Genomic DNA, 70,863 nt, shown 5'->3' on the forward strand with positions numbered 1-70,863 from the left:
GGTAAAGCCAAAGGATTTCTTAATGGATTGAATGTGGAGAGAGAAAGAGTGTGAGAGAGAGAAAGGAGTCAAGGTTAGTGTCAGGTTGTTTTTTTTTGTTTTTTTTTTTTTTTGTGGTACACGGGCCTCTCACTGTTGTGGCCTCTCCCATTGCGGAGCACAGGCTCCGGACGTGCAGGCTCAGAGGCCATGGCTCACGGGCCCAGCCACTCCGCGGCATGTGGGATCTTCTCGGACCGGGGCACAAACCCATGTCCCCTGCATCGGCAGGCGGACTCTCAACCACTGAGCCACCAGGGAAGACCAGTGTCAGGTCTTTTGATCAAAACAACTGGAGTGATAAATTTGCCATCAACTAAGATGGAGCAAAATCTGGAGCACATAGAGCTTGAGATATCTATGTAACATGTATGTAGATATAGGCATCTGAAGTTCAAGAGTGAAGTCTGATCTAGAAATATAAATTTGTGAATAATGACACATAGGTGGAATTTAAACATGAGACCAGATAACTTCACCAAAGAAGTGAGTATAAATGGAAAAGACGACAAAGGATCAAATCCTGGGGCACCCTAACATAAATAGGTGAAGAAAGAGAACAAATGAGCAAAATTAACCAAGAGTGACCAGTGAGGTAGGAAAACTATCAAGAAAGTGCTATGTCTTAACAACTTATTGACCAGAGACGTCTTAATACGTCTTTTGTTACCCAAACTTTACTGACTAGAGACATTTCACTATTCACTTACATAACAAATCTCTGGCCACAGGCACTAGTTTCTGCAAAAATCCGCCAGTCAATAATGTGTTAAAAGACAACATAAAAGATTATTTCAAGGAGGAGAGCGTGAGGAACCCTATGATGTACTTCTGATAAAAAAAAAGGAGGACTAAAATTTGACCATAGGAGGGCACCATGTAGAATCCATTAGTGATTTAATGAGAGTAGTTTTGGTTAAGCGATGGGGATAAAAGTTCCATTGGAGTGGATTTTAAAAGCATGGAAGGAGAGGAATTACTGACAATGGGTATCAACAACAATTTTGAGGAAGTTTTCCACAAAGGAGAGCAAAAATTTCGGTAGTAGGTTGCATGAAGTAGACCAAGAGTAAATGTTTCAGGATGGAAAACTAATAGTATGTATGTTCAGCAGTTGGGAACAATCCAATGGAAACTGTATCATTGATGTTGTAGAGGAGAGAGAAGGAAGGACTGCTGCTGGGAAAATACCCGAAAGTAGGTGAGAGGTGATGGGATTTAGTGCACAGGTTGAGAGAGTGCTTCTTGACAGGAGCTTGGACAGTTCATCTAAGTCATAAGAAGGCAGGAAGATGGCATCTTGGTAGAGATGCCGGCAGTGGTGGGAGTCTGGTGTTCCACTTCTGGTTGCTTGAATTTTCTTAAGAGGAGGGCAAGGTCATCAGCTGAGAGTGAAGACCAGAGAAGAAGTGAAGATGAAAGAGTTGTTTGGGAGAGTTACTTGAATAAAGAACTATAGCCTTATTGCCAGACGGGATTAAGGTTCGTTTGCAGTTTAGGTCACAAGATTAAAATGAGGCCACCACCATGATCACATCATTTACTCCAGTTACATTCCGTTGCACAGAGGGTTGGATCTAACCTCTGCCATGTTTTTTGTCAACTGAGTACAATGAAGCAAAACAGGGGCAAGGGAGTTGAGGGTGTGTACCGGGGGTGATTAAAATGACTGACCATAAATTTAAATGGGAGAAAGGACATGAACTGGGGAATGGACAGTGGAAGAGTGGCAGAATAACAGATCAGAAGTCCTAGAGGCAAAGGACTGTTAGAAATAGCGTACTGAAGGAAGAGCTCTAAAGATCTGTGCTGTGGCCAGAAAGTAGAACGGATGAGTGATTATGAAGGATTTACTATGAGTAAAAATGACAAGGTAGGGTATGACCCTGACAGCATGTGACTAATACAGGGGAAGAACCAGATCATCGGAGAGGGTATGAGTCTGTTTTCTTACCAGTGCAGAGCTTGGGACAGAGTAAAAACTCAGTGAACATCTGTTGAATGAATGGGGGATGACTGACAACCACCTCCAGGCAATTCTGACTGATTTCCTATCTTCTCTGTTCCATCCCAGTTGCTCTCAGTCCAGGATTTCTCAGGCAAAATTGTTTCAGATCAATGATAATTAGCACAGGTGACCCTTGGTACGACTTCTAATAGTGACTCTTTTTCTTTTAGTGCATATTTAACATTTTCTTGTGCAGAGGCTTCTAGAATCCAGGGTGGTTCCAACTCTCACCTGCCCCTACTTCTCCTCCAACTCCCAAAACCTCCTCTGGGAAAGGAATAATATTGCTTGTTTATGCGTCAGTATGAATAATCTCCAAGAAAGGGATACATTTAAATTGGGGTAATAAAATGTTTGGCCCCTGTGAAAACACTGTAGGTGTCCGGAAGACAGAGGGTGGCATCTTTGGTCAGGAGAACTTGTGTTTTTTAAATCAGGCCAGGGATGCACAGCTGCCTCGCTGGCCTTTGTGCTGGGTGTTCCCTGGGTGGGAGTGCTGGGTCAGTGGGAAAGTCCCACCATAGACCAGTCTGCTTCCCTTTTCTTCTCTCTATTCTAAGAACACAGGCTGCAGTCCTGATGCAGCAATCCCAAAACGTGTGTGAGCATCCCTACACAGGGAAGAGAAGGTGTGGTGGCTCAGCGAGGCCTCACACACACTTCACCCCATCTACACCCTCCAATGGCTCTCAAAGGACAAACTTCTGCGAGGTGGGCCAAGGTCCAACAATGATAATTTTGTCATCTTTTTTCTTTAATTAACTCTACTTAGGTGTAATTTACATACTGTGTATATATATATATATATATATATATATATATATATATATATTTCAAGAGTAAAATTTGATGAGTTTTGTAACTAACACCCTCATCAAGGCACAAAACACTGCCATCAACCCATAAATTTCCCCCGTGCTCCTCTGCAGTCAATTCCCCCCTACCTCCACCCCTGGAAACTGTGGCTCTGTTTTCTGACACTATAGATGAGTGTGGCTTGTTCTGGAAACGTATATGACTGAAGTCATACAATATGTTCTCTTGGGGTCTAGCTTATTTCATTCAACATAATGGCTTTTGAGATTCACCCATGTTCCCGCTTCTTTATCACGGATTAGTATCCCATTGAATGGGTATGCCTCAATTTATTTACCTGTTCACCAAATGATGATCATTTGTGTTGTTGATTTTTTTTAATTTTTAAAATGAACCTGCAGTAATTATGCTTCATTAAGTATCATTAATGAAATTATTAAGTAGGTGCTAGGCTAGGCCTGGGAGACACCGACCACTACTGTCATGCACGACTGGCAAGAAAAATAAAGTCAATAGATAGAAATGTTTAATATTTGTCTCCTTTACATTTTCTTCAGCCCAGGTCCCTCTTTCCATTGTCTCCACTGATGAGCTTAAGAAGATGACAGAACAAATGGTCAAACTGCCCGTGAGGTGTGACAGGGACTCAAGGACCATTCCAGAGTCTTGGCTTGCCTGTTCGCTGTGAGGTTTTGTTTGCTTGTTTTGAATACTTTGGTTTGAATACTTTGGTTTGATTTTTACATCATGTGTTAACATGGTTGCCCCAGTTTTAAGCGGGAATGGGTTTACTCAGGAGTTCTTGGTGATCTGCCAGGTGGCCTATCGACTATGCTAGTTTACAGAGAGTCAAGCTCTGCAGAGGCTACCATGAGTTGGGTTGTTCTTGCCTAGGACTCCAGCCCCATTACCCCTGTCTAATGAAGCCAGTTTGGAGAACATCAGACGTTGATAGAAGTACACCAGAACCCCTCTGAAAATACATTTAAATTCTCCAATGCAATTATATGCACTCCGAAAGAAAAAGAAAGCCAAGCCCTGCATTTCTTGAACAGCATGGTCCCCAAATGCAAGTCGACCACTTCATCTGGTGCTCAAGGGAAGCAACAGCCAGATCTGTGTTCTGGAGATCAAAGTGTCTGAGTGGGACTTAGGAAGAAACTGTGCAATATTCTCCAAATTGTGTGTTTTGCACTTTATGGGAGACTTAAGGTATTTTTAAGGGTAGCATCGACAATGCAGGAGTTTTTACATTATGTGCCGGCTTGGTATAAGATGTTATTCCCCTGAAAGCCCTTTTGCTTACACTTAGACTTTTACTATTTCGTTTGATCCTCACACCCACCCTATGGACAAACAGGGAAACTGTTGGTATCCCATTTTGCAAATGAGGATGCTGAAACCCCGAGTAAGGAGCAGGGCTGGGGCCAGGTGAGTGGGTGACCAGAGTCATTGCAAAATGCAGCATGGGATCTTTGTGGTTTATTTAAAATGTTGATTTTGTTTTCATGATGGGCTTTTTGCATTCATTTTGATTTTTAAAAATTGTGTTAAAATATTACTTAGCTTGATTACTGAATCTTTCGCACCCCACGCTAGCGCCTCATGTGCCTAGTCTGGCCCTGCTGACTGGATGGATTAGCTTGAATCCTATGAAGTATGTATTTATCAACTATCAAAAGGGGTGAACATCAGTAATTTCTGATTGTTCAACTGCATGGATCCTCCCAGGATGGAGTCCCGAGGGCTCACACAGGTCTCCGTGCTGCCTGTGACTGCTCTACTATTCTACACAGCAGTCCCCAGCCTGGCTGTGCATTAGAACCAACCATGAGGCTTCTTATTAAAACCAGAATCTCTGGCTGGGGTTAGGGGAATGGCATGTGTGTTTTCAGAAAGCTCATCTGGTATGAACTTCTGGATTCTAGCCCTTAGATTAAACTAGATTTGAACCAAGCTGTAGAGGCAGGAGGTCCTGGGTTTTCATTGTGGTGTCATCACTTTCTAACCACAAGATCAGAGGCAAGTTACAAGTTATTGGGAGTTTTGAGCAATGTATATGTGTTAATCCTTCTACGAGCTATTACTTTGTGCTGAGGTTCAGAGAAGCTAAGGCAGTCACCCAAGGTCACACAGCAAGTTAATGAAAGAGTTGGGTTTGGGTCCCAAGTCTCTTTGATCCCAGAGCCAGAGCTAAATGACGAAACCTGACATCCACTAAATGCTCCCTCCGAAGAAGGCAACACTCGGTAATTAACACACAGCATTTTCCAAAGTGTCCCTTCTGCACCCCCATGAGTGAGGACTGCCCTTGGTCAGAGCTGAGCTCACCAGGCGGAGAGAGGAGGCACCCCTTTGTCAGGGGATTTCCTGCCCACAGGGGAGGCCCTTACAGCCCCTGCCCTCTTGAGGGGTACCCCCCCTAAACTTGTGGCTGGAGCTGCCAGCTGCCTTCATTTCCTCACTGCCAATTCTCTCCTTTAACTTTTTCTGTCCTGGCTTCTGCTCCTATAGCCCTCAGCCCGAACCGGTGACCTCCTGAATGTTGAAATGTGGGCACAATGGGGGCCCCTGCCTTGTGGGGCACGGCCAGTAATGCTCTTTCCTGACTTTCTTACCCCTTTACTTTCTGCCATGCCACAGGCCAAAGAAAGCGACTTGACCTAGCTCAACCTCGTCTCCTGCCACCTCACCTCTCATGTCCCAAATAGTCCAGTGGTCCATGGTCCACAAGCATCCGGCCACTGTGAGGCTACACTTGCCATCTTTCCCACTTGCAAGGCCCTCACCTTATTCTGCTCTACAGGTGACCTTCCAAGTCATCCCTTTAAACCCAGATCTGATGGAAAAGCTCCTTGTGGCGTTCCCAGCCCTGCCTTCTCTGCCTCCGGGCCACCTCTGTCCTCCTAGGTGGTCCAATCACCAACAGCGATTTTCTGGAATTCAGTTGTATCCACGATCATCCTGCATACTAGACTGAGCTCCTTTAAGGCAAAGCCTGTTTCCTTCATCTCCCTGGACACAGTGGGTTCACAATGTCTCTAGTGATAGCAGCACCATGGTGTCAGTACTCATCCTGGCCACCTTATACCACTTAAATCATTTAATGCACACAAAAATCATTACCACCTTCCTTATTTTACAAGCAAGGAAAGTGAGGTGCTCAAAGCTAACATGACTTGCCCGTGGTCACACAGCTGCTTGCCGGAGGTGGAATTGGAACTTAGGCATTCAAGATTTTAGAGTCTGTCTCTTAACTACTGTGCTATACAACCTCCCTGGTGGGGAGTGCCTGGTGTAGGGGGCAGAGCAAAGGGGTTTCTCTTAAGTAGCTCAGATCTTACTGGGGCCAGAGCAAGCACACATGTGCACGCACACAGGGAGAACACAGGAAAGCTATGAGAGGAAACATACTTAAACACTAAAATGTATGGGGTCGAGCCAGGCGCTTCCAACTTGAATGTGTACATACACCACCTGGGGACCTTTTTAAACTGTGGATTTGAATTCAGTCTTTGTGGGGTGAGACCTGAGACTCTGCCTTTATAAAAAGTTCCCAAGTGATGTTGACGTTGCTGGTCCGTGGCCCACACTTTGAGTAGCAAGGATGAACTCTAAGGGTTGAAGTAGGTCAGAGGAGGCAGGTTTCACTGTGGGTTGGAGAGGTCCCACGACAATAAACCGGGTCTGGGATGATGGCAGGGCCTGGACAGATGGAGAAAGTGCGGGGGGTCATCGGCTCTGCTCTCAGGGGCCTGGGAGCAAGGAGTGGGTTCAAGGACCTGTGACTTGTGTCCCAACTCCCCACACCCCCTTTAACAAGCAGCTGCAATAAGCAGGAGCTCCACATGTGAATAGCCCGTGTTTGAGAAATACCTAAGCCTGATCATGTCAGGAAACATTTTGCAAATTCAGAAATCAGAGCCAAGGGAAGTGCTGTGTGCTCCACCAGTAGCAGCAGTAGTTAAAAGGGAACAATCTTTCCCCGAGTGGTTCCTCTTGTGGGGAGCATTTCTGCTGGCTCCAGGACTTTGGCCATCTATAAAACTTAGCAATGGAAAATGAGGAAATTCTCAAGGAGAAAGAGCTCTCAGCTAGCGCCAGAGAAAGAACGACTCTGGACCAAACCATGCTGTCTACAATGGAGACCTTTGAACTTAATGGTAAAGTACTAGTCCCCAGTAATGACATTGCCTGTGATGTAGTCTTTCTCTTGGCGGCATAAGAATAGACAAGTCCATTGAAAGTCTAGGTCTGCACCTTAGAGAGTCAATAATACATTTCTGGAATACCTCCATGCTTCCATTGGAAATTTGTATAATGCTAGTAATAGATGCTGTGTCTTTAGCATACAGGGATTTTTTTAGCTTCGTGACTCCTTTAAACTGTATTTAAATATTTTCCCTTCAATTAATGCTAATGCTTATTATATGTCCCTCCTTTTTATTAGTGTCTCATTCTGACACACAGATTATGTTTGTGACGTGTGTGATGAAAGGACAATGCAAAACAAGAGGGATGAAAAAGTTCCACAAAACTGAAGCCAAGTGTCATATTTATTTAATGCAATTCTGTTAAAATTCTTTAAGATGTTTTCTGTGAAAATTCATGTGTTCCTCGGGGAGTGTGTTCTCCATTTGGTATGGGCTAGGGTATGTTACAGCTTCATAATTAGTCTGTCTTAGATTAAACTCAGATTTTAAAAATTCAGTCAACTGTTGTTTTATTTTCTCCTTCAGTGTTACACAGGTGATGCATTTTTTTAAATCTTCTAGAATTTGTAGCATTCAAAGTCACTGGTGAGTGCTTTCCACAGGAGATCTCTGATTTCCCATTTCAGAATATCCTCTTGGAATTGTCTTCCAAGTTGATCAGTCTTTCCCACTCCCACTCTCTCTTCTGGAGACTGTATGTGCAGGAACAACTGCAGCTCTGTCCCCTGACCTGACTGTCCCTCTCGCCCAGGGTCTGTTTGTTCAGGTCAGTGGCTGGAATTATGGGGGTACAAAGATTAAGGGTCCAGCGTTCTGCCTTTAGGTGTTCACAGTGGGGTAACAGAGAAGGCAGGAGTGCAAATGACTTTAATAATTGTTGGTTATTCAGAACTTTGGAGAAGGCAGTGTTCTGGACACATGCCTTCTTAAGATACTAAAAATGTTCAAGCAAAGTCAGGTGATCAAACAGATTTGGCACCTACTCCATGCTGGACACTGCACTCAGCACTGAGAAAATAGACATGGATCAACCCGGCCTCTGGCCCCAGGGAGCCCACAGTCATGTTGGATGGAAGGTGGCAGAGAGAGCCTATTCATAACCCATTTCTATACAGTTCATTACTGGCTGTCACTGAGATTTACACAGGACTTTATGGACAGATCTAAGCTGATGTGGGACCCTGGAGGGCAGAGCTGAGACCTCTTCTAAAGTTTAATGGGATAGCAAGGATTCGTTAGAGAAAGGAGATGGAGGCTGGAGCCGGGGTAGGGCACAACCTGTTTATGACACCTTCCCAAGGAATATTCAGAAAAAATACAAATAGCTCCATATTGTTGGGTCAAAATCGGGTGGGGGAGCTCAGTGGGGATTGAGACTAGGACCAATTAATTTGGACTTTATCCTGAGGGTGTCTACTGAAGAAAAAAGAAAAAGCACAATGTGAGAGATGTGAGTTAGGTTTTATTTGGGACAAAATGAGGACTCTAGCCCAGGAGACAACATTTCAGATAGCTCTGAGAAACTGCTCCAAAGAGGCAGGGGGGAAGGGCAGTGTTATATATGACTTTAGTGAAGGGAGGATGTGCAGTCAAGCACACATGTTGGCAGAGGCTCGTTGCTAGTCAAAAGGAGCAGATGTCACTGCTAATGATTTTAGCGCTTTTCTAAATACGAGGAGATGCAAGGATTGGACTCATAAAATCTTCTCCTGAAAATATCTAACTCTCTGAAGACCTGCTCTGCCAGTTTTTCCCAGAGCGCAGAGAGCCTCATTCCTGATCTCCACCCTGAACTCCTTTCAGGGGTGGTTGAAGGTCAGCCGCTGCAGTGGCTCCTGATTTAATCCTTGTAGAGGTAGATGGCAGGTGCCAATTTGTAAGTGGCAAGGGCAGAGGGGAGCTTTGAAGAGACTGAAGTTGGGCTGAGAGGCAGTGATCTGCACTTGAGGTTACTCACCCTCATAGATGGGGGACGAGTTGGAAAGAGTAACCCTGAGGACAGAGACGAGCTTGGCAGCAAGAGATGATGTGAGGCAGTGGGTGTGTGGAAGGAAAAGAGAATGCTCTGGAGAAATTTTAGAAGTCAAATCAGGGACCTCCCTGGTGGTCCAGTGGCTAAGATTCCATGCTTCCAATGCAGGGGGCCTGGGTTCAATCCCAGGCCAGGGAACTAGGTCCCACATGCCACAACCAAGATCCCACATGCAGCAACGAAGTTCCCACGTGCTGCAACTAAGACCTGGTGCAGCCAAATAAATAAATACATATATTTTTTTAAAAAGTCAAATCAGTAGGACTATAGTGGGGGGACAAGATAAGTGAGGATGATACAAGGGTCAAGGGTGAATCCCAGATTTCTGACTGGGGTTATAGATACCACGAAGTAAAAATCTAACCCCAGACCAAAATCGCTCCAGTTTGGATGGAACACTTTCCTAAATGCATTCACAACTTCTACCTCCTCATACAAAGAACATATGGAACTTACTAGATGAGTGCCATCGTGGACAGCACTCACTGTGAGGCTCTGTAACACAGTTACCCCCTCAGGGCTTTACTGAGATGAAAAAACTACTTACTTTAGCACTAAATGGCTCCAGCCTCGTTTACCTGTCTATCTATCTATTCATCTATCTGCCTATCTATCTATCTATCTACCTACCTAGCTCTCTGTAGGCTGAAGATTGCTTTAGTTTTCTGAAGAGGCGCCACAGACTGCTGGCTCTTGCTGCCCTGAAAGTCCAACAAAACCCCAGGTCTTCCCTTATGAACCAGTATCAGCCCCTCTCCCCTTCAACAATGGAGCATTTGAGCCTGAACGAGAGAATTCACATTTGTCCCTGTGGACCGTATCTTTCTGGGATGAGCTCCTTTCACCTTCTTGAAAATATGAGCATTTGTCTGGCTCAGGTCTTCCTGTCAGTCTCCTGATGTGTCTGGTTTCTCAAGTTCTGTTACCACATTGGCAACCTCTTGCCCGTCTGTGGAATGTAATCTGGCCCTCTCACCCAAAGCCCTCAACTATTTCAGGTCTCACACATTTCTTCATAATATTTCTTCCCATCAATTTCTATCTGAAGAACATCCTTCCTGACAGAGAAGACCCCCAAAAATACAAATTATGAAAGAAAGTTATGGGGTTTTTTGTTGTTTGTTTTAATTAACACTAAGCATTGGCCCCAACATTGGACCTAGCTGTCCCTTCTTCCTGCTCTGAAGTTAATTTTAAATATTCTCCTAACAAACCTTAACCCTGGAGTCTATGCAGGGTCAGCCTTGCTGATATGACTTCTTTCATTTCATGTCATTGTTCTGACTTTATTTTTTGTCATGTCACTTGTTCTTAGAATTTTTTAAAAATCTGACTTTACCCAGAGGTGTTTTTTCACTTTTTATTGTTAAATAATTGTAAATTGTAAAAATCTGACTTTACCCAGAGGTGTTTCTTCACTTTTTTTGTGTGAAATAATTGTAAAATTTTGCAATCGAAAGTTGCAAAAAACAAATGTACAGGGAAGTCTTTGTGACCTTGACCCATTTTCCCCCAGTGATAACATCTTGCATAGCTCTAGTACAATATGACAACCAGGAAACCGATATTGGTACAACCCCCAGAGCTTATTTAGATTTCTTTAGTTTTACACGCACTCATTCGTGTGTGTGAATGTAGTTCTCTACAATTTTATCAGATGTGTATACTTGTGTAACCACCACCAAAATCAAGATATGGATCAGTTCCATCACCACAAAAATCTCCCACATGATACTTTTTCATAGACGCACATACCCTCTCTCCCCGCACAGCCATCACTATCCCCCAGCAACCACTAATCAGCTCCTCCTTTCTATAATTTTGCTATTTAAAGAAAGTTATATAAATAGAATTACGCAGCATGTAACTTTTTAAAGACTGGCTTTTTTTCACATAGCATAATTCCCTTGAGATCCATCCAAATTGTTGTATGTATCAGTAGTTGGTTCTTTTATTAATGAGTATTATTAATGAGTATTATTCTATGATATGAATGTACACAGTTGGTTTAACCGTTCACCCATTGAAAGACATTTAGGTTGTTTTTCCAGTTTTGGGCTCTTACAAATAAACCTGCTATGACCATTTACATAAAAGTTTTTGTGCAAGCACAAGTTTTCATTTCCCTGGGATAAATGCCCGAAAGTACAATGGCTGGACTCTAAATATATGTTTAGTATCACAAGAAGCAGCTGATCTGTTCTTCCAGTGTGGATGCACCGTTTTACATTCCCACCAGCAGTGGACAACTCTTTCACAATCCTTGCCAGCAATTGATATTATTACTATTTTTATTTTAGCCATTTGGATAGACACGTGATAGTGATACATCATTGTAATCTTAATTTGTATTTTCCTAATAGCTAATGACGTTCCTAATAGCTAATATCTTTTCATGTGTTCATTTGCTGTTTGTAAACCCTCCTCAGTGAAATGTCTCTTCATGCCTTTTGCCAGCGTTTTAATTGGATTGTTTGTTTTTTGACTAATCTAAACTAAAACTAAACATTTTGAGAATTCTTTATATACTCAAGATACAAGTCCTTTGCCAGATACATAATTTGTAAATATTCTCTCTCAGTCTGTAATTTGTCATTTCATCCTCTTAACAAAGTCTTTTGCAAAGCGAAAGTATTTCATTCCATTGAGGTCCAATTCATTGATTTTTCCTTTTATGGATTGTGCTTTTGGTGTCGAGTCTGAGAACTTTTCACTTAGCACTGGGTCCCAAAGATTTCTCCTATGCTTAATTCTAAGAGTTTTACAGTTTTACATTACAATATCGTGGTTCATTTTGTGTTGATTTTTTAATAAGATGTAAAGTTTAGGTCAAGGTTTGTGTGTTTTGCTTATGGATGTCCAATTGCTTCAACACCATCTGCTGAACAGTCTCTTCTTCCTCCAGTAAATTACTTTTGCATCTTTGTCAAAAATCAGTTGGGCATACTTGTGTGAGTCTATTTCTGTGTTCTTTATTCTGTCCCATTAATCTGCGTGTTTATCCCTGCACCAATACCACACTGTCTTGATCATGTAGATTTATTGTAACTCTAAACATCAGGTAACATTATTTCTCACAAGTTATTCTTTTTCAAGATGATTTTAGCTATTCTGGGGCTTGTGCCTTTCCATATAAATTTTGGTATAAATTTATACCATTGAAAAACTTGCTGGGATTTTGTAGGAATTATATTACACCTCTAGATCAGTTTGAAAATTGATATCTTTCCATCTTTATGTTCAGTCTTACAATCTGTGAACATGGTATATTTCTGCATTTATTTAGGTCTTTTTTTTTTTAATGAGGATTTTGTAACTTTCAGTATACAGATCCTGTATACATTTTGTTAAATTTAATATCTAAATATTTCATTTTCTTTGGAGCAATTGTAAATGCCATTTTTAAATATAAATTTATGTATTTGATTTATATATTTTTGGCTGCGTTGGGTCTTCGTTGCTGCACGTGGGCTGTCTCTAGTTGCGGTGAGGGGGGACTACTCTTCATTGTGGAGCACGGGTTCTTGGCTCAAGGGCTTCAGCATTTGTGGCACGCTGGCTCAGTAGTTGTGGCTCGCGGGCTCTAGAGTGCAGGCTCAGTAGTTGCGGTGCACGGGCTTAGTTGCTCCACGGCATGTGAGATCTTCCCAGACCAGGGTTCAAACTCATGTCCCCCTGCATTGGCAGGCAGATTCTTAACCACTGCGCCAATGTGTCCCACCATTGTGTTTTAAATTTCGATTTGCACTTGTTTTCCAGTTGTATACAGAAAAAGAGAGTGAGAAAGACATCCTTGCCTTGTTCCCAACCTAAGGAGGAAAGTTTTCTGTCTCGCCATTAAGACTGACTGTAAGCTTTAGATAGCTTGTTGATTCTCTTTTTTTTTTTTTTTAACTTGAGGATGTTCTCTTCTTTTTTAGTTTGCTGACAGGTTTATTATAAATTTGTTATTACGAGAGTGATAATTATGACAAGTTATTATGAATTAGATTTTGTTAAGTGCTTTTCCTGCATCAACTATATGATTATATGATTTTTCTTCTTTAGCCTATTGATATGTGGATTACATTGATTTTCTAATATTGAATCAGTCTTGTATACCTGGAAATCCCATTTAGTCATGGTATGTAAATCCTTTTTTTTTTTAAATAAATTTATTTATTTACGTATTTACTTTTGGCTGTGTTGGGTCTTCGTTTCTGTGTGAGAGCTTTCTCCAGTTGCGACGAGCGGGGGCCACTCTTCATCGTGGTGCACGGGCCTCTCACTGTCGTGGCTTCTCATTGCGAAGCACGGCTCCAGACATGCAGGCTCAGTATTTGTGGCTCACAGTTGCTCCGCAGCATGTGGGTTCCTCCCAGACCAGGGCTCGAACCTGTGTCCCCTGCATTGGCAGGCAGGCTCTCAACCACTGCGCCACCAGGGAAGCCCCTGTAAATCCTTTTGATGCATTGTTTGATATGGTTTACTGCTATTTTGTTGAGAATTTTTGTATCAAATTTCATGAGAAATATTGATCTCTAGTTTTCTTTTTGTACTGCCTTTGTCTGGTTTCCATATTAGGGTAATACTTATCATATAAAATGAGTTAGGAAGTGTCCTCTACTCTTCTGTTATCCATAAGAGATTGTTTGAATTTGATGCTAATTCTTTTTTTAAAGGTTTGTTAGGATATTTCAATAAAATCATCTGGACGTGGATATTTCTTTTATAGGAGATTTTAAATTACGAATTAAATTTATTTAAGGGGCATAGATATTTATATTATCTGTTTCATCTTGGTTGAGTGTTTGTAGTATGTGATTTTTGAGGAACTGTTTCGTTTCTTCTAAGTTGTGAGCATAGTTAGTGGTAGTATTTTCTTATTTTGTTTTTAATGGCTGCAGCATCTGTGGTGATATACCCTGTTTTATTATTGATATTGGTGATTTGTGTCTTCTTTCTTTTTATCTTTGTCCGTCTTGCTAGAGCTTTATAAATTTTATTGATTTTATTCAAAGAACCGGATTCTTTTTTACATCTTTATTGGAGTATAATTACTTTACAATGGTGTGTTAGTTTCTGCTTTATAACAAAATAAATCAGTTATACATATACATATGTTCCCATATCTCTTCCCTCTTGCATCTCCCTCCCTCCCACCCTCCCTATCCCACCCCTCTAGGTGGTCACAAAGCACCGAGCTGATCTCCCTGTGCTATGCGGCTGCTTCCCACTAGCTATCTATTTTACGTTTGGTAGTGTATATATGTCTATGCCACTAAAGAACCAGATTTTTGTTTTTTATTTTCTCTTTTGTATCCTTATTTTAAGTCTCATTGATTTCTGCTCTGGTGTTTATTATTTCCTTTTTTTCCTGGTTGTTTAGGGTTATTTTACTCTTCTTTCCTGGTTTCTTGAGGTAAGAACTTAGTTTACTGATTTGAGATCTTTCCTCATTTGTAATGTAAGATTTTAGTGCTGTAAATTTCCCTTCCAGTGCTGCTTTAGATGTAGCCCATAATTTGGTATGTTGTATTTCCACTTTCATTCAGTTCTGTTTAAAATTTTTTTTTCTTTGAGACTTTCTCTATGACCCATGCATTATTTAGAAGTTTAAAAAAAATTTCCAAGTGTTTGGACATTTTTCTGTCTGTATGTTATTAATTTCTATTTTTATTCCATTATTGTCAGAGAACATCTGTAAAATTTAATTTCTTTTACATTTTGTTGAGGTTTGTTTTATGACCCAGGATATGGTCTTAGTAAATATTCCATGTATGCATGGAAAGAATGTGTATTCTTCTGTTGTTGCATGGAGTATTCTATAAATGTTAATTAGATCCTGTTGGTTGGTGGTGGTGTGTAGTTCTTCTATACCTTTGCTGATTTTCTATCAATTGCTGAGAATGGGGTATTAATGTCCCCAATTATAATTGGGATTTGTCCATTTCTCCTTTTAGTTGTATCAGTTCTGTTTCATGTGAATAGAAGCTCTATTGTTTGGTTTCTTATAGACAGCTTATAATTGGGTCATGCTTTTCCATTCACTTTGCCAATTTCTACCCTTTACTTGGTATATTTAGACTATTTACATGAAAGTAATTATAGGTATGTTAGGCTTAAATCTGCCATCCTATTTTGTATTTTCTCTGTTTCTTCTGTTTCCCATTCATCTGTTTCTCTTTTCTTACCTTCCTATGGGTTACTTGAGCACATTTTTTGAATTCTATTTTTAATTATTTATAAGATTTTTGTGGTGCATCTCTTTGAATAGTTTATTTAGTGGTTCCTCTGGGCATTACAATATACATACATAACATATCACAGTCTACTGGTATCAACATTTTATCACTTTGAGTAAAGTGTAGAAATCTTATTTCCATTTATGTCCTTTTATTATCTTCACTTTTTAAAATGAATTGCCTGAGGTATTTCCTCTGCATACACTGAGAACCACATCAGACAGCATCATAATTTTTGTTTCAACCATCGAATGTGATTTTTTAAAATCATGAGGAGAAGTATGGTCGAATATATAGCCCTGTATTTTACCCATTCTTCTTTCCTTTTTCTTGTTCTTCCTTTCGGAAGTGCCAAGCCTTCTCTTACTATCATTAACATTCTATTTGAAGAACTTCCTTTAGCCATTCTTTAAATGTAGGTTTACTAGCAATAACTTCTATTAGTTTTCCTTCATCTGAGAATCTCTATTTCCCATACCTTGCTAAAGCATGCATTCATAGTTGACAATTCATTTCTTTCATCACACAAAAAATATTGTGCCACTCCTAGCTGACCTCCATGGTTTCAGATGAAAAATCTGCTGATATTCCAAATTAGTATCACTTTATAGGTAATGTGCCATTTTTCTCTGGCTGCTTTCAAAATTTTTTTCTTTTTCTTCAGATGTTAAATTTTCTTTATGTCTAGATTTTTCAGATTTTTGCCTATGTGTCTTGGTATGGATTTCTTTGAATGTACCATGTTTGGGATTTGCCCAACTTCTTGGATCTGTAGGTTTATGTCTTTCCCCAAATTTGAGAAATTTTCAGCTACCATTATTTCTCTGATTATTTTTTCAGCTTCACACTTTTTCTGGGACTTCAATGATATAAGTATTATGTGGGTTTTTTTTTCTTTTTTATTGATCCACCTGTCTCATAGGCTCTGTTTATTTGTTGTTGTTTTTGTTGATGATTTTCTCTGTTTTTCAGATTGGGCAATTTCTATTGTTCTATCATTTAGTTCTATCTATCTATCAGTCACTGAAAGAATTAGTGATTCTTTCCTTTATCGTATTTATTACACTATTGAGCCAATGTGGTGACATTAAAAAAATTTTTTGTGTGTTTTGAAATTATACAATTTCCATTTGGTTCTTTTATATATCTTCTATTTTGTGACATTTTAAAAAAAGTTTTATTTGTAATTATTCATTAAAGCATTTTTGTGATGGCTGCTTTAAAATCCTTACTGAATAATTCCAATATTTGTGTCATCTCAATGATTTTAGGTTTAGGTTTCTTACATAAAGTATTTAGATTTATTAGGTAGATTCTGGTTCATTTTGTGGTCTATGGTTCCAATCACAATTTAATTTTCAGAGCCCTGACCATGCTATTCTAGTCTGTTTTGTTCCCTGTGCTATTGGTGTTCTTGCCCCTTGCTTGTGCTGCCTGCAGGGCAGAAGACACTGCTCTACATTGCCCAGTGCTACTAAGGAGAGGGTGGGAGACCTCAAACCCACAGGGCAGAGACCACTTCCCTGGGCCTCACCAGTAGCTCAGTGCTGGGAATGTGGGGAGAGGGGCTCCCACTTGATTTCCACTAGTGTTACAGTAGGAGAGAAGTACACCTACCAAGCCATATTCTGCCACTTGGTGAGGGGTTGGGAGATGGAAGGCCTGGGAACCCTAAAATTTGTGTGCAGTCTTTTTTCTTCACTGAGCTCTTTTATAGAATTGAAATTTTATTTCTCTCTGGAGCCATATTTTCACTGTGCGTCAGACAATAGAGCTGTCAAATTTCTAAAACCCGTTTCCCTAAAATCTCTACCCAGAATAACCATAGTTTACTCCAGGTAAGCTCATTCTTATTTACCTGAAGCTTTTTTTTTTTTTTTTTTAATTTTCATTCTCTCATCTCAAGCAACTCTTGCTCATTGGTCAACCCCAAATGAGGGTAGGTATTTCCTTGACAGTTTATTCTAACCACTAAGAGATGAAATGATCAACATAAGGGTAAAGAATTTATCAGATCCTCTGCTTTGTATAGAGTGAGTTAGACAAAGCTCACAGATTTGAAGTTCCCAGTTTCTAAAATACCTTGCCTCTAGGCCAGGTGATAGCTCTGAATTAAAAAGCATTCTGGGCTTGAACTACTCCCATCACACTACCATGTCTGTTTTTCCTCTCATCATCCTTACTCAAATGCCTTGCACCATGGTCCTACCATGTAATTTGAAAATATCTTTATCTTCCATGCTGGCCTTCACCTCCACCTCTGACCTCTATGGTACCTGTGTCTCTGAAGCATAATTTATCTTTCTATTCCCATCGCATGCTATGTTTCATCATGTTTGGTTGCTGTCTATGAGATAGTATTCACCATCCACCATCTTCTATTAAATGTGAGGCTTCCTCTGTATGTTATCCATCTTCACCATCATGACTATATGGACACCTGAGGTCCTAAGTTGCATCCTGATGCTCTCCCAACACTTCAAAATGTTCAACTCTGTACAAGTTCAGCACCCAAACCACTCATTCATCCATTCATCTAGCCCGTCACCATCTTTCCAGCACACCATGTTGGTGCTGGAACACAGCCTAAGAAACTTCCAGGCCATATGGAGGATACTGAAACATATATACAGTTCAGGTGCTCAGGGCCACAGTGGATGAAAATACAGTGATGTGGGGAAGCAGAGTGAGGTCCCACCCAGCCGAGGGGAGTCTGAGAATCTACCTTGGAGCAGGAAAAGATCTACTGTGCTCCCAAAGGATGAGTACGAATTAGTTATGCAGAAAGAAGGGAGGGAGGTTGGGTATTCAGAGGAGATACTCTGCCTGAAGTCACAAGGGTGTAACCACAGTGGTCTGGCCTGACCATTGGTCAGTGTCAGCGGGGAGGTGAGGTATGGAGGTGTGGCCATAGGAGAGCTGGTTGGAGGCCAGGCTACATGAACCAGCAGGGGGAGCTGTTTGTCCTGAGGGCAGTGAGCTGAAGGGCTGAGGGCAAGGGAGTGACTGGAGCAGGTTGTGTGTTGGAGAAGTCACTCAGGCTGCTGTGTGGGCCTAGACTCCAGGGGTGCATGGGGGTGGGGGGACCACCCCGTGCTAGACTGAGCATAACTACGTGTCTTCAAGGAATACGAGGCAACTATTAAAGAGAACAGTTAAATCTCTCTCTACTGAGAAAACTAGAGGGAAGTCCATGGAAAACTCCTTCACTGCAGAAAGCTCATGTGCTATAATTGATATGTACTGTAATATGTAATTATAACATGATGTCATTAGAGTAAAATTAAAAGGAAAAAAAAAAAACAAGTCTATCTAGGAGGATGTGAGTTTGTAAGTTTCTGAGAGGAAGGGGAGATGGAAGGAAGGCCACAACCCAGAATGCTAACAAAGCTTACCTCAGCAGGTTAGGACCTCAGGGGATTAATTATAAGATTATTAATCCTTGAAATGCTCTCCATATTGTTTGATGAATTATATTAAGCACGTTTTACCTTTGTAATTAAAAAGAAAACAAAGGCCTAGACATGATTTCCAGCTCTTGTCTTATAACCTAACAGGTTTTCTCGACTGTTCCAAACCCCACTCATTGTTTGTAAAACAGGAACAATCATCCCCCTCCCAGAATTTTGAAATTGAAATATGCTAATTCATCAATTTCTCCGATGTACATCTATTGAGTGACCCCTGTGGCAGGTTCCGTGCTGGGCCTTCGACGGTGAGAAAGGCTGACAGGACTGCGCTCTTCCAGCTAAGGATGTGTGCACAGGGGTTTTTTGCCCGGCCACATAAATGAGGGGCTGACAATGGCACTTCTTGCCTTGTGGCAAGGAGAATCAAGGGGAAGATGATCTGGGGGTCGTGGGCCTTTGTGTCTTTCCCCTCGTAGGACCTCATGGGCAGCGCCCTGCTCATACAGAGGGGATTCGGGCACAGAACGGGGGCCCCTGCTCTCTGCCCTCTGCAGCAGCAGCCGTCTGCCCGGGGTGTGTTTCAGATCCAAAGCCCAAGAAGAGAAATGGGATAAACTGCTTCACGGTCTTGCTGTTCATCTACCTGATTCTGCTCACCGCAGGTGCTGGGCTGCTGGTGGTGCAAGGTAAAGCATCTGGGTCCTGTCTGGTCCCTCCTGGGGTGACAGTGTGGCCCGGCCCGACACAAGGCACAGGAGAGCCCTTGGGGCCACTGCTGCCTATCTGCTGGGAGAGAGTTCTCAGTCCCTGGGTGGTCTGCATGGTGGAGGGAGAAGAGGGGGAAGCAGAAAGGGGAGTGTGTGTTGCATGTGTGTGTGTGTGTGTGTGTGTGTGTGTGTGTGTGAGAGAGAGAGAGAGAGAGCGCAAGAGGGAGGGAGGGAGGTAGAGAGAGAGGGACCACATGTGTGAGGCTCTGTGTGTCTGAAGCAGTGAAAGATGCAGTGATCTCACAAGGATGTGCCTCGTGCCTCTCACATCGAGGACTCCCTGCCTCTGAATGGGAAGTAGCTTTGTTGGTCAGAGTGTTTCGTTTTAGCGTGATTGGACTTTCAAAGTGCTCCCAACCCAAATGCTGAGGTCGTGAAGCAATTCCATCAGCACATAGTGAAGTCCCTCAAGAATGCCGTGTGGCCAGTTGTCATGAACACATGTCACACGCATATGAAAGTTACACACGATTAGGCCAGGTCAGCATATTAGCGGCCACGCTTTCACGTCCAAACATGCACAAAGCTCCTAACTGCATGCAGGTTATTCGTGGGCGCAGTGGTTATACAGGGTGTAGGTACGTTCTGTGGACGTGTAACGTCATATCTGAGTGTGGAGCGCACACATGCAAGATACAAAGTTCTGTGTGCTCACTCCAGGTCCTCACGGTACACTAAACACGTGCTTACCTGTTCAGGACGCAGAGTTATGCACGTGTGACACAGAATGTCAGGGTTATGCTCCAGTGCCTAGGAGTTTAATGAAGTCCCTAAAAGGATGCTGCAGGCATGGCGGTGGGGTGTCCAGTTCTGAATCTGCAGAAGCGGCTCCGGGCCCTGGAGATGCCCTACAACAATCAAACACTGGTCCCCGAGCATCTCCTGCAGGCCCAGCTCATCCGCGTCCGCACCAGACAGGAGCACCTACTACGACTGGTGGACAACTTTACTCGGATCCCAGGTGGGCCCCTCCCCCCTGGGCTGGGACTCCCCAGAGAGGACGGGAAAGGGGGAGCGTCTCGTGTGCAGACCAAGGAGCCTTTGGACCTGAATCCCGTTCTCTGGCCTCGTATGAGAGTGTGGAGGCCAAGACAGGGGATGAAGGCCGTATGGGGAGGGCATGAAGTTACATGCACCCTGGGTGGCTGCAGACAGCTCTCCGGGAGACAGTGGGGTCAGGGACCTAGGAACCAAGGATGCTGTCCAGACGAGTGTGATCTCCAAGGACCAAGGTCTGCAGCAACCAGCCAAAGGCCGGGTCTGAGTCACGGAGCCCTCAGACTGATCCAGAGTGTGCAGGACAGAGCCCAGGGCGATTTCCAGGACCACTCCCAAGCAGCAAACTAATACTGGTCTGTGGCTGGAGAGAGTAACAGTGGGCACCAAGCCAGTCTGGCCAGTGTCTGGACGTTCGAGGGGAGAGGACAGCGGGCCTGTCCTTATAGAGGAGAGAGCCCTGGTTCCTCCCACCATGTGAGGACATAGCGAGAGGCTGCAGTCTGCAGCACAGAAGACCTTCCCCAGAACCCAGCCAGGCCGTCCCCTGATCTTGGGCTTCCAGCCTCCAGAAGTGGGAGAAGTGAATTTCTGATGTTTAAGGTCCTCCCACCCCGGTCTGTGGTGTGTTGTTATAGCAACCAGAATGGACCAAGGCAAGACAAGGAGCCCTGTCCCGGCCACCCGAGTCTTTGGGAGGCTCTGGTCCACAGAGCAGCCCTGGCAAGGGAGAGATCTGACGTAAGTGGCAGCGGTGATGGGTACCATTTATCAGAGCACGGGTGTGCTTTCCGTGCTGGTCTCCACGTGGCGGCCTCAGGACAGCCCTGCATAACTGGTATATGAACCCCATTTCACTGATGAGAAAGCTGATGCTCCAAACAATGAGAGGATGTGCCCAGGGTCACCCAGCTTAAGTGGCACTGCTGCCGCTCGAACTCAGGTCTGTCTGGCTCAGCCTCCCTCGGGAGTCGTCATCTGCACGGCTGTGTTTTGCTTGTTGGGCCAGGAGCTCCTTGGAGGAAGGAGCTCTGTCTTGTCTTGTGTTCCTTCCACACAGTTTGGCTGGTCCTCGGTGCTCAGTGACACTCGTTAAGTGAATGATGGTGTGAGTGGCATTGTCACGCCCCCTTGTTAGTTGGGGCATTGGTGCCTCTGCCCCTTCTCCTCAAGTCTTCCAGGTCCAAAGGGGCCCTGGCCTCCCCCGTCTGCCAGGGCCACCAGCGGAGAAGGGGGCCCCGGACGAGATGGAGCTGCAGAAACCTGCTTCTGTCTATAGATCCCATAATCCTTTCTCTCCTCCTTTGTGCAGGCTACGTTCTGAATTCCTTCTCCTTTCCAGGCCCCCCAGGACCCCAAGGTCCACCAGGAATCAAGGGAGAGGCAGGTGAGCAGGGGCTGGGTGTGTGCTCCAGCGTGCACAGAAGGCTGTCTCGGAGCAGCTGCAGGGGACCGCAGGCACACATGCCATCCCCAGAGTCTGAACACCCGGTGGGGTCTGTATGTGAGGGAGGTCACCTGAAGTGAGACCCTAGATGGGCTGGGTTACTGGGAAGTACCTGCATCCCGGGGAAGACGCCTAGGTGTGGCTGGAGGGGTGTGGACACTCCAAGCCCCTCCTTGGTGCTCAGAGTACAAGCCTGTGAGCCTCACCGGGAAGAGTTAAGCTCTTTGGTCCAGACTCCAGAGTCTGACGCATCTGCCTTCACCATAGACTGGCTCTGTGACTTCGGAAGCATTCCCTTACCTTTCTGAGTCTCAGTTTCTTTGTCTGTAAAATGGGGACAAGAGTGCCTCAGAGGGTTACTAGGAGGTTAAAATAACGATTCAAAGCACATGATTGTCTCTCCCTTTTAGGTTGTGGCCTTAACCTGCCCAGCTGCCTTACAAATGGCCACGGCATAGCTGGGTCAGAGAATGTGATGGCTTGGCTGCCCCCGGGGGGAGGGGGCCTCCATCACTGTTGCAGTCCGCTCTGCTCTTCACTTAGACTCTCAAACCTCCAGTCCCTGGAGGGGTTGAGGCTGCTGAGTTGTAAAGGTGCAAAGACAAACGTTACTGGAGGAAAAAGCAAAATGAGAGGATTTGCAAGAAAGGGGGAAATAAACAAACCAAGAGCCTCTCAGCCTCCAGGTCACTGAGACAGAATGAAAAACACCACCAGTTACAGAAGGGAAACTTGATAAAGGGAAACTCATTTTTGAGTAACTAATTTTTTGGAAGGACTTTAAGAGAAGGGGGAATCCCAAACAACCTAGTGTTCTAGGTCACCAGCAGGGTTTTTCCGGGGAGCTTTTCAGGGGGAGGATGAGTAGAAGGAGAGTTTAGGGACACACACAGGCACTCGAACACCCACGGGCTCACACACACATGTGCACACACATTTATGCAACACAATCACACATGCACCAGCATACTCATGCACGTGCTCACATGTGCACATACACTCACATGCATACATGCCCACACACGCACTCACCGCCCAGCCACAAACTCACACACGCTCACTCAACCTTCAGAGCCAGAGTGGGGCAGGGTCACTCAGAGGGTGGTGGGTCACCAGGCATCCCAGGGGCACAGCTGTGGTCCCTTTTGTCCCGGTGAGCAAAGGACAGGAATGGGAAAGCTAAGAGCAAAGTGAGAGGGGGGAAGAATTTCCTGCCAGGTACAACGTGTGGCCAGTGGGGACGCAGGCAGTGCTGGGAGCTCAGAGGAGAAGGTGAGGGACCGAAATGGGGCCTGAGGTGGGCCTGGGGAAGGAGGGGAGACCACTGGCAGTGAGAGCTAAGGGGCTGATTCCAGAAGGAGGACTTTAAGCATCTAGAATCTTCCCTTGATGGCCAGTGCTCTCTCTAGAGTAGTGCTTCTCAAGCTACGGGTCATGGATAAGAACCATTTGAGGTGCTTGCTAAAAATGCAGGTCTGTGTTTTAGAGATCATGGAGGGTTCTGACCCTGGACATGTAGGGGACAGGCTCTGAGAAGCACGGCCCGAGCGCTCTGGCTGTGACTGAGCACCTTCGTGTGCTCCTGGTCTCTTGGCCTCCCAAGAGACCACCCTCAGGGTGGCTCTGGGCGCAGCAGGGGAATGAGGCTGTGGAACCCGTAGGCTTGGTCGCCATCCCTGCTCACCTGTGTAACTAGACACGTTACTCAGCCTGTTGAGGTTTAACCTCTTCCTTTCAGCAAAGAATGGCAATTACATTAAAATAATAATAATTAAATTATACATGCTTTGCAGGACAGCTATAAGGGTTGGAGATCATGTGTTCAAACTCTGCTACGTGGTAGGTAGTGTTAGTGATCCTGTAAAGTGGAAAGGGAAGGACTTCAGTTCTAAGATCAGACAGATCTGGGTTCTAATACAGCTCTAGCTGTGTAACCTCTCCGAGCCTCAATTTACTCACCTGCAAAAGGGGGATAACAATAGCAACCTTCAATGAGGATTGATTACAACAGGAATATAAGACAGAAGATCGTGATGCTGTACCTGGCATGTAGGAAATATTTACATTAGAAGAAACGGAGGGTGCTTGCCATCGGGAAGAGAGAGCCCTTATAGGGATGTGTCAGCCATCCTCCAGTATTAGAGAGGTTCCTGTGGAAGAGAAAATAGACTTGCTCTCAGTGGTACCCCACAGAAGAATGGAGGCCAACGGGCAAAGGTTTCTGGAGAACCAATTATGCTGAGGTAAGGGAGGAACAAATAGTTAAGACTTGGGCTGCCGCACGATGAAACGGGCAGATGGGGGGTGTGGGGAACAGGGGCTGCAGAATTTTTCTTGGTGGGACTGAAGGGGGATCCTTGCACCAGGCAGGTGGTTGGACAGTTGACCTGTGAGGATGATTCCAAAGGTGGCCCTCCGCATTTCTCTATGGCCCAGACTTTCTCAAGGTGACCCTGCCACCCCCAGAGAGGGGATGACAGCCAGGCTTTTGCCTGTGGAGTCTGAGCCACACTGCTTCCCATCCCACTCTCACCCACTGCCACGCCCAGACTCAGGCCTGGAAGCAATGTGGCTGGCGAGGGGAAATGATCAGTTTCACTTCTTCAGAAATCAGGACTCTAACCTACCCCTCCTCTTCCCAAATTTCTTTTCCCAAGGTCACCAGATCTCTCTTACCCGCTGCTTGCCCAATCCACTCTCAGCGGACGGGGCTAGCAGACCAAGTGGGACCCGCCCCAGCGGTACTGAGGTTTTCTGCTCTTTGCCCCAGCAGATGGGTAAAGCCACATTGATGAGGTTCCAGGGGACACATCTATTTCCCTCACTCCGTCTTTAGCTGTGATGACGGGCAGGTTCTGAAATCAGACGCAGCTGTGATTCCTCAGGCGCCTCCAGACCCTGGTCCTTTCACCGGTACTACTTTGCTTCCCAAGGTTGTAACTTTTGAGAGAGACACGGAAGTCATAGCAATACAGACTCAGGCCCAGACCAGCCTCAAGAAACCTCATACAGGGAATCCTCTGGCGGTCCAGTGGTTAGGACTCCGTGCTCTCACTGCAGAAGGCCTGCGTTCAGTCCCCGGTCAGGGAACTAAGATCTCGCAAGCCGCGTGGGGCAGCCAAAAAATAAGAAAAAGAAAGAAAGAAACCTCATAGAGCCACACAATTGCCTTAGCGTGATGGCCCTGGCTGGCCCAGAGCCATAGGGCACCAACAAATTCCTCCAGGGAAATAATTCCTAGCCTTGTTTAAGAAGTGCCATTTGTCATGAAAGACCTAGGGGTAAGACAGGAATAGACACAGACCTACTGGAGAACGGACTTGAGGATATGGGGAGGGGGAAGGGGGAGCTGTGACAAAGCGAGAGAGAGGCATGGACATATATACACTACCAAACGTAAAACAGATAGCTAGTGGGAAGCAGCCGCATAGCACAGGGAGATCGGCTCTGTGCTTTGTGACCGCCTGGAGGGGTGGGATAGGAGGGTGGGAGGGAGGGAGACGCAAGAGGGAAGAGATGTGGGAACATATGTATATGTATAACTGATTCACTTTGTTATAAAGCAGAAACTAACACACCATTGTAAAGGAATTATACCGCAATAAAGATGTTAAAAAAAAAAAAGGAGTGCCATTTGGCCCTTCCACTCACGTGGATGCTCTGAATGACCAAAAACTTGTTTGCTGTTTGCACCTGAGTCTGTTGTAAGGGACTTCAATTGTAAACATGTTCTTTATGGCTCTTTTGTCTTCCATCAAGGAATAATTATTCTTCAAGTATCCAAACCGCCTCAAAGAAGCTAATTCCCAAGACTTGCAACTAATGTCACTCAAACCTTAGACCCAGAGAGTTCTGTATGACAGTTGCTTCTTTCCCTCCGCTCCAGACCACTTTGTCTACTTTTCTTAAATCACTAGAGAGGAGGCTGGCCCCCTTCTGAGTCCTCTCCAGCTCTGAAATCATGAAAATAATGGAATGGAGCCCTTTAACCAAATTCCATCCCGACAAGCTGGTCCCAGCCCCTGAGGGAGGTGCTTGGGGTGGAACTCTGCTGATGGTGGGACCTGGCTGGCTTCCTAAGCCAGTGGGTCCGGATGAGCAGGCCCTGTGCGGGGAGGCTGGCAGGTTTGGGCAGGGGTTGCCGAGCCCTGCCTAGGGAGGAGCCTCCCTCGATTGATATGCGCTGAGCAGTGGCAGAAAGGAGAGGGAGACACGGAGAACCAGGAGAGGAGAGACTGGGGCGAGCCCGGAATGCTGATGACAGGTGGGAACTCTGAAACCTTGGCCACCAGGAAAGCCAGGCTCTGAACCGCTACGGGGATAAGTGCCGCTGCAATGTTCCCCTCTCCAGCAGTGCCTCAAAGCTTCTGTTCTCAGCACTTGGGATCTGCTTTATGGAATATTCGGATTTCAGTTTGGGAAGTTTGAAACAGTAATTCCCCAAATTCACACACTGAAATAAACCAGGCAGTGCTGGATGAGCCTGGGCTGTGGTCCCTCCTCCAGGGACCAGGTCACTAAACAGGGCCCTGAGAGCCCAGCTTCTGGGACCTTCTGCTGCGTATCAGCCAGGCCAGGTCACCTCATCCATTTTTCATGAGTTTATGTCTGGCCTCTGGGCAAGGTGGTGTGCTCCTTGCGGGTAGCCATTGTATCTTCCACTTCTGGGCACCCAGTAGGAGTTCAAGGAGTCTGAGTTTGGAATTTGGGTGGGACAGGATGTGTCAGAGATGGACGTGGCAGCTGGGTTTGCCCTCCTCCCATGTCTGGCCACAATCCCTTGGTTTTTCAGGAAGAAAGGGAGACATAGGCATGAAAGGAGACATGGGGGTCATGGGACCCCCTGGAGCCCGGGGGCTTAAAGGTGACTCAGGGATGCCCGGTTCCCCAGGTAGGAGTCTGCACAGTCAGGTCTGTTGTCCTGTGGGTATTCCCTTTTTGTCCGGCGGGCTGAGCAAGAGGGGAAAAAAATCCTTAAAAGTCCTTCTGTATTTTAGGCGTGGCTGGAATTCCTGGACTCAAAGGAGATCAAGGTAAGAGTTGTGGGAATCGGCATCATTCCAGCTACCGCCGTCCCTGGGCAAAGTCAAGTTCAGGACCTGACTCTACTATGTCTTATTTCATTGTAGTGTTAACCCAGAGCCTGTGGAGTTTTGTAAAACCTGGCCTGTCCTAAGAGGAACAGAGCAGCTTTGGAGGGCAGGCCTAACTGATATTCTTTTTTAGAGCTTCATTCCACCCTGCCACCCAGGGGTATGAAGCAGGATGCTCACACCCAGAGTTCCTAGTAAGTCCATAAACCTCAAATTCTGCAGCAGTGAATGGAAAAAATTAATAAATTGCTGAGACTGTAATTTTCCTCCCACTAATAGGGCTAGTTCAAGGCTCCTAGAGTTTAAGCTGCCCAGGGAACATATGAGGTGTTAAGAGATGCATGTGCCATGCAGAGAAGAGGTGTGTTGAAGGGGTAGTCAGCCAGGCCCTCTGCCAACCACTCCCAGCCTTTCATTCATGACTTAACTTTCAGGACAACCCGGAGCCAAGGGTCTTCCAGGCTTTCCAGGAGCTGCGGGATCCCCGGGTGCCAAGGGTGAGCCTGGCAGCGCTGGTCCCACTGGGCCAATAGGTGAGGTCCTGGGTCCCGTGGTGGGCGTGGGGAGTGATGTCTGAAGATCCACCCATCCCAGACCTTACACCCTCCATGGTATCTGTTGTCCAGGACCATCAGGGAGGCCCGGGAGTCCAGGAGCCAAAGGTGTGAAAGGAAGCAAGGGGGACACAGGTAACAGAGGGCGTGGGTAGGCGGGCAGGTGGAGTTGCTGGGTGTCAAGGATGGACAGAGAGGAAGACTGCCTCCCAGCAGGTCCACCAGAAGCAGGCAGAGGGTCTCCTGTGTTCTGGCCCCTGACGCACCTGGATTAAAAAGGGCATTTTCTTCTGCCGGAACCCTTTGAGTCCAAGGCCCTGGGGCTGTTTTTCTCTGCCCAGAGTCCCTGAGAGGCTTTGAATGCCATGACCAAACCTCCACCATCAAAGAGGAGAGCAGGGGACGCCTCGGCCGCACTGTCGCCTGGCCTGCATTCCAGGGGTCCTCGTAATGCCCTCTCTCTCCCACTGACCTGTGGTGGGGTCCCAAGGGTCAGGGCTCTGGATTTGGACAACAGCTGTCGAGAAACCCTTCTTGCACATTCTCCCAGGGGGGCTCAGGCCGAGAGGAGTGACCCACGGTTACCCAACTCACAGAGACTAGCTCATAAACCATCCTGCCAACCTAGTCAAGGTTATAAACTGTTAAAGCCAATTTAGTCTAGGTTATAAACCATCATACCAGTGTGGTCTACTTTATAAAGAACTGTGTGTTTTCTAGTCACTAAGTAAGTCCAGGCACCTACGATGGTCTAGAAAGTCTGGTCCACTGTGTTAGGCGCTGGACCCCCATGATGCATAAGACCTGGTTCCTGCCTTCAGATGTGCAGGCTGGTGCAGGAGATAGGTAGATGGACTGTTGCCAGATGGTGTCAGGCACACCGTGCTGTGGGTTTTGCATGGAGAAGTGCCACATGCCATTTAGAAAGCCAGGTGCAGGCCAGGAGGTATTGTGGCCAGTGCAGGGTTGTGAGAAAGGGCTGTGTATCTTCCAAGGATGTCTGTGGACAGTCACTGCCAGAGCAGAAGGTCATACTTGAGTTATACAACCCGGATGCCTTCACCCCAGAACCATGTTAGAGACCTACACCAGGGGCAAGCCCTCTCAGTTTTCATTGAACAAGTGGTCAACGGATTGATTTTTTAAAACAAATGAGACTTGACCCAAATCCTTCAAGTTCACAGTGGCCCCTGGTGGGGTTAGCAAAAGGCAGGCAGTGCAGGAGTGATGGAAGAGCTCGAGCTGAGTCTTGGAGGATGAGTAGAGCTTAGCCACGTGGGGAGAGGAAGGCAAGTCCAGAGAGAGGGAACCGAGCAGGTGAAGTCTTGGAGGGCGAGGGAGGGCTCTGTAGGTGCGTGTCCCTGGAGTCCAGGTCTAGGATGTGGTAGAGGCTCAGGAGCTCTGGCCAGAGAGCTGGGCCATGCCACCTCCTGAGCCTTGGACTCTGGACCTTCGACCTTTGGAGTTTCCTTGATGCTTGTCAGCAGCCCTGGCACAAGCAACTCCTATATCCTTGCCCTTCCAATCCATCCAGCCTCGGAGCTGATTTCCTTTTCACAGATGGTGGGTCAGTGCAGGCAGGGGCTCTGCTACCTGATGCCATATAAATGCCACTTGAAGGCCACCAGCAAGTCTGGCCTTCCAGAAAGGTTCCATCTGGGTGTGGTGGTCAGGTGACCCCGATTAATTGGCTGCCTCTTTCTGATTTTATACTTCCATCTTCCCTGACTCCAGATCTTAGGGTGCCTGACTCTGAGGCTGTCTTACCACTGAGTTTTCTGCTTGGCTTCATGGAGATGTTGGCTCTTCTCCCTCATTTATAAACTGGGAGCCCCGCCACCCGACCCCACCACTGCCAGGCTAGTGATTCTTGACTAAGCAAGAGTACGGGTGACAAAACATGATTTTACCCACAAGGGGCACTGCACCCACTCCCCAGGCCCCTGAGCCTGTCTCCCACTGAAGGTGGAGAATCCTGCCTGCACTCTGCATCCTGGGAGGGTTTGCATAATAAGAGCAGCTCCTGACGTGATCACTTTAACTCCATTATAGAGTCCCTGTATATCTGGTGAGCACCTTTATGGGAACCTCCATCAATCAGGCCTAGTGGGAAATACCAACCAGGCAGATTCTAAGGGTTATTCCTTAATTCCAGCTGCCCAGGTAAACATGGTGAATTACATTTTCAATTTGGGACGTGTGATGATTACCACAAATTCCAAATTGCATATGTTTCCCGCTCAAACCCAAACGTTTGTCTTGATCAAGTAGCTGATGGTCTACATAGACATCTCAGGAGGGAATTCCCTTAGGACCATAAACTGACTAGCTGTAGCCAGGGCTGTATTTCATCCTGAAGTCATTAATGAACTTTTGGAAAGGTCAGATTCTGCAGTGGGAGAAGGAAGGGTGGGTGGTGAGTGGGAGCCTGACCATCTCCTAGTGGAAGACAATGCATACTTGTCAATGTCAGGATGTTGGTATTCCCCAAACTAGAGGTACTGAGGTGTTGGTTCAATTTTGATCATATCAAGCCAGTTTTTCAAACTGATGTATTTCCCATTTTGTAAATAAAATCATTAATCTCACAGGAGACTATCTAGCAGTAGGGGATGAAAACAGAGAAATTCTGGTGCCTTGTCTTAACCTAGGTAACAGCTAGATCTCGTTATTGTGCATTAATTACCAAAAGTAAGAGGTCTGTTTAGTACTAATGATGCCTCCAAGCCAGGCACTGTGTTTGGGCCTTTCCTCCCGTGACCTTAGTTCATCCACACAGCTGAGTTTCATCATCCCTACCTTACAACTGAGGAAGCAAAGGTAAAACCTTTCCTCAGGGTCTCACAGTTAATATACACTGAGTCCAGGAGTTAATCCCAAAGTCTGATTCCAAATTTGTGCTTTTCTAAATTTTGTTGTGTAGAATAACATAGAGTATAGGACTCAGAGAAATCAGAATTGCCCGCACCTCTCACCCCACAGTAGATGGGTAAATCCTAGCTTAGTCACCAAATCTTCTCGCTGCTGTGAACGCTCTCTAATCACACTCCAACCCATTCTGGTGGAAGGTTTCCCCACGTTCACACCCCTTGAGAAAGATTAAAGATAAAGATGGCGAAGAGGAGACTCCTTCCATGCTGTTGGGAAGATAGACTGTATAGTTGATTTAAGCAGGACATTATCACCGAGAAGAACTTTCTGTAATGGTAGTTTCCTTCACTGTTCATAAAACAAGGTTTTATCAAACCCCGAAAACTTAGTTTTTTCTAACCTTTGATCTTTCAAACGATTGCAGAATCATTTGACTTTGGAGAAAAAAATTGCAAAAAATCCACAGCAAAACAAATTTTAGCTCTAAATCCTTTGGCCATTTTGAAAAGGAAAATTTGTTTGGAAATAAGGAAGGGCTCACTTCAACTTGTGATCATGGCATTTCTCTTTCTACCACCTCACCTCATGAAATGAAGTTAGTTAGACACAGCCAAAACATTGAAGCTCCAAAATACCAATCTGATCAAAATTTCTGCATCTCAAAAATCTTCATGTCTAAAATATAACAAGAATCTGAATTTTCTATGTCCTTTTATGTTTCTCTTGAGGCAAAGCCAAAGTGCAAATAACTTGAAATCTAGTTTCTCATCTGTATTTTAAGACACGCTTTACTTTAAAGATAAGTAACAAAGAATAATCCGTAATAGCAATTAAGCCCTGTATCATGAATATAATTTCTCAGTTGATTTCATTCCCCATGTCTGAGTATTGACTTAGTCCAAGAATTTATTAAATTCTACCAACTCATATTACTAAATTGTCACTTAGAGTTTTCCTCGTTTTCCTCTAAGTTTCTTAGAGACATCTGAAGAAGTCTACATGCGTCCCAAATTTGGGTCCCCTACCTACCATCTTACTGCTTGTTATACAGCTCAATGTGTTAGGTATTAAATTAACCCAAAATTTGCCAGGCTGCACTTAGCCTGTAAGCTGGGATGGTATTTAAGGAAGTTTCCTAACGTACTGGAAATTTCTACATTAAATCAGAGTGAGGAGGCCTGTCTGGACTTGCCAACTAGCTAGGTGATGATGGGTTGGTACATGACTTCCAGAGCCTTGGCTTCCTCCTCTGTGGAGTGTGGGGAGAGTTCTAGAATAATACCCAGGTCCCTGCCAATCTGCCAGCACTCTGGGTTTGAAACAAGCAACTTTCCCTTCAAGCAGGGACCTTCTAAGATTTTAGGCAGAGCACCAGCTGAACACAAAACAATAGGAAGGCATGTGCTTTCTAGCTAAACTATTTTCTTGGGGGAAAATTGTTTCTATAAATAAGCACCTTGCAAATAAATATTTTGAGCCCTTTCAGCGTGATGAGTCTGTGACACCCAGGGAATCCCAGTTTGCTTGTGGTTAAGAGGACAAACCCAGCAGTCATTCCCTTCCAGTGAAGGTTTACAACATGAACTTCTAAATTCTATTTTTCAACCATTTCTCCTTCTGCCTGATCCAATCAGGATGCCGCCTTGATTTATAGTGAAGTCATTAGTGGTCCCTGGATCCATGCATAGCCACTCAGCGAGCACCTCTCAAGAGTCCAGTCCTGGAGAGAAATCACACCCCCAAAAACTCACACAAAACTCAATTCCAGTTTCCTTGCCTTGAAGAGGGGAGTTTTGAAGACATACACCTACACCTATTATACACATCTCAGAGGGCATTTTATCAAGGGCCAGTGGGTTACGAGAGAACTCAGACAGGGGAGGGGCCGTGAGTTCCTCAGAGATAGGAAGGCTGCTTGGAGGACGCGGGCTGTCAGCTGGTCCCTGAAGACTGAGTGAGATGTGTTTAGGGCGGTGGTTACTCAAACCATGGTCCCTGACCAGCAGCATCAGAAAGACCCAGAAACCTGTTAAAAGTGCAGCGTCTCAGATTCCCAGCCCAGATGCAGTGAATCAGGAACCCCGGGGTGGGGGGGGTGGGGCTTAGCACGTTGGTTTTTTTTTTTTTTTTTTTTTTTTTTTGGCCGCACTGTGCAGCATGTGGGATCTTAGTTCCCCGCCAGGGACTGAACCCATGCCCCCTGCATTGGGAGTGTGGCGTCTTTACCACTGGACCACCAGGGAAGTCCCAGCACGTTGTTTTTAACAAACCCTGTGCTGGCGATTCTGACGCTCACTCTAGTTTGATGACTCATTTAGGAGTAAGAGATGGCCTAAGGCCACTGGGAGTCTTTGGAACGAGGTGGAGAGCCCACGTGAAACTCCAGGAAGTAGTGAGCTGGCATGCTGGTGGCACACAGGCAGCCACAGTGCCCAGTGGGAGGCCAACCCTGGGTCCTAACCCCAACGCCACCACTCCATCCCTGTGTGACGTGGGATAAATCACCTAGCGTCTCTGAGTGTGGACTTCCTCCTCTGTAAAGAGGGAAATGGCACGACCTCACTGGGAAGCTGAGAGATGTACGTGAAGCTCCTGGTGTGGTGCCTAGTGCAGGTGCAGGCAGCAGCAGAGGTTGAGTCCCCAAGAGGTGGGGGGCTGGGAGGGAGGGTGTGAGAAACGAGGTGGAAGGGTCAGGCCTTGGGGACCATGGCCCTAGTGAACAGGGGCTCCCCTGGGGCTCCTGTCTGTATAGGACATTTGTTGTTCGGTGCTCTGGAGACTTCTTCGGTGGCAGAGAGGCAATAAGGGGAGAGCACAGTGCCAGGTGTCCCTCAACCTTGGGTCTAGGGACAGGCTCTTAAGGTAGAGATCTGTGCAATATGGGACCCTTTAGGATGTGACAGAGAGGGTCAAGAGTCTAGATATGAACCATTTTTCTATTTAATAACCAAAGACATGTTTCTGAATGTGGTTTCTCCTCCCTCATCTTGACACCTGCAATTCAGGTGCAGGTAAGCAGAGAGGACACATCTACTGCCCGTGCTGGGTCACCTAAGGTCAACAGCAAACATCTGGGGGCGGGGGCTTGCTGGGCAGCAAGCCTGGAGCTCCTGCAGGGGCTTCAGCCCCAGTGTCCCAGGCACTGTCCGCTGGAGGAGAGACAGACACGTGCCGACAGGGCCCCGGGGTCCTCGTGGCACCGCTTGTCAGACACGAGGTTTAGTACGTGACACAGACAACTTCATTTCAGTCTGACAACCAGCCAGAGGATCAGAGGAGAAAGGTGAGGCTAAGGGAGAGGGAGCCTGGCTCAAGGTCACAGAGGCAGATGCAAGCCCAGGCTCTCTGACTCTGGCCCCTGTGCTGCCTTGGAAGGAAGTGCGTCAGCCACGGGCGAGGCCAGAGAAGGCTTCAGAGGCAGCAACATCTAGCATCTTAGCAGCTTTCACAGCCTTGATCCCATTCCCCAGGGGACCAAAGCAGTGAGGCTTTCCAAACCGAGGGACTGGAGTGGGCACAGCTGGCGCAGGGTGAGCTGGGGCCTGTCTGCCAGGGTCAACCTCGAAGGTCCCTCCAGCTTTTAGAAGATGCTCTCTGAGCCTCATTCTGGTCCTCAACTCAAACATGAGGGGCAGAACTAGTTGCCCTCTCAGATCTTTCCAGGGCTTCCCGCCTCCCTTGGTGCCCAGGCTTGCAGCAGCAGCTCCTAGCTCCTCGGCCCTCGGGCTCTCCTCCCCAGGCAGCGCCCAGCCTCAGACGAGCCCTCTGAAAGGCTGCCAGGAGCCAAGACTCCGTGCTCATTATTCCAAGAAGGGATCCTGAAGAGGCCCACCAGGCCCCTCGCCTGCCCTCCACTGACCAGCACACAGTAGGTGCTCAGGAAAGCCAGGAACTGAAGTGGAAGGCAGGAACTTCCTCCAGGCAATTGGCAATGAGGGTAACCGAGTTCCTTGTGGTCTCTAGTGATCATCAAATGGGTGGATTCTTGGTTAAGACTGAGCTGGTGTGGTGGAAGGGATACCAGTCAAGAGCATGGTGGGAGTGCATTCCCACTGTTACCCTCTAGTAACTGTTACTTCATGGTCAATAATGAGCTTTAGTTTCCCCAAGTTTGTGTAACTGTCTTGGAGAGTCCTGTTTCTCTGAGAGACCATGGAGTTGCTAAACCAATAAATTATTATCCCACAATAAATTATGACCCAGCATGGTGCTGGGGATAGTGGGTCTTCCATGTAAGTTAATGAATAAAGAGATGAATGGGAGGAAGGAAGAAGGATGTTTAGCTACACTGGGGGCCACAATGAAATAAACCAATAAACGCTATGGAATATCTACTGAGGGTGAGGGCCCCCCCAAAGCTCCTAGTGGCCACTGAGTCTCCTCCGCAGTCTTTTAGAAATAAAAATAACTTTATTTTCAAAATATCTCTCAACTCTTTTTCAATAAAATGCAACAGAAAGGAATGGGATTGAATTTAGACACCAAGTCAGGTTATTTCTGGACAAGGAAGGCCAGCCACTGAGTCCGGGGTCTGTCCATCTAACCTAGACTTTCATCCAATACATTTCTATTTCACCCCAACACACGTCCCCATTTATCTGCAGTCTGTCTACATTTATGCTCTGCTAAAGAGGCTTTAAACAATCGTGGAGAACCAATGTACCTTTCCTTCTGCATTAATCAGACAGAAGGTAGAGGTTGTCTAAGATTAAAAGCGTCTATTATCTACATTTTATTATCTTCTCCCATTTTTTGTATTTTGATCTTAGGACTTCAAGGACAGAAAGGAACAAAAGGAGAATCAGGAGTTCCAGGTAAAGTGCCGGCTTCATTTTCATTTCTCACAGCAATGACTGGAAGGGCTTGTGCTCCAAGGGTGGGTCTTGTCGACCCTGAAATCACGGCGGTAACCTCAGTAACCTTTCCCCAGAGTGTCTCCGCCTGCAGGGCTCTATCGCTCCAGCCTCAGACTCTTTGGGTGACAAACCTGGGGAAGGGGTGTAGAGAGAGGGGTGGGGGCAGAGGGGGTGGAGGGTAAAGAAAGCCAGGACAACTGCCCCTGGTGGTGGCTTCAGGCCGCGCAGCCGCCGAGGAGCTGGGCGACCTTCCTCTCCAGTTGCCAGGTTGGTTGCATGGCCTCTATCTGCCTGTCCACATCTGCTTCGGTCCATCTCCCTCTACCCTTTGGCCCTCAAGGCACCCCCCTCTTCCTGTTGCTTCTCACGGGGCTGTCATCAAGGTCCTCGTGGGCCCCCGCCTCAGCTAGTGGTTGGTTACTGCGTCCTGCCCACGGCATTTCTAGTCTTCTCGCCAGCCCTACCCTGAGAAGCCAAAGCGACACTCCTCAGACACATTTCCTGAGCAGTCTTTCTTCCACCTGAGCTGGATATTCTATCCCTATTCTAACTTACTGAAGGAGAAATTGAATCCTAGAAATGTTCTAGCAAATTCTCCCAGAATGGCTAGAACGTCCACACAATCATGCCTTCCAATGAGGAACAACAGCCTTGGAATACTGTCAGCGATTTTCACCCACTCGTCCTCAACCAGAGTTTACACAGGAGTCGGGGGATCAGGGCAGTGCCCTGCCCACCCGGGCTGAACATTCGAACAGCCCATTGATGGGGGCAGGGCGGGAACCTGGTGGTTTAGGACAACTCATGCACTAAACACCAAGGCCCTTGGTCCCCCTTGGAAAGCAGAGCAGAGCATCTGATGGAGGTGGTCTCTCTCCTCCGCAGGCCCTGCAGGCATGAAGGGAGAGATGGGAAGCCCAGGCCTGGTCGGTCTCAAGGGGGCACCTGGACCAGACGGCCAAAAGGGAGAGCCCGGAGCAAAAGGTAAGGCCTCGGTTTCTGATGTGAGGGTTCTAAGGAGAGGCCTGTCATAAGGTGCTGGGAGTTTTCAGAACCAGAAGGTTAGAGGTTTAGTGGCTCTGTGGCCAAGTCCTGTGCTGGGATCGCCCTCAGCGCTGAGCTTACAGAGGAGAATAAGGCCCGGCCGGGCACTCCGAGTGGCAGGCCGGTGACCATGCGCTGGCACCACGCCCAGTCAGGCCCTGGACCACACAGTCTCCATGACTGATGGCAGGAGAGACTTCTAACTCCATGTCTCTTGAATGTTCCTCTCTAATAGAGCTTAAATCCTTCCTGCTGTGGCTCAGGCCCATTTCTTCTTCCTTTTTTTTTTTTTTCCTTGCGGTACACGGGCCTCTCACTGATGTGGCCTCTCCCGTTGTGGAGCACAGGCTCCGGACACACAGGCTCAGTGGCCATGGCTCACAGGCCCAGCCACTCCGTGGCATGTGGGATCTTCCCGGACTGGGGCACGAACCCATATCCCCTGCATCGGCAGGCGGACTCTCAACCACTGCGCCACCAGGGAAGCCCCAGGCCCACTTCTTCTTGCTCACCCATGGGATCCCACGGCACATCCAGTCCCCATGATGTCAGGTGGCTGGCAAAGCTGAAGGAGGGAGTCTGACCCTCACCCCTCCACCCTCCTGCCCGCCCCTCCTCCCCACTGCTGGCAAAGGAGGGCAAGGGGGTCCTGGCTTGGTTTCCTTCGAACTGTGTGGTTTTTCTCCTCATGATAGGATCTTCTGGGCCGAAAGGAGCAAAGGGAGAAAAAGGTCAAAAAGGTAATTGCTATTTCTGTTCTCTTTAAAGTGTGTTTCAGAGGTTACTCTGTACTTGAAAACTGTAGGTGTGCTAGGGGGAGAGGCCTTGGTTGTCAGAGAGATTCCTCATTTGGGGGGAAAGCTAAGGGCTTGTCCCTTGAATAAGCCTGCCCGTGGCACAGAGCCACAGATAACACCTTCCTCCCTCCCTCCCTCCTTTCCTCCCCCTTTTTTATCGACAACACAAGGCTAAATATGGTGGGCTGGATTTGCAAGGCCAGCTGCAGAGGGACCTGCCCCCATGGCCTCGCACCTGCAGGCCCAGGTGCACAGAGCCGCTGGTTGTGCTGGTGCCAGCAAGTGGGATCTTCCCAGCTGTGGTGGCAGCCAAGCAGGAGGCTTCTTTTCCCTAACTATAAGACTTCCAGAAATGAAATGGTAGAGCCTACATTCACACAAAGCCCTGGGCTGCTTCCCTCACCTCTCCCATGTGTGTTTTGTCATCCAGGCGAATCCACGGTATCCGTCCGGATTGCTGGCTCTAGGAACCGAGGCCGGGCTGAAATTTACTATAATGGTGCCTGGGGGACAATTTGCGATGATGACTGGGACAATTCAGATGCCACCGTCTTCTGCCGCATGCTGGGTTTCTCTTCGGGAACTGCCGTTTTCAACGTGGGAGCTGGTAAGTGAATCGATCCTCAACCAGGAGCCTCTTTCCTTGAGGTGCTGATGTGGGCTTTCTCTCCCTGGTAGGGTGTTGGCAACCATTGGTTGCAAGTGACTCAGCTTGGTTGCGTTAAAAGAAAAGGATTGGTTCAAGCAACTGAAAAGTTCTGCAGCCCAGGGCCCCAGCTTACATCCTTCAGACTTGGCAGCCCCAGGAGAAAGAAGGCTCTCTTCCCCAAAGGGACAGCAAAGGCTTGTTTGAGTTGCTGTCTGTCCAGCCCTAAAGCCAGAATGCCATGTGTCGGAGGGTGTTTGTGAGGGACACTCTCTGGACAGCTGAGGGGCTGGAGCTGGGAGAACAGAGAAGGATGCAGGGCAGGCAGCACAGCGGTCATCCCAGCTCTCTGGAACCTGACAGTCTAGGTGGCCCAAGCTTGATCATCTTCAAGGAGAAGGTGGAAGGGAAGAGAAAACGAATCAGAGCAGGGACCTCCTAAAATCAGTTTTGGAAAGATGTCCTGGGGTGCTAGAGACTCAGCTATGTCTTGCAGCAAAAGGTTTAGACTTTCAACAAACGAGTTAAGCCCCAGGCCTGAGACCATTTCTGAGCTGATCTGGCAGGGACACTAGGCCCGTTTCTCCTGCCCCCACCCCAAAATGTTCTCTGCCCTTACCCCTCCCCACAACCCCACCAAAATGCATACCTACTTTTCAATTTGAGTCCAGTTGGATTACAAAACTCCTTTAAAATACACATTCTCCTCAAACAGATTAAGCCTCTATAGATGGTCACACTGTAGTGTAAATTACGGAAATCAAATAATCCGGTAATTCCTCTGAGCTCCTGATCTGAAATCAATTATATCAGAAGGAAGGGGGTTTGAGGAAGGTGTGAGTGCTTTAGAACACGTGAATGGCCTGTTTACAAAGGCATTTAAGGAAGAGACAAACCCTAGAGATCCCTAGGAGGAGATTTCAAATCATGCTTGGGTTACATATTAAATACTCGGATGAGACTTTTGTCAAAGGGTAGAAAGAAGAACAGAGGCAGAGCCATCGTAAGAGAGCCGACCAGCCATCAGCACAGTGGGCCTGTGCACATGTGGGAGAAATTGGCAGTCTAGCTCCCCGTGGAAGACCCTGAGGACAGACAGGCTATGCTGCTTGGACCCTAATCCCACGCTCCTCTCCCTCCTTGCTTTTGCTGTGTCCAGGCACTGGAACCATCTGGCTGGACAACGTTGCGTGTCAAGGGTCGGAATCGACTCTGTGGAGCTGCAGCAAGAACAACTGGGGCTCTCACAACTGCAACCACAGTGAGGATGCGGGTGTGGACTGCAGATGACCCCACAGGCCATTCACTGCTCTGCCCCCAAGGCGTCCACAGCCAAGACACTCAGCCCACGAAGGGAGGCCGTGCTCTCTGAGGGGTTCCCTGGGGTGGCTGACAGCCTCTGAAGTGGGCTTGCTAATAAAGCTCAAAGCGCTACCTGGCACCGCCCTGCACCGTGGCTGGAATCACTAGCTCCTCCCTCCTGCCCGCTCCCTGCACACAGCCTTTCACTGAGTCCTAACGTTTCCTGCACCCCCATTCCCACGTACGGGGACAGTGGAGTCTCAGCTCAGAGCCGGGGAGGCTGAGGGTATGGGAGGGCTGAAATGCAATGCCGAAAGCGAGGCTCACCTGTAGACAGAAATAGTCATGACCAGCCTTTCAATCAATCCGATGTAGCATCTCTGCACAGCAGCGGGCACTCCCTCCAGCACTGGAGCTGCTCGGCAGCAAATGAAGAGACCGCGTGTAGCTGGCACCAGGTTTCATGGAAAATAGAAAATGTACCATTAAGCATGAAAATTTGTTCTCATTAGGATGTGAGCTCCATAAATGAAGGAACTTTTTTCTGTTTTATTCACCCCTATAGGGGCTCAGTAAATATTTATGGAATGAACCACTGAATTAAACCAAGAAGGTAGAGCAGCTCACCCTCTCTGAGAAATTTGGCCTCCCTCTCCCTTTGCAGTCTTCCCCTGGGATACATATTCTCTGAGCGCAATCACATGCTCTCGCCCTCTCCCTCCAGGTGTTGTAAATGGCTCAGGTAAATGTGAAATCTGGGAGAGTGGGGTGCATGGGATACGGCTCTGAGGCATCACCGTTCACACTTGACCTGTAAGGAGCTCAGCCTCAGGGCGTTAGGAGACTTGCCCAGGGACACTTGTAAATGGTGGGACCGAGGAGGAGCGGTGGAAGGGCTGGGAGATGGAGTGGACACCTCAGGGCTTTCTGCCTCAAGAGCTCAACCAGCCACCCAGGACCCAATATGCAATTTCAGAGGCTGCACTCAGCACCAAGGGCAGAGCTGCAGGGGGACGTGAGGGGCTCTCTGGCCCTCGGCAGGGAGAGGGGCATGGGACGGGGGGTTGAAAGCTGCCTGTTTTCATTTGTCAGAAACCTCTATAATGATGCAGGTTTTCCTGGCACTTCACGATAGGGGAGTGGTAGGTCAGTCAGGGAGGAAAGAGGACATTTTAAGCCCTATCAGGGGGTGCTGGGATATAATATTTTGCAAATGGTAACCAATGTGTCTTATCAGCTTCCTTATCTCTCCAATCTTATTGCCTGTTCCTTGTTTCCCACCCCACCCCCATTCCCCCACCCCCGTAAAGGAAGGAAAGGGCAGGTACAGCCTGAAACAAAGATGTCATCTCTCCCGTCTGAACCTCAGAGCTGACTTCCTGAACCTCTTTAGAAAGAGGAGAGCCGTGAAAATAGAGTTGAAAGCAGAAATAGTTTTCTAGTTTTTTCCATTTAGCTTATCAAAAGCCAAGCCTGGCTGACTTGATTATAGTGTTTTAAGTGCAGGAGGTCTGAACAGAGCAATCAGGAAGGGAGGGTACCGTGAAAGCTCCCTGCCCCTCACAGGGGAAGGTGGGAAAGGAGACAAGGAGACAAAAACAGAGGAGGGTCCTCCCTGGAGTCTCAGGCCCAACTCTTCCACCTTCATCTCCTCTCCCAGGATCTGCCTCCTCCAAGAATGATGCACTGTGGGACTGGTTCCTGCCTGGGGAGCCCCTTCCATCATCCTTAGGGATGTGTCAGTAGGCATGCTCTCTCTCTCTCTCTCTCTCTCTCACACACACACACACACACACACACACACACACACACACACACATCTTTCCGCAGGAACAAACGACAGTTTACAGGCACAGAAGAGACAAAATCCTTGTAGAGAATGGACCATCCCCACCACCACCACCACCATCACAGCAAGGAAACTGAGAGACACGGCTCAGCACACCCAACATTTCCCTTCCATGGCTTTGGTTTTCATCTCTTAGCTGTTGATTCCCCAACCTATACTTCCAGTGAAGACCTCTCTCCTGAGCTCTGGCCACCTGTATGTCCACCAACTGCCTCCACACAGGTATCTCGAAGGCCAGGCAGCTAAATCCTGCCCCCATCTCAGCCGATGGCTCCCTCCATCCAGGGTCCAAGATAGAAACTGAGTGTCAAATGCCATGCCTCCACCAGGCACCAAGTCTCACTCATTCTACCTCCCAAACCTCTCCATCTCTGCCACCAAGATGATCCAGGCCCCAGCCCCAGTGGCCTGGGTGCTTGGAACTTCTCCTAATTAATCTCTTGCATCCACCGTGCTCTACCAACCACCTATTCGCTCTGCAGGCAGCAGCCTGAGAGATCTTTAGAAATGATACAGCTCACCATGCCACTCCCTGCCTATAGCCTTCAGTGGCTCCCCATTCCCTTAGGCAGTGGGTCAAACTCACCATCACGGCTTACAAGGATGTGCCCCTGACAATCTCACCTGGTCCTCCAGCAACCTTAATGTTTTGTTTCCCCTCTATCACATCCAGTCCTTTGTTCATGCAGTTTCTCTTATGCAATGCCTCTTACACAACAGACTCATGATAAATATTTTCTGACTGGCTCCCTGAATAAATGAATGACTGCCTGAACAAATGAAGGAATGCTAAACAGAGTACTTAGCTTCTCGTATTGGGATTGCTTCATAGTCTTTCCTCAGATGGGAGGCACACCCTTGTTGCACACTGTACTCTAATTTTTGTGACTAAAGACCCCTGCATCCCCACCCACTAAACAGGTTCCCCCATACAAAGGAATGGTTTTCTCCAGAGGCAAATCTAATCCGAGGCCTTTTACAAGATTAGCTTTCGAAACAAAATCATGGAGCCCAACTATTACAAGGTGTATTGTAAATTTTAAAAGTTCTTATCGGGCTTCCCTGGTGGCGCAGTGGTTGAGAGTCCGCCTGCCGATGCAGGGGGCACGGGCTCGTGCCCCGGTCCGGGAAGATCCCACATGCCGCGGAGCGTCTGGGCCCGTGAGCCATGGCCGCTGAGCCTGCGCGTCCGGAGCCTGTGCTCCGCAACGGGAGAGGCCACAACAGTGAGAGGCCCGCGTACCGCAAAAAAAAAAAAAAAAAAAGTTCTTACCTTCCTGCTGCCTCAGCATCGCCACAAACAGGCTATGAGCACCAGCCCAGGTGACCAGGTGCACCAGTGTGATAAGCTGGGCCCTGCCACAAATTCCCCTTCCTCCCTTCCTGTCGCTGTGACCTAATGACATTCAAACGCACCAATGAAATCCCCTCACACTGTTTGATTGTGTACCGCACCCACCCCCTCCCCGACAAAGGCCCTCACCCACGGGTTCTCACCCTTTCCCAGCTCCCTGCCTGCGTGGCTGACCCACCCCCTTGGTGCTCTCTGTGGGTGGCTCCCTCTCAGCCTGCAGCGACTCTGTCTCACTAGGACCTGTGAGTGTAATAGACTTTGTTTTCCCCTCCTGGGTCCCCTCTTGAGGCTGCACCTGACCGACCAACCCCTAAAAGGACACAGCACACCAGAGCATCATATGATACAAGCGGTATCATTTGCATCTCATACATAAGCAAATTGAGTCACTGAGAGGTTCAGTACCGGGGTATGCTGGTCCCAATTCACCACCTTTCTATTCACGTTGCCTTTGCGACGTGACCGCAGCTCTTCTAACAGGAACCAAAGCTGTTACTGCTCCACTCCCTCGCTTGGAATTCCTGCCACGATATGAAACCAAGCCCAGGCTAAGCTGCTGGGGGAGGAGTGAGCATGTGAAGAAGGACCCAGTTACCCCAGCAGAGGCCATCCTCTGCGAGCCAGCCAACAGCTGGCCCCAGTCACGTTAGCGAACCCAGCAGAGACTGGTCAAGCCCATATCAGAAGGACTCACTGCCCAAGCGACCCATAAACTCATGAGTAATCATAGATGGTTGCAACTGAAAGCCACTAGGTTTGGGGGTGGTTTGTTAGGTAGCAATAACGGCCAAATAAAACTAAACACAGCCAGCGAGAAGTAGAGGGGGATTCACACAGCCCGGAGAGTTGCTGCCTGCACCTCCTCCTGGTGGGTCCTCTGCTAAGCTCTCAGGCCGAGGTAAGCTGAGGAAGTCCCTTTAGAACCGCAGAAACCACAGAAAGTAGCCGCAGTGTGTGGCACGCTGGTGCTGTGGCTGATAGGCGGCTGACGGTGGGACTGAAGAGGAGCTGGGTAAAACTAGCAGGAGTGCATCCTCAATGGTCAGAGAACAGGCTGGGCGGCTGGGGCCGCCATATGTTGGGCATGACCTCTGTGTGACACTACCGTCCGCTTGAAATAACTCTCCTCCCTCCTGCTTCCCTTTTCTGGGGACTCTGTGGCCTGTCTGAGGCCGGCAGCACAGACACCAGCACTGAGCATACTGGCTGGGCGCGATGGAGGTGGCAGGGTCCTCTGTGTGCAAGACTCCCATCATTTCCCCGCCTGGAAGGGCAAGCACAGAGAGTTTCCCAGCATCCAGCTGGACAGGTGCAGCTTAGAACTGAGGTTCTGGAGCCTGACTGCCTGGGTTAGGATCCAGCACTGCCACGTAGTAGGCCTTTACCTGCACAATCAAGTTACTGAAACTCTCTGGGCTTTCCTCATCTGTAAAATAAAGACAGTAACAGTTCCTCCCTGTCAGAGTTCTTGTGAGGATTAATTGAAAAGGTAAGTTAAAAGAAAGCATCTTAAATGGTGCCTGGCACGTGGTAAATGCTTGGTCTCGGTTATTATGATCCTTCAAGACCCTTCACAGCCATCCCTCGCCCCCAACACTGCCCCACTGAGCCCCCTGCACCAGGCAGTGGGTCTCCTCAGGGCCCACCCATCTGCATCAGGCTTGTGGAGAGGATGGACCAGGATGGTATGTCTGTGGGTCCTCCAGAAGCCCACACATATGGAGCTGGGAGTGGGAGAGGTTTATTGCGAGGAAGGCCTGTGAAAGATGCAAGGTGGAGGCAGAGTCTCAGACCGACATGTAGCCATGACAGAGTCTCAGCCAGCTCTACAGGGAGACAGGAGCAAAGATGGCCCCTCAGAGGAGTGCCGTGTTGGGCAAGAATAGCCAGGCCCTAGTCCCTCCTCCCAACTCAGTCCCCTGGCCGGGGTCTGCCCCAGAAGTGCAGGGCCTTGGCCCAGATGTGGGGGTGGATTTGGTATGATGCTGCCCTGAAGCTGGGCACTCCTACAGCTGAACAGCAGGTTCTCTCTTGAAGCCAGAGACCCAGAAGCACCGCTATGGCTGCTACAGATGGTTTGCTTAAAAGAGGGTAGGACTTAGGATCAGATTCAAAGCCAGCACCAATGACCAGTTGTGTGGCTTTGGGGACGTCACGTAACCTCTCTCAGTTTCTGCTTCACATCCATGAAATGGGAATATGATGACGATGATGATAAAAACAAAAATAAAATATTACCTTATGTGGATTAGCTTGTGTGCCCTTGACATACACTGGGTACTGACTAACAGCAACATTTATTAGAACAGCTCCTGGCTCCAAGCCTGTTCTTACCATGTCTCCACACCCACAATATCTTCCCTTCTTCCATCCACTACTCCAGAACCCTCCCCACCCTTTAACACCCAGCTCAAATTGTACTTCCTTCAGGAAACCTTCCCTGATGGCTCTCACTCCAGAGACATCTTTCTTTTCTCTTAATCCCTTTGGCCCATCCATGAAAGGAAGGAAAACTCAGTGCAGAATCTGATATTTTAAGGGCCTACTGCGGGGTATGCATCATGCTAGCTGCATTATATTTTTGTGTTGGTGACCCATGACCTTACTTACTCTTCACAGCAACATTGAGTGGGATGTTCTATTATTATCTCCATTTTACAGATGGAAAAACTGAGGCTGAGAGAAATAAAATGACTTTCCTTTGGTCATTAGAACTCATCTCCAGTTCTTCTAGTTCTGAAGACTATTTCAGTTGCACCATGCTGGACTCAGGAGGCTTTCAGAAAATTTGTATTTTTGCAACATAGGAAACTGCATTATTAAAATTGTACACAAATAGCACTCACCTGATAGGGTTGTTCTAAGCCTATGAGACTGAGGAGAGGCTCAGAACTCAAGGAATTCATTCATTCAAACACTCTTCAGTTTTCTTCAGTGGCAGGGTAATCAGAGGTGAATTATTTCAAGTCCCAGAAATACAAACCATCAAGTCACAAAAGAGAGTCAATAGACTAGTAAACATATATTTTAAAAATGTTCATCCTCACTTATAATAAAAGAAATGCAAAAAGAGGGAGATCATTTATTTGCACATCAAATTGGCAATTTAAAAAATCCTTTGTGTTGGTCAGAGAGGAGAGAAACTATGAATAGAAATGAAAATAGATTTCCTAGGGCGGGATGGGAGGGTGTTGAAATTTGGCAAGATGTGACCTGAACTTTCTGAAATAGAAAAAGGGGCTGATGAGAAATGCCCACTGTATCAGTTAGTTATTGCTGCATAACAACTTACACCAAGATTTGGTAGGTTACATTATTTATACTAACTCCTGCATCTGCAGGTCAGCTGGACATTGGCTGACCTGGGCTGGGCTCAACCTGGCAGCTCTGCTGCAAGTTGTGGTCCAGCTGAGCTTGGCTCCTCTCTGTGGGTCAGGCTTAGGGCTGCTCCACGTGTATCCTTCTAGAACTTGCCTTATTGTGAAGGCAGCGGCATGAAAGAGCAAGAAGGAGCATATGATGCCTCTTAAGCCCTGGGATCAGTGGTGGCACACTGTCACCCACATTTCACTGGCCAAAGGAAGTCACATGGCCGAGCACAAAGTCACTGGGCAGTTGAAGCTCCCTCCACCTCTGGCGGGAGGACAGCAAAGGGGCAAAGGGCATGTATTGGGGGTGGGGTGGGCAGGATGCAGAACCGGGGCTAGTGAGGCACCTGCCAACCCACTGGAGTGGATCAAAGTTCTTTGGAGCATTGTGTATACCGCTGTGGAGTCACACAGTTGCTCTGGTACTGTCACCTTATGTAAATTCAACTACCTGACTTCAGAAAAATTAAAAGAAAAATGGCAATTTAAATAGTGGCCCAAAGTTCTATTTTGCACATATCTTTCTAAATAGATGCTATACATTATATACTGACACATGCACATTATTATACGTGTCTATGCATATGGAAGACTATACTTCATGAGCGACTTAAGTGGTTTTCAAAGATATTTGAATATGGTGGTGGAGATATTGTGGGTTTAGTTCCAGACCACTGTAATAAAGCAAAGATCGCAATAGAGTAAGTCACATGAATATTTTCATTTCCCAGTTCATACAAAAGTTATGTCTACATTCTACTCTAGTTTATCAAGTGTGCAATAGCATTATGTTTAAAAAACAATGTACATACTTACTTTTTTTTTTGTATTTGGTGTGTATTTTTTAATTAATTTTTATTGGAGTATAGTTGCTTTACAATGTTGTGTTAGCATCTTGCTGGGCAGCAAAGTGAATAACTCATACGTATACATATATACACTCTTTTTTAGATTTCCTTCCCATTTAGTTCACCACAGAGGACTGAGTAGAGTTCCCTGTGCTATACAGTATGTTCTCATTAGTTATCTATTTTATACATAGCTATGTATATATGTCAATCCCAATCTCCCAATACATGCCATCCCCCCTTCCCCCCTTGGTAACCATAAGTTTGTTCTCTACATCTGTGACTCTATTTCTGCTTTGCAAATAAGTTCACCTCTAGCATTTTTCTAGATTCTATGTAAAAGAGATATTATACGATATTTGTTTTTCTTTTTCTGCCTTACTTCATTCTGTATGACAGTCTCTAGATCCATCCACATCTCTGCAAGTGGCACTAATTCGTTCTTTTTTATGGCTGACTAATATTCCATTGTATATATGTACCACCTCTTCTTTATCTATTCCTCTGTCGATGGACATTTAGGTTGCTTCCACGTCCCGGCTATTGTAATAGAGCTGCAATGAACATCAGGGTGCACACATCCTTTCAAATTATGGTTTTCTCTGGATATATGCCTAGGAGTGGTATTGCTGGGTCATATAGTAGCTCTATTTTTAGTTTTTTAAGGAACCTCCATATTGTTCTTCACAGTGGCTCTACCAATTTACATTCCCACAAGAGTGTAGGAGGATTCTCTTTTCTCCATGCCCTCTCCAGCATTTATTGTTTGTATCAATAGATTTTTGTTGATGGCCATTCTGACCAGTGTGAGGTGATACCCCATTGTAGTTTTGATTTGCATTTCTCTAATCATTAGTGATGTTGAGCAGCTTTTCATGTGCTTCTTGGCCATCTGTATGTCTTCTTCAGAGAAAATGTCTATTTAGGTCTTCCGCCCATTTTTGGATTGGGTGGTTTGGTTTTTTGATATTGAGCCGCATGAGCTATTTGTATATTTTGGAGATTAATCCTTTGGCAGTTGCTCTGTTTGCAAATATTTTCTCCCATTCTGAGTGTTGTCTTTTCATTTTGTTTATAGTTTCCTTTGCTGTGCAAAAGCTTTTAAGTTTAATTAGGTCCCATTTGTTTATTTTTGTTTTTATTTTCATTACTCTAGGTGGTGGATTGAAATAACTCTTGCTGTGATTTATGTCAAAGAGTGTTCTGCCTATGTTTTCCTCTAAGAGTTTTATAGTGTCCGGTCTTACATTTAGGTCTTTAATCCATTTTGAGTTTATTTTTGTGTATGGTGTTAGGGAGTGTTCTAATTTCATTCTTTTACATGTAGTTGTCCAGTTTTCCCAGCATCACTTATTGAAGACACTGTCTTTTCTCCATATTCTTGCCTCCTTTGTCATGCTTAGCTTGACATATGTGTGTGGGTTTATCTCTGGACTTTCTATTCTGTTCCATTGATCTATATTTCTGTTTTTGTGCCAGTACCATCCTATTTTGATTACTGTGGCTTTGTAGCATAGTCTGAAATCAGGGAACCTGATTCCTTCAGCTCCATTCTTCTTTCCCAAGATTACTTTCACTATTCAGCGTCTTTTGTGTTTCCATACAAAGTGTAAAAGGTTTTGTTCTAACTCTGTGAAAAATGCCCTTGGTAATTTGATAGGGATTGCATTGAATCTGTAGATTGCTCAGGGTGATATAGTCATTTTCACAGTACTGATTCTTCCAATCCAAGAATATGGTATATCTCTCCATTTGTTTGTGTCATCTTTGATTTCTTTCATCAGTATCTTATTGTTTTCTGAGTATAGGTGCTTTGGTCTCCTTGGGTAGGTTTATTCCTAGGTATTTTATTCCTTTTGATGCAATGGTAAATGGGATTGTTTCCTTAATCTCTCTTTCTGATCTTTCACTGATAGTGTATAGGAATGTGAGAGATTTCTGTGTATTAATTTTGTATTCTGCAACTTTACCAAATTCATTCATGAGCTCTAGTAGTTTTCTCATGGCATCTTTAGGATTTTCTTTGTATAGTATCATGTCATCTACAGTGACAGTTTTACTTCTTTTCCAATTTGGATTCCTTTTATTTCTTTTTCTTCTCCGATAGCCATGGCTAGGACTTCCAAAACTATGTCGAATAACAATGGCGAGGGTGAATATCCTTGTCTTGTTCCTGATCTTAGAGGAAATGCTTTCAGCTTTTCACCATTGAGTATGATGTTAGCTGTAGGTTTGCTGTATATGGACTTTATTATGTTGAGGTAGGTTCCCTCTAAGTGTACTCTCAGGAGAGTCTTTATCATAAATGGGTGTTGAATGTTGTTAGAAGTTTGTTCTGCATCTATTGGGATGATCATATGGTTTTTATTCTTCAATTGGTTAATGTGGTGTATCACATTGATTGACATGTATATTGAAGAATCTTTGCATCTCTGGGATAAATCCCACTTGATCAGGGTGTATGATCCTTTTAATGTGTTGTTGGATTCGGTTTGCTAGTATTCTGTTGAGGATTTTTGTGTCTATATTCATCAGTGATATTGGCCTGTTATCTTCTCTCTTTTTTTTTTTTTTGATATCTTTGTCTGGTTTTGGTATCAGGGTGATGGTGGCCTCATAGAATGAGCTTGGGAGTGTTCCTTCCTCTGCAATTTTTGGAACAGTTTGAGAAGGATAGGTGTTAACTCTTCTCTAAATGTTTGACAGAATTTGCCTTTGAAGCCATCTGGCCCTGGGCTTTCTTTGGTGGAAGATTTTTAATCACAGTTTCAATTTCAGTACTTGTGATTGGTCTGTTCATATTTTCTATTTCTTCCTGGTTCAGTCTTGGAAGGTTGTATCTTTCTAAGAACTTATCCATTTCTTCTAGGTTGTCCATTTTATTGGCATATAGTTGCTTGTCGCAATCCCTTATGATCCTTTGTATTTCTGTGGTGTCTGTTGTAACTTCTTGCTTTTCAATTCTAATTTTATTGATTTGAATCCTCTCCCTTTTTTTTTCTTGATGAGTTTGTCTTAAGGTTTATCAATTTTGTTAATCTTCTCAAAGAACCAGCTTTTATTTCATTGATCTTTGCTATTGTTTTCTTCATCTCTATTTCATTTATTTCTCCTTTGATCTGTATGATTTCATTCCTTCTACTAACTTTGGGTTTTGTTTGTTCTTCTTTTTCTAGTTGCTTTAGGTGTAAGGATAGGTTGTTTATTTGAGAGTTTTCTCGTTTCCTGAGGTAGGATTGTATTGCTATAAAATTCCCTCTTAGAACTGCATTTTTTGCATCCCATAGTTTTTGGATTGTTGTGTTTCGCTGTCATTTTTCTCTATGTATTTTTTGATTTCCTCTTTGATTTCTTCAGTGATTCATTGATTATTTAGTAACATACTGTTTAGCCTCCATGTGTTTGTGTTTTCTACAGTTTTTTTCCTGTAATTGATTTCTAATCTCATAGTGTTGTGGTCGGAAAAGATGCTTGATATGATTTCAATTTTTTTAAACTTACCGAGGCTTGATTTGTGATCCATGATGTGATATAACCTGGAGAATGTTCTGTGTGTACTTGAGAAGAAAGTGTATTCTGCTGCTTTCGGATGGAATGTCTTATAAACAGCAATTAAGTCTATCTGGTCTAATGTGTCATTGAAGGTTTGTGTTTCCTTATTAATTTTCTGTCTGGATGATCTATCCATTGTAGGTGGGGTGTAAGTGGGGTGTTAAAGTCTCCCAATATTATTATATTACTGTCAATTTCCCTTTTAATGGCTGTTAGCATTTGCCTTATATATTGAGGTGCACCTATGTCAGGTGCGTAAATATTTACAACTGTTATGTCTTCTTCTTGGATTGATCCCTTGATCATTATGTAATGTCCTTCCTTGTCTCTTGTAACAGTCTTTATTTTAGAGTCTATTTTGTCTCATTTGAGTATTGCTACTCTAACTTTCTTTTGATTTCCACTTGCACAGAATATCTTTTTCCATCCCCTCACTTTCAGTCTGTATGTGTCCCTAGGTCTGAAGTGGGTCTCCTGTAGACAGCATATATATGGGTCTTGTTTTTGTATCCATTCAGCCAGTCTGTGTCTTTTGGTTGGAGCATTTAATCCATTTACATTTAAGGTAATTATCAATATGTCTGTTCCTATTGCCATTTTCTTAATTGCTTTTGTAGGTCTTTTTCTTCTTTTGTGTTTCTTGCCTTGAGTGCTGTTTAGCTGGTTTGGTGGTGCTGAATTCTCTAAGCTTTTGCTTGTCTGTAAAGCTTTTGATTTCTCTGTCAAATCTGAATGAGATCCTTGCTGGGTACAGTAATCTTGGTTGTAGGTTTTTCCCTTTCATCACTTTAAATATATCCTGCCACTCCCTTCTGGCCTGCAGAGTTTCTGCTGAAAAAATCAGCTGATAAACTTATTGAGTTTCCCTTGTATATTATTTGTTACTTTTCCCTTGATGCTTTTAATATTTTTTCTTTGTATTTAATTTTTGTTAGTTTGATTAATATGTCTCAGCATGTTTCTCCTTGGGTTTATCCTGTATGGGACTCTCTGTGATCCCTGAACATGTGTGGTTATTTCATTTCCCATGTTAGGGAAGTTTTCAACTACAATCTTTTCAAATATTTTCTCAGACCCTTTCTCTTTCTCTTCTTCTTCTGCGACCCTCTGTTATTTGAATGTTGGTGTGTTTAATGTTATCCCAGAGGTCTCTGAGACTGTCCTCATCTCTTTTCATTCTTTTTTCTTTATTCTGTTCCATGTACTTCTACCATTCTATCTTCCAGCTCACTTATCCATTCTTCTGCCTCAGTTATTCTGCTATTGCTTCCTTCTAGTGTATTTTTCATTTCAGTTATTCTGCTGTTCATCACTGTTTTTTTGTTCTTTAGTTCTTCTAGGTCCACATTAAACATTTCTTGTATCTTCTCCATCCATGACTCTATTCTATTTCTGAGATCTTGGATCATCTTTACTGTCATTACTCTGAACTCTTCTTCATGTAGATTGCCTATCTCCTCTTCATTTAGTTGTTCTTGTAGGTTTTTACCTTGCTCCTTCATCTGCAACATATTTCTCTTCATCTCATTTTGCCTAACTTACTGTGTTTATGGTCTCCTTTCCACAGGCTGCAGGGTCATAGTTCCTCTTGCTTCTGGTGTCTGCTCCCTGATGGGTGAGGTTGGTCCAGGGGCTTGTGCCGGCTTCCTGGTGGGAGCAACATGTGCCTGCGCTCTGGTGGGGGGAGCTGAGTCCTGTCCCTCTCATGAGCAGGGCCACATCAGGAGGTGTGTTTGGGGTGTCTGTGGGCTTAGTATGACTTTAGACAACCTGTCTACTGATGGGTGGGGTTGTGCTTCTGTCTTGCTGGTTATTTGACCTGAGGCACTCAGCCCTGGAGCTTGCAGGCAGTTGGGTGGAGCCAGATCTTGGTGCTGCCATGGGGACCTCTAAGAGAGCTCACAGTGATTAATATTCCCTGGGGCCAGGACTCGGTTCACCTACCCCAGAGCCTCAGGCTTGACCCCTGGCTAGAGAAAGAAGACCCAGCAAGCCACATGGCATGGCCAACAACAACAAAAAAAGGAAAACAAACAGGCAAACAAAACCCAAGACAAATAACAAATCCAAACAAAAACAAAATCAAACAAAAAACACACAAACAAGAAAAAACAAACCATAAAATCAAAGAAAACAACAAAGAACCCAAAACCAAAACAAACAATAAAAACAAAATTAAAAAAAAACAAATAGAAAGCAAACTAAAAAGAAAAGCAAACAAGAGCAAACACACCAAAACAACCAAAAAAACAAAAAGGGGCTTGCACGTGGGGAGAGAGTCCGTGATGGTGGCCCCACCACCTGCACACCCCTCAACAATGGCACCTCATTTCCAAGGCAGACCACGCTTCCTCCAGGAGCATTCCTGGCCGCGGAGATCCTTACTCCCATCCCTTCAGTCAGTGTCCGCGCAGCCAACAGCAGTCCTCTCCCTGGGTCCGCTCTCCTAACCCCCTCGCTTTAGCACCCAGCCTTCACCAGCATTGTTGGACACCCGGCTCAGGCTGGAGTGCCCAGGGCTAACTCCCCAGGAGGCCCTGGCAGGGGTGGGGTGTGGGTCCACTGGAGCCTGTGCAGGTGAAGGAGGCCTTGGCTTGAAGGAGGGGCGAGCCTGCTCAGATGGGCACCCATCCCAGGGCCCATGGAGGCAGTGCCCTCTCTGTCCCAGCTGATCCCCCTTCTCTGAGTGCAGAAACCTCTCTCCTTCTTCAGCTCCCCCCGCCCAGGGGTGCTGGTCCCTTCACATTTCCTCTTTTCTTTTCTCCTTCTTTTGTCCTACGCAGGTGCGTGGGGATTTTTCTGGTCCTTTTAGGTGTCCAAGTTGCTCTGCTAGTGTTTAGCAGGTACCCTCTGAGAACTGTTCCCTTTGTAGATGTATTCTTTTTTTTTTTTTTTTTTTTTTTTTTTTGTGATACATGGGCCTCTCACTGCTGTGGCTTCTCCCGTTGCGAAGCACAGGCTCCAGACGCGCAGGCTCAGCGGCCATGGCTCATGGGCCCAGCCGCTCTGTGGCATGTGGGATCCTCCCAGACTGGGGCACGAACCCGTGTCCCCTGCATTGGCAGGCGGACTCTCAACCAACTGAGCCACCAGGGAAGCCCTGTAGATGTATTCTTGATGTACCTGGGAGGAGATGCAAACTCCACGTCCTCCTGTTCTGCCATCTTGACTCCTCCCCACAATGTACGTACCTTAATTAAAAATACTTTATTGTTAAATATGCTAACCATCATCTGACAATGCAGGGTTGCCACAAACTTCAGTTTGTAAAAAATGCGGTATCTGCCAAGTTCAATAAAGCAAAGTGCAGTGTGCTTTCCCCCTATGAGCTGAGATTTCTTCTCTTGTAAAGAGAAATTGGAACTAGCCAATGGCCAGTAGGAGGGTATTGGTTAACTAAATGATATACATAACTTGCAATTACAGATTATTCAACTATTATAAACCACATTACAGAGGATATTAGGAATATGAGGAAGTATTCATAATATTTTAGAATAAATAAGTATGTACGGAAGTTATAAAAGTATGTACAGAAATTATAAAACAGTGTGTACAGAAGGGCCACAATTTAATAAAAAGCTTCCTCCGGGCTTCCCTCGCGGTGCAGTGGTTGAGAGTCCACCTGCCAATGCAGGGGACACGGGTTCGTGCCCCGGTCAGGGAATTTCCCACATGCCGCGGAGCGGCTGGGCCCGTGAGCCATGGCCGCTGAGCCTGCGTGTCCGGAGCCTGTGCTCCGCAACGGGAGAGGCCACAGCAGTGAGAGGCCCGTGCACTGCAAAAAAAAAAAAAAAAAAAAGAAAAAATCTTCCTCCTTCTTCCTCACCATGCCTACCCCAGATTCAATTAAGCACCAAAGACCTCTGAGTTCTCCGTCAGATGCTTCTGGGGTGTGTTCACTTATCCTTCCCTCCCCAGCATGGCCTGAGCCATAGCGACAGTGGCCTAGATGATGGCTCTGGCCTCTCGCTGCTCTCTCCCCCTTCAATCTTGCCCCTTCCTTGCCATGCACCCAGAACAGCCAGAGTGGCCTTAGCTCTTGTCCCTTTCCTTGTTTCAAACACTTCAAAGGTCACCCACTGCCATTACAAGGAAGTCCCCTCTCCCAGCCAAGACATAAGGGGCGCTGGTCATCCAGCCTTTGAATCACTACTTGCCACAAAGCCCAAATTTACTCTCCAACCTGAGGCATTTCATTCAGTCCCTCAGGGCAGCTGTGGTCATTCATGCCCATTTCCTCTGAGTCCCACACGCCTGGATTCAGCCAGCATGATGCCACTCAGCACAGTTTAGCACATGGCCTCTCTCTGCTCTGACAGCAGGAGCTATGTCTTGCCCTATTCCTATTGTTGAGCACAGGGCATGGCACACAGTATATATATTTCTATACATTTTTAAATGTGTATGCTTAGGGAAAAAAATTGGAAGGAAACACACCAAAATGTCTCTGCTTGGCAGTAGAATTGTGATGCCTTTTTCTTTTCTTTTTTATATTTTTCCATGATTTGGTGGTTGTCTGCCATGAGTATATATTTATAAGCAGAAAAGAAATTGTCACTTAAAGTAAACAATAAAAGTGCAATATGCATCATCAAAGAGTCCAGAATCTTCGCCCTCCTGAGGTCAGACTTTCCGTCCCAGGTTCTCTGTGTGTCACTGTGTGTCGCTGGTGCACAAGCGCTTGGGAGGACAGGGGTACAGAGTCCAGAGAATACCTTTGCTGTGTGGCTGTGAACAGAAATGGGGCTGCAGCTGGAGCGAGACAGGTGGGGTGCAGGGGAGGACTTTATTTTTTATAAAAAGATAAAGTCCTGTTTGTAAGCTGATGGGAACAACCCAGTAGAAAGGCAGAAATTAATAATTCAGGAGGGAGGACACAATTTCAGGAGCCAGGTCCTTACGAGGACTAGAGGGTTCTGAGCAATTGTTGGGGGTGGGAATCCCCAACAGGAAAGAAGGGGAAAATCTGAATAAAGATGCAGAAGCTGGTGGGTTTGGTGGTGGCAAGATAAGGGACAAGGGAGTTCTCATCTGATTGTTTCTGTTCTTTCAGAGGGCACGAGCCAAGGTCAGCCGCTGAGCGGGCTCAGGGGAAGAATGGTGCTGGGGGCATCAAGGGAGAAAGATCTGTAGCTGGGGTGGGGTGGACTGCACTGCCGCCTTTACTGGAAATGCTAGGAGTCATCGGGCGACCGTCATTGAGGGTTCCCTCTGTGCCAGGCACACATTCTCACTTATCTTCAGAATATCTGCAAGGTAAGAATTCCTGGGACCGCTGTACATATGAGGAGCTGTGGCTTCAAGCCCACACAGCTAGCAAGAGGCAGAGGCCGGACTTGAACCACGTACGGCTGATGCCAGAGACGAGTGGCCCTCCGCACGCACCCCCTGCTGGACGCGCCCTCGCTGAGCCTTGGTGTCCTGCCTCCCCTTCTAACCCTCTGGGCACCTCTTCATCCCAGCGCTCACTTCCTGATCAAGTCCGTTCCCTGCAGGACCAGCAAATTTGGGGGCTCTAATACGTGAATGAGTGCCGAAGGTTTAACGTCCTACCAGAAGAGTTTGCGGGGGGGGGGGGTTCTTCACGAGGACCCCCTCTGTGCTTAATCCAGTGCGGCTTCTCCTTCCACCTGCCACAATGCTGCTCCCAGCCTCACCGCCTCACACTTGCATTTGCCCCTGTAATCTGGCCTCTACCCGTCCCTTCTGTGTGTGAGGCGCTGTGCTGGGAGCCGCTGACACAAAGATTTAAGACCCAGTTCCTGACCCCTGAGGCCAGGGTTCACGGAGGAAACATGAGCGAACACATCAGCACAGAGTGATGGGCTGGCCCGGCCCAGGAATGCGGGGGCCAGAGGGGTCTCTGCTCTGAACGCCCCCAGGCCAAGGGCCAGGCTGGGATCCCTTCCCTACCGCCCCCCCAGATCTCTATGGTAACATCTTAAAGAACACACACCAAACAGCTGCATGGTATCTCCCCTCTAAATATGCTCAAAATCATACCAAATAGCGAATGAAATTTGCATGTGTGTTAAAATGAATGTTAAAATGGCATTTTCCTGGATTTTCTGATTGGAGTCCTCTCATAAGCTGATGGGAGCTCTTCTCTGGCCCTCGGCCCCTTTTTGTCTGGGTCTGGGAAGAAAACAGCGGGTGCACTGTGGAGCACAGTAGGTGCTTGGTACCACAGGCTTGGCGACGCTCCAGGAACTCGGTAAACACTGGGCGATGACTGACCTTTGCAGGCGGTGGCAGGGCTGCGACCGGAGAACCGTCTGGGGAAGCGTGGGTTTCAAGCCTCCTGCCCCACAAACATAACCTGGCCGCCTGCCCCTCCGCGTGATCTGCTGGACCCCGCTTCTGCTCAGGGCACGAGGCCTGGGGGGCATTTACCTGCAAACCCGCGGCGGCTGGGGAGGCCGTCTTCTCGCTGAGGACACGAGGGGGCGCTGCAGGCCGTGCTCAGCCCGCCAGGAGCCGGCCTCGGTCTCTGCCCGGCGCCGCCGGGGGCCGGACCTAGAAAGACTGGTCCAGGCTCCAGGGCCGGATCCAGCGCGCCGCTCAGAAGAAATCCACCCCCCTTCATCTGTGCCCAGTCCGGGCCTCCGCGAAACTCTCCTCGTTCTCTCCCCCTGATGCGCAGTAACAACCAATCTACCGCTGACCCTGGACAGAAGCCGTTCAGGGGGTCCTTAGGATGTTGGGAAACTCCCATTCACGAAGCACTCACTGTGAACTGGTACTGGGTGAGGTTCTTTAAATACGTTAATTCTTCAGAACAGTCTCATGAGATGCTATAGCTCCCATTTTACTGAGACGCTCAGAGAGGTTAGGTTATTTGCCCAGGGTCACCAGCAAGCTGGTATGCAGCAGGGCTAATGGTCCAAACCCAAGGCTGACCCGAAGTCCATGTCCTTCCCCATCCCTGCCAGTGCCTTCCCATACCCACACCCCAGGGTAAAGAACCTGGGCAGGAGGAGGGGCTACCACAGCAGGTTTGATGGAAGGATTTCTGAAGAGCTTGGGGGAGACAGAGCTCTACAGCGGAAAAAGCACCAAACTGGTCAGGGGACCTGAGTCCTAGTCTCTACTCAGTCAAATATTAGCTGGTGACCTCCAGCCAGGTCCTTCCCCTCCAGCGCCCATTTCCTTGTTTGGAAAATGTGGCGTGGAACTAAGTCATTCCCAAGGCCCCCGGCATCTCCAACAGTTTGTGCGCGGAGGACTCCCCGACTTTGGGCTTCCTCCAAGGGCCGGCCAGAGAGGTCAGAAAAAAGCCAAGAAGGAGCCCTTATGCAAACAGTCTCGGGGTTATGCCATCTGTGAAGTGAAGTCTGGGTACAAGAGGACCAGAGCCCCTGAAAAGTTGCCCCACCCCAGGCCTGCCTGAGGGTGGCCAGTGGTCTGAGAAGACAGGGGACCACATACCCACACCAGCAGGTGCTCACCCAGGGTCTCAGTGAGCCCCACGGCCGCTGGCATCAGGCGGTGCCCCCAGCACTCGACAGCCCACCTTTTCCTTGCCGGGAGCTGTCTCTCTCCTCCGGCTCTTTCTGCTATGAACGTGTTGGGTTTAATCCTGTTCCAACATACCCCGAGCAGGCATATTGTACGTGTCACACTCTGCGGCAGTTGTGGGACATGGGGACCGAGGCGACCTGCAGCCAGGCCCTCAAGAGTTCTCAGTCCAGCTGGGGAGTCAGAACCATCAACAGACAGCTAGACCATCCAATACGGGGTCCAGGGAGACCCAGAGGAGGACGGTGAACTGCTGGGGGTGCTAGAGATCCTGGGCGGCTTCCTGAAAGAGTTCCCCCGGTGCTGGGAGGATAAGGAAAGTCAGCTAGGGGAGTGAGGGCAGAGGGAAGATGCTCTAGAGAGAGGGAGCTGGACATTTAGGGGACAAGAGCGGTGAGGAGACTGGCACAGCAGCCCAGCTGAGAGAGGACGAGGCCTGGAACAGGGGCAAGGGGCACGGGATGCGCCCTCAAGTGCCTGGAAAGGAGGGTGGACTCCAGCCTGATTCCTGGGTTCCTGGCTCAGGTACCCATGAGTGTAGTTGTGCTACTCATCCAAAGGGAGGGCAGTTTCAGGGAGAGAGAAGCTTGGGTTTGACCTCTGGGAACCCCTGAGGAGCTGTGCAATTGGCATAAACAGGAGGGCCCACTGGGGCTTCCTGGGCCTGCTGAGGGGGATGTCACAGGGCACCCGAAGTGTGGAGAGTTCTCAGAGGCAATTAAAGCGATTCTGTGATGCTGATTGTGGTCCCTGCTGTTATTGATAAAAGAGGCTGCAATTAATTAAAAATGAGCCTCCTTCCCTGGTGAGTGGCATTTACAGATGCTCCCCGGAGCACCTGAGGGCTCTTTATCTCCTGGATGAATGGACATGCCTCTCCCTGAGGTTCCTGGCTGATGGCTGAATCCCCACCAGGCACGGGGCCGAGGGGTCACTGCTTACGTCAGTTTGCCCAGAGAGCCCTTTCCGCCCCCATCCATACAGGAACCCTCCTAGGTTAGCTCAATCGCAGCTGAAACATGCGGGCCAAGGATAGCTTGGGCCTGAGGCAAAACCACCGCCAAAGCCTGCAGGCCTCTCAGGCTTACCTGTGGCAGGTAACCAGGTGGGTACGCTCACTTGACAAAGGTACATCTGTGCCAGGCACTGTGCCAGGTACTGGGGATCATGATTCACGACCCCAAGGATTTCACAGTCTAGTGGATGAGACAGAGACATCAGCGGACAACTTCAATAGGACACGACACACAAGGTCAGAGGGGTTGGGACATGAACGCCCAGAGGAAGGGCATTTGACAAGACTTGAAGGAGGCAAGGAAGTAGGCATCCTGTGTCCTCCTATCATTACTTTCTGATGACATTATAAGCATTTCCCTTTTTATTGAGCACCTATTATATGCCAGGCCCCTGAGATGGAGATGGTACATCTCTAATCTCTACCACCACCTTGAAAGTACTGTATAGAGGGAGAAACCAAGGCTCAGAGAAGGTAATTGACTTATTCCAGGACACACAGCTGGTGAAGAGCAGAAATGGGATTCAAATCCAAGGGTATCTGCCTCCAAGGCCCAAACTCTCCACCCCAGGAAGCTATGGACTCCAGCCCTTTGCAGGCTCAGTACTACAGGAGGCTCTACAGGTAAAGTAGAGAAATGGAAGAATATATAACCAAGCCCTGAGTTGAGGCCTAGAAAGAAATGTAGAAAAACCAGAAAGTCTGACCTGCAAGGATCGTTAAAGACCATGACTCAGTTGGATTCCTTCATTTTAGAGGCAGGTGATGGAGATCGAGAGGCACTGTGGTGGCCACAGGACACAGCTGGTCGACTGCTGAGCTGGATTAGAACCCAAGGCCTCTGGTCCCTAAGTCAGGGTTCCTCCCATTCATCAAGCTGTACTGCTTACCGTGGGACACACACACACACACACACACACACACACACACACACACACACACACAATTATCCAAATTAGTGATTCATTCTAACTTTGGCCAAGACCCTACTGATGTTTTGGCATTTCAAAGAAATAGAAACTACTCAGAACAAACTCCTGTCCTGGCTGTATCTTGAGGCAAGGTAGTGGGGCTAGCTGTGGGTGGGAACATCTCAGGCATCTTGCAGGGGGTCTTCCTAAGGGCTTCCATGAACAATATGCAGTGAGAAAAGGATTTCACAAAATAGAGAAACAACGTGATACAGAGGGATGATCAGAGAGACTTCCCGTCCTGGCCATTTTTTGGGGAAAAATTCAATGATGTTTCTCACATGTGGCCTTGGGTCAACTGCTCAAGTATTGTCTTAATATGTAATTTTATTTAAAATCTATTCTAAAATATTTTATATATTATAAAATATAATACATGAACTTAATAGAAAAGTTCATAAAGTACTTGAAAACATAAACTAGATAATAGCAGCCTTCCTTTCTATATTGAACCCCACTCAGTCTTCCTCCCAAGTGTACTTGAAACTCAACAGTCAACAGAGTCATGATTTTCACCCAAAGACCTGCTCCTGCATTTCTTATCTCACTTGATGGAACAATCAATCACATAGTGTCTCAAGACAGAAATGGTTACTAGTTTCACATGTCTACTTCCAAAATAAAATTTAGTATAATCCATATACAGTATATATGCTTTTTATCAGTGTAATGTCCTAATGAGAGACACCCTGTTCTCTACTGAGCTGGTTTCACTTCTAGCTCATCCTTCCTAATGGCTATGCGATATGCCACAGTCTGGACATAGCCTAACTTACTTATCCAGTCCCCAGTTGATGAATATTAGGTCGTGTGCAATCTTTGCCACTTGTGAGCATCCTTCCTGGTCCACCTTGGTGTCTATGCAAGACACCTATAGAGCTCATTCCTAGGGATGGAATTTCTAGGTCAAATGGGATATGTATTTTAAATGTTGACATGGTCCTAAATTACCTTCCAAAAAGGCTGTACCAGTTAACTGGTACCAGTAGTAAGTAGCTGTCTATTTTCCCCACACTCCTCATGGCACTGGGTAGTAATGAGCCTTTTAATATTTACCAACCTGAGATGTGGTTAATGAAGTTTTGAATTACGTTTCTTTCATTATGAGTTAGGTTGAGAATACTTCCATATCAGCTTTCATTTTTAAGAACTTCCTGTTCACATCTGCTCATTCGGGATCTGTCTCTCAGTGATTCTTGCAAGGTCAATGAAGGAAAATAGTCTTTTGTCTGTCAAATACCTTTACAGTTTGTCCTGAAGATTTTTTTCCCTTGTACTAAAGCTTTTAATTTTTTGTGGAGTCAAATTTATCAATCTTTTCCTTTGTGGCTTCAGGGTTAAACTGTTAGTTAAATATTTTATAGCTAGTTTCAGTTTTCAGCCGACTAGAACATACGGTGCCTTAACAGCATGGCCTGCAGATTCTAAGGTGATGCCTTGTGCTTGGCAGACATGTCTTAAGTATTTACTGACTAGGTAGATGGATTATAGATAAATAGATGATAGATAGATAGATAGATAGATAGATAGATAGATAGATAGATAGATACTGGAGGTATTTGACTGTGTTAATCATTGCCTCCTTTCAAAAAAATGTTTTTTAAATTCAAAATGCACTATGTACTTTTTGAAACATTTCTCCCCCTGATTTTCTCAACCTTTTTTGGAGTCTCACCCCACTTTGTCTCCCTGACCCCTCCTCAACCTTCCTCCCTGGCTTCTTTCTCTCTGCCTGTGGCTTAAAAATGGACCTTCACTCTCTCTCTTCACTGGCCACATGCTCCCTAGCAGGGATGATGCCAAGGGCTGCCTGAGGGTGGTTACCCTCCAACTCCATCTGCTTCCTCCCAAAGCACCCTCCAAAGCAGATGAAGAAGAAAGTGGAGAGGAAAAAGGTGAGTGAAGTGCATGTTTTCTCATTCTCCAGTAGAGCTTGGCTGAACACACCTTAGAAAACCTTGCTTCTTCTATTGATGTAACCTAAGCCAGAGCAGCATGCTGTACACGTGCACACGGCCTCTCCCCTCTCAGCAGTGCGGCTGCTCTGTCCCTCCTGGATGTCACCCCTGCTGCCTGGGCCACTTTCTGACCGCTGCAGCTTCACCACCCTCTGGGTGCCCCCACGAGTGCCTCCACTGCACAGTCCAACACCAGGACCTTCTCACCATATCGCTTCTCTCACTGGAGGATGCTGTCGTCCATGCAGTCTCTTAGACAAGCAACAGTTCCCGGAGCGAGCGCTCCAGGTCCCCCAGTCCTTTCAAATCTGTCACAAGTCATCCTCAGATCCTCTCGCTCTTCCCCGGCAGCCACTGTCTTATCCGGATCTTTGTACTCTCTCCCCTGGACCAGCCTCCTGTTAGATGCCTGCCTCAATCCTCAGCCCATCCAATCTCTGGGCCCACTGCAGCCCAAAGGCGTCTCTAACATTCAAATCTGACTTCATAATTCCATGGGGCAAAATTCCAGCCCAGAACCAGGCAGAGAGTGGGCAGCTGACAAAGGTTTGTGGGTCTGAAGTGAGACGGGGGACCTTAAGAGATGGGGCTCCAGCACATCCCCCAGGGATATCTCCAAGCTCTCCTCCCAGGCCCTGATTCAGACCCTGCACACAGTGGTTTCCTACATCTATGTGTTGAATGAATGAATGAATGAATGAAATGGAGAATACTTAGCTGTTATCTGCCCTGCCTCTACTTTCCTTCAGATCCCACCTCCTCACTCTGCCGCTGCCTCAGCCTGAAGATTCTAAGCACCCTTGGCCCTCCAGCAGTCCTCCCAGGGTGGGGCATCCGATGCTTCAAGTTTGCAGACAACTCCCTCCTGTCCCAGGGCGCCTGGGAGGGGAGGTCATGGAGGAAGATGATGGGGGCAGAGCTTTGGGGAAGTGATGGAGGCTGCAGGTAAGACACAGAAGGTATCGTTTCTATCTTTTCCTTAGCTAGATTTTTTTTTAATTGAAAAGTTATTTTCACAAACAGTAAAACAGGAAAGGACTACAATGGGATATATTATGAAGAGTTAAGTCTCACCCTCACTCAAACCCTAGTTCTCGATCCCGGTCTCTGTTAGCGGTTTCTTGTGTATAGTTTCAAATATGGTCTATACTTGTAGAAGCACACGTGCTTTTCTTTCTACACAGTTGTCAGCTTACTCTTCATCCTGCTCTGGTGTCACCTCTTCACTCAGCAAGGTGTCTGGGAGACGGATCCCAGCTCTACTGTTTAGGTCTTCGGCAGCCTAGGATTTCACTAAGTGGGTGCATCATAGCCAGTTGAACTCGTCCACTACTGAATGGTTAGGCTTTTCTTTGCTAAGTTCTTTGTTGTTGCAAGTAATGCTGCCATGAATCTCTTTGTGTATAAATATCACTGGAATATTAACCTCACAAGGCTGTGCTGCAGACAGAGCAACAGTTCCCAAAGAGGCCCACATCCTAATGCCCAGGACCCATGACTATGTTCGTTTCTGTAGCAAAAGGGACTTCGCAGATGTGATTTAAATTAAAGATCTGGGGATTGGAAGATCATCCTGTATTATCCCCACGGGCCCTAAATGTAACCACATGGTCCTCATAAGAGGAAAGCAGGAAGGCCAGAGTCAGAGAAAGGATGAGGGGCCATAAGCCAAGGAGTGCACGAGGCCTCTACAAGCTGGGAAATCAAGGAAATGCATCCTCCCCTAGAGCCTCCGGAAGGAGCTCAGCCTTGCCGAAAACTTGATTGTAGGACTTCTGACCTCCATAACTGTAAGATGATAAATCCATATTGTTCTAAGTCACTCGGTTTATGATAATTTGTTACAGCAGCAATAGGAAACTAATCCAGGCATAGCTGTGCTTTGCCCTCCCCTCACTGCATCCCAATGCCAAGAACAGTGCCTACAGCAGGAGTTTACTGCAGATTTGTTGACTGAACAGAGGTGCACATGTAATTACAACTGTAAAATAGCTTCTGGCCGTGACATTGCCCTCTCAAAGGGAATAAGCGTTTAAAATACCGGTAAATCTGTCAAACCGCTGTCCCAAGAGGCTGTACCAGCTTACATCCCCATTAACAGTGTGTGACTCTCTTCCTCCCTATCCTGTTGTCTGACTGTATATTGTCATCATTATTTTGCCAATATAATTGTGAAAATGGCATCTCATTATTTTGATGTGCATTTTTTAATAATGAGTGAGTCTGAGCTGCTTTTCATGTTTATTGACCATTTGTACTTCCCTTTTTGGAAACTGCCTTATGTGTTCATTCCCTATTTTTTTGTTTTTACATCTTTATTGGAGTATAATTGCTTTACAATTGTGTGTTAGTTTCTGCTTTATAACAAAGTGAATCAGTTATACGTATACATATGTTCCCATATCTCTTCCCTCTTGCGTCTCCCTCCCTCCCACCCCTCCCTATTTTTTAATTGAGTTATTATTCTTTTTCACTAGTTTGTAAGAGCTCTTCGTATTGCGTGGGTATGAATATGTAAATAGATTCCCTTGGTTTGTCCTTTTACTTTTTTCATGGTATTTTGTGCCATGGAGAAAATTTTAATTTGACAAAGGCATGAATGAGGTGCTCAGCCCAGTTTGGCAGAGAGGAGAGGGGAGATCATTCTGTTGCACCTGACAGGAGCAAAGGCTCGGAGATAAGAAAGAACAAGGGAGATTAATATGACTGGAGCAGTTAGGGGAGACAAGGATTGATGAGGTGCGTGTTGTCAGGACTGGGGGTGGGGGAGCAGAGAGGAAAGCAACAGCGGAGACTGCCGAAAGCCGATGGGGGACTTGGATCATCCACTCCTTATAGGCAGGGCTACAGGCAAGAGAATCATCTTTTTAAGAAATTCCTAATCATGCACCAGGTGCTATGTTAAGTATTTAAAATTCTTTATCCTACTCCATCTCCACAGCCCTGGGAGGTAACACTATAACGCCCATTTAAAAACTGGAGAGGACTTCTCTGGTGGCGCAGTGGTTAAGAATCCGCCTGCCAGTGCAGGGGACACGGGTTCAAGCCCTGGTCCGGGAAGATCCCACATGCCGTGGAGCAACTAAGCCCGTGCGCCACAACTACAGAGCCCACGTGCCGCAACTACTGAAACCTGTGCGCCTAGAGCCTGTGCTCCACAACAAGAGAGGCCACAGCAATGAGAAGCCTGCGCACCGTGATGAAGAGTAACCCCCCGCTCGCCGCAACTAGAGAAAGCGTGCGTGCAGCAACGAAGACCCCAATGCAGCCAAAAATAAATAAACAAATAAATAAATTTTTAAAAAATTGGAGAAATGAAGGTTCAGGAGAGGTTAGAAAATTGCCCAAGGTCACACAGCTAGTAAAGAACAGAGAACCTGCCTGACCTCCAAGTCCACGGTCTCAATTACTGCATTTGTGACAGTCCGAAGAGGCAGAGTCCTATCCCATTTATGGAATCAGAAACTGAATCTCAGAGAGGTTAATTAACTTATTCAAGGTCAAACAGCTTGTAGGGGGAGGAGCTAGGATTTGGAGTCAGATCACTGCTCCCTCTTCATGCATTCTCTGAGCACAGGAGCCCCCAGAGATTCTGATTTAACTGGTCTGGTGTGGGACCAGGACATCACCAGGTTACTCCAATGTGCATCCAGGTTGGGCAGCCCTGCCCTGGCACCGGAAGGCAAGGCCCAAGCAGAAGCACCAGCCTGCTGAGTTACCCTCTTCAAACAGTGGCCTCCCTGGGGCACCTGGGTCATCACTTCCCAAGCCAAGCCCCTCTGTCCCACTACAGCCAGCCGGGCCCATAGCAATTAGGTTAATGTTGGAAGGGGCAGAGAAATTCTTATGCAGTTTGGTTTTTCATGAACCTTAGATGTAAAATCTCATTCAGTGTATTCTTTGGAAGTACCTCCCTTAGGCCTAAGCAAGCAGACCCCTGCCCTGGCCCTTGTACCTTAAGGGGCCTCACTTTGCATTGCTTTTCTTGAAATTCTCTGAGACCCCTTGGGTACCTGGGACAAGCTGGGGCTAGGAGTTGTGTCCAAGCAGGGTACCCCAGGTCCAGACCAGATCCCGTATGTTCCCAGGTTCCAGCTGCAGGCTCCTTGAAATTTTCTAAGGTCCCTGCTGGTACCTGAGATCCCCAGGGCTGGCAGAGCCTCTGACCAGGGCACCCCTGGTCTAGATTTAGACTGGTGAGGGCCTCTAGCCCTGTTTCTGCAGGTGCTCTCAGACCCTCTACCCCACATGTGGGGATCTACAAGACAAATGGAGCCCCCAAGGACTCATGCCGTGGGGATCATCGAAAGGCCCCGTGGCCAGGCCGTGGTTCCAGGAGCGTGGCCAGCTGAGTGGATCACAACTGCTAGCTGGCTGGCTGGTGCTTTCACTTGGCTGGCATGGGCCTGCGCCCCTAGAAGGGAACTGACATGCTGCTTTGGGGTAACTCTCATTCTTGTCAGACAGAGGATGAATTGGGGCCTCTGAGTGATCACAGTTCACCGTGGACCCTCAGGCTTGAGCCACCACTGTGGGCCCACGTGCTGCTTCTTTCTGGGTGTGTTTCCATCATGGTGCTGCCTCAGCCTATGGCACCTGAGGGCACTGGGAGTGGAGGCTGGCCTCCTTCCCCACTGCGTGCCTCCCACCTCTGGCACCCGGGATGGCTCCCACACCTCTTCCCCAGGCTCCAAGTCAGGCAGACTCCATGGATGGCCACACCTATCTCCTCTGAAGGCTTTGGAGAAATGCCAGTGGAGCTTTCCAACTGATGCCTTCTCTTATGGCCAAAGGTATGGTGACACCACTGTCCCCTGGCCCATCTTAAGCCATGCCGGAGAGGGAATGGACACCCCTATGTGCATGCACCAGCCTGCTGGCTCCCCTCACCCTCCCTTGCCTGTTCTCCATACTGGTGGCAGCGTGTGAAAGGCCAGCGCCTGGGCCACAGTGAGAGCTATCACATTCTAGGGACACGGTGATTACGAGTTCCAGAGAAGACATCGGTGGAAGATATGTGTTGTTTTACGTTAATGCTACAAAATTCCAAGAGGCAAATTTAACATGACCAGAAAATGAATGACCGCTCCCACTTCCTTGCAGTCTTGGGCAAGACTTGCCCAAGTGGTCATCAGTAAATAAAACACAATAATAGCTTAAAATCAGTGAAGTCAGTAGTCATGGGCAGCACAGTGGCTGATGCAGCTTTGGGCGTAACGATGTAAACCAGCATTAACTAAATAGCATTAGGGACCTGCAGAGACGGAAAGGTTTATATACAGGTTCCGAAAAGCCATGGCAATGAGAGTTAAAATCGTGTTGCCACCTTTTCCTTGAAGTGGGAAATAGGAAATTAGCCAGGAATGTGCATGTGACAGTAAAGGCTACAAAGAGATGGTTCTGGGCCTGAACAGGGAGAGACAGAGCCTGGGGACTCTGAAGAGTCTTCATGAGCTCTGATTGGACAATAAACAAACAAGTTTCTCTTCTCTGCCCATTATTCTAAATCTTCATCTGTAAATCATTATACTCCACATGGATTTTATAACACATTTTTAATCAAATGTTTTCCTGGGGCCTCATGCACCCTAAGGATCCTTCTGTTCTTTGGGCTTGGTCAAGCTGTAAAAATGCACATATTCACTAATTTATATAATTCATTTCATGCTTCTCACGTCCCCTGCGCCACGCTAAGCATGGTGCTAGCATTATTGCACTTCATCTTCGCGTCACCCTCTTTGAAGATGGTTCTAGCACCATTTGCATTTTCTACCTGGGGAGTCTGAGGCTCAGAGAGGTAGTCTAACTTGCCAGAGTTCACACAGCTTAGTAGGTGGCCAAAGCGGAATTGGACCCAGTGACTGTGTAGCCACTGTCACGTTTGTTTCATAGGGCTTGGGGCATCTGCAACTGGGCAAACCCTCTTCCTCCAGCCATGACAGACGCACCTGAGAACAGAGACAGGGTGAGGGGCTTGCTGAGCTGGTGTTTTTCTCCCTGGGGTCCAACTCCCTGAGCCTTTATCTCACCTTTGCACACTGCAGTCTTCCCTCTGCCAGGGTTGTGTTTTCTCCTATCAACCAAACGTGCAAACCTCCTGTCTGGCAAGCTTCGAGAGTCTGGACCAGCTCCAAAGGCTCACCTGGGCCACCAAGAGGTGTCAGCGAAGGGAAGACAGGCCAAAAGGAGATGGGTGGAGGCTGCAGGAACAGGACGGGGGCCGGTGAAGGGAGCCAGGCATGGGGGAAGGGAAGGGCTGTTTTTGGAGGGCCTCCGAGTTGCCAGGCTCTGGGCCATGTAAGCGTCAGAACCGCTCGGTGTGGAGATCTCTTCATAACTGAGCGACGTGGAGAAGCCTGAGGCCCGAAAGTTAAAGCAAATGGCCCAGGTATCACCGGGAGTAAGTGGCAGAGCTGGGTGGGGGCGGGGAGCAGAGATGCAGGGCAGCGAGGAGAGAGGACCAACATCGGGACAGAATGGGCACATTCGCAGTGGAAAGAGGCTCTTGGGCCGGGCTGGGCCAGCAGTTCAGTTTGATCCAGTCAGCATTTGTGGCAAACCTGCTGTGTGCTGGGTCTCATGTTGGACACTGGGAGTCCAGGATGAGTAAGGTAAGATGTGGTGTGTCCTGGGAGAGGGCCCAGCCGAGGGAGGGAGAGGCCATGTGAAGTCCAGTCTCCTGGTCTGTGGCCTTCTGGGAGAAGTCCCCCTGCAAGGTTGTGAAGGAATTCCAGGAGGAAAGGGGGATTTGGACAGGGGGAGACGCATGGCAAAGGCTTGGGGGGTGGGAACCAGTTCCTGCAGTCCCAGGAGCCATACACGTGGTCTGAGCGTAAGATGTAGGTGGAGGGTGACGTGTCACCGGGTTACCCCATGCCTGCAAACGCCCCTCCTCCAACTTCCTACACCCTCTCACCTCCCCATGGAATATCCTCTTCCAACAGCACCTGCTCTCACCCAGCCGCCTGCGAGGCTCTTCCTGACCACGTGTTCCAGCCCCAGCCTCCTGGATGTCCCGGCCACCTGCAGTCCAAACTGCTCCATGCAGTTCTCTGAGGGCATGGCTGTGCCTACACTTTGTCTCCCAAAGAGATTCCAGGGTCCTCGAGGGAGGACCTCTGTCTTCTCATTCTCTGGATACGCTGTAGCCCCTGGCAAGGGATGGATGGGCCCCAGGTGGATGGGGGACATCTGGCTGGTGGCAGATGGGCAGGCTGCTCATCAAGCCACAGAGAGAAGATGCAAGATCCCGGATGCAACCTGGAGCTGGGCAGCACCTTCCAAGCTGCTTGAGAGGCTGCTTCCTTATGTGAGAGGGAACTGGCCAGAGCGGGGCACCAGGTACCGGGTATTTGGGAGAATGCGCTCCCACCGGGGAGGACCTGAGAGACTGGGCTGCAAATCCAGAGGCCTGGAAGCAGCAGGAAGCTGCAGTGCTCCAGAGGAGGTGCTTCACGCAAGAGAGAGACCACAGCCGGGGGTTCTTTAACCTTCTTACCCAGGACTCGGTGGGTTCCTGCAGCTTGATGAGAGCCTGGGTGACAGGAAGACAGAGGGGAAACAGTGCACCCGTGGTCAGGGGGCAGGGCTGTCTGTTTATAGGCTGCAAGGACTGGAGTGGCTGGGCAGGTTGGCTGCCCCTTCAGGGGTCGGCTATCAGGACCGCCAGCCAAAGGACTGGGCTTGCATTTCTGGAGCTGGCACCCGGTGTGTAGCGTTGAAAGAGAAGACACTGTGTCCCGCCCCCAGGGGGCTCACACACACCCTGCTCTGGGGGAAGACAACTGCCCTCTCTGCTTCTTCCCAGCTCACTCCCTCCTGGCTTCTCTTGGACAAAGAGAGTAATGAAATGTGTTGGTTTTACAAACCCTCTCTCTTCTACCTCATGATGAGCCGTAGGCCGCAAGTGAATGAGGGAGAAGGGGATCAAATGTAACGTTTAACAGACAGCTGGGCACCTAATAGATGTATTTTGTGGAGAATATAGAGACCAGAGCTCCACAGTAAGGCTTGTGATGGGTGCATCCCTATAGCCCCCTACAGACTCAGCAGCTGGCCAGCCCTTTTCCAGATGAGCTCTTAATACTCACACAATCAAGATAGTAACCTCAAGTAACTGGTAAGTCACACTACACACATTTCTATAGTCTGCCAGCCTTCTCTGCAACATTCTAGATTCTTCTTTAAATTCTTTAGAGTATGCTTGTGTCTTATGGGAAGTAAATGAAAGCTTAGTGGTCCTACAAACTCCATCCATTCATTCATTCATTCTCAAGTACTGAGAGTTAGATCTGTGAAGATGTGACTAGATTCTCTGGGAGGATATAAAAATCAGCACCTGTAATTCCTGGCCTCTGCAGACTCCTCAAAGTTGGGAATCATGTCTCATTGATCTGATGGCTCTGAGCACCATGCCTGACATGTAGCAGGTGATCAACAGGTATAGAAGGAATAAATGAATGTTCTTAGAAGTCTGTGGTACCCTCAAGCATCCTGATTTGAAAGTCACAGGGCTCTTCTCCACATAAAGACCACCTAGATGACAAGAAAGATGTGGAAGTCCAACTCTGTAGGGCTGAGGTCAGGCCTATGAACCTACATTTTACCAAACATCCTGGGTGATTCTAACATTGGTGATCATTCGACCACACATTAAAAGATATCACATTAGCTCAACCCAAGTCCCAGGGGTCCATATGGCACCTTTGCCCCTTTTTTCACTATATGAGGGGGAGGGTCTTCCCCACATGCTACAGGTATCTTTGGACACATGTAGTGACATTGGTGGCTTTTGTCAGTCTAGCTCTCCTCTCCTTTCTTTTGACAATACCCACCCCCCAACACACACACATGTGCACACATGCACACACACCCTTGGAAAATGGCTCTTCTCATTCCACTTGCACCACCGACATGCCAATCATGCTTCCACCATGAGGGGTCCACAGAGCAGGCACACACTCCAACTTGGATGAATCAGAGCCCAGCACAGAAAGCCAGAGCAGTGAGGTAGAGGGGAGAGAGCGTGCAAGCAATGAGAAAGCCAGAGGGGTGGGGGAGAGCAAGGTGTGTCCCAGGAACACACATCCCTCCGTCCAAGCTCCAGGTTTCAAGTCACCAGGATTCGTGCAGCTCTTCTGACTTCTGTGAGCTCCCCAGCATCTTTCCCCTGAACCCCCTTTCCTGCTGAATCTGCTTTGAGTTGGGTTTCTCTCGCTGGAACCTGGAAGAATTCTCACCTCACTGATGCTCAAGTGTCCTCCTTGGTAAAATGAGAATAATGATACTGACGGGGTTTTCTTTTGTGAGAA

The 70,863-nt window shown here is 47.1% G+C and overlaps 1 protein-coding gene and 1 long non-coding RNA gene across 9 annotated transcripts; one reads left to right on the forward strand and one right to left on the reverse strand.

Moving 5' to 3' along the window:
• Positions 1 to 6,855: 6,855 nt before the first annotated feature.
• On the forward strand, positions 6,856 to 39,255 carry MARCO (macrophage receptor with collagenous structure). Of its 7 annotated transcripts, none has more exons than XM_022590629.2 (13): positions 6,862 to 7,026; positions 19,328 to 19,429; positions 20,319 to 20,471; positions 21,819 to 21,893; positions 26,746 to 26,844; positions 26,951 to 26,986; positions 27,481 to 27,579; positions 27,673 to 27,735; positions 35,241 to 35,285; positions 36,213 to 36,311; positions 37,067 to 37,111; positions 37,599 to 37,775; positions 38,974 to 39,255. In XM_022590629.2, exons 1-13 carry the CDS (start codon positions 6,918 to 6,920, stop codon positions 39,102 to 39,104), a joined length of 1,233 nt encoding a protein of 410 aa, XP_022446337.1. In that variant the 5' UTR covers positions 6,862 to 6,917; the 3' UTR covers positions 39,105 to 39,255. The 7 variants fall into 7 exon arrangements, with proteins under 7 accessions (XP_089773024.1, XP_022446341.1, XP_089773025.1 ...); XM_022590630.2 differs by having other exon boundaries at positions 6,866 to 7,026; positions 21,849 to 21,893; XM_089916898.1 differs by lacking the exon at positions 27,673 to 27,735 and having other exon boundaries at positions 6,856 to 7,026.
• Positions 34,403 to 40,408, reverse strand: LOC111183374 (uncharacterized). 2 transcript variants are annotated; one of them, XR_016394186.1, is made up of 4 exons: positions 39,444 to 40,408; positions 38,468 to 38,608; positions 37,572 to 38,201; positions 34,403 to 37,069 (listed from the first exon to the last, which is right to left on the reverse strand). It is a non-coding gene; the product is annotated as an uncharacterized LOC111183374 (long non-coding RNA). The 2 variants fall into 2 exon arrangements; XR_016394185.1 differs by having other exon boundaries at positions 37,572 to 38,608.
• Positions 40,409 to 70,863: the final 30,455 nt, after the last annotated feature.

This window comes from Delphinapterus leucas, chromosome 8, assembly GCF_059928025.1.
Source record: "Delphinapterus leucas isolate spDelLeu-1000000601 "Yukka" chromosome 8, BTC_Dleu_Yukka2, whole genome shotgun sequence".
NCBI lineage: Eukaryota > Metazoa > Chordata > Mammalia > Artiodactyla > Monodontidae > Delphinapterus > Delphinapterus leucas.

What these genes read in the sequence shown, in the direction of transcription:
- MARCO (XM_022590629.2), top strand. Translation starts at nt 6,918, where the DNA reads ATGGAAAATGAGGAAATTCTCAAGGAGAAAGAGCTCTCAGCTAGCGCC. An exon ending in GGAGACCTTTGAACTTAATG is followed by an intron (nt 7,027 to 19,327) that starts GTAAAGTACTAG and finishes GGTGTGTTTCAG; the next exon opens with ATCCAAAGCCCAAGAAGAGA. An exon ending in GGGAGAGCCCGGAGCAAAAG is followed by an intron (nt 36,312 to 37,066) that starts GTAAGGCCTCGG and finishes TCCTCATGATAG; the next exon opens with GATCTTCTGGGCCGAAAGGA.